Raw genomic sequence first — 69,116 nt, forward strand, 5'->3', positions numbered from 1 at the left:
CCAGAGCCAGTAGCATAGAAACCAGCCAGGTACCCCCACTACGTCACACCTTCCTCCTGCGCTGCTGCTGGCGCTGACTTTGCAGCTGGGTGTCCTGCCAGCATGGGCCACTCGCAGGCCACTCAGGGTGTGTCTAGACTAGAGGGTTTTGTCAACAAAAGTGGACTTTTGTCGACACAATTATACCTGCGTCTACACTGCTGCTTAGTTCTGTTGACTCCGCTGTTTTGTCGACAGCTGTAAACCTCATTCTACGAGGAATGACGCCTTTTGTCGAGAGAGTTCTGTCACCAGAAGGCGCTATTGCATCTCCACTGCCCTTTGCGTCTACACTGTCATGTTGACAAAGCGGCTTGCTCTGTCTACAGAACTGGACGTAGTCTAGATGCTCTTTGTTGACAGAAGCTTTGTCCACAGTATCTGTCGACAAAACTTCTGTGGACAAAAGCCTGTCGTCTAGACGTAGCGTCAGTGTGGCAGGCAGGGCTGCCCCCAGCAGTGGCACGGAAGGGAGGGTGGCTCTGCTGGGTCAGGCGGCCTTGTGCACATGGTGCCTGCGCTCTCTAGCTGCCCAGCTGAGAAGGGAGAGGCACGGCCAGCAGCGGCACAGCAGGGAGGGTGGCGATACCAGACCAGCTCCCCTCCCTCCTGCGTTGCTGCAGGCGGTGGGGTTGCCATCCAGGTTGGGCACCTGACCCCTTATAACTGCCCCCAGCCATCCTGTTAGTAGGCAGAGCCTCTGCCCGCAGCAGTGCAGAGGGAAGGGAGGCACCGCCACACCAGGCCGCCCTCCCTTCTGCGCTGCTGGTGGTGCTGGTGCTGCCTGCTCATGGGAAAAGGTGTGAAAAGGGGGTTCTCCAAAGGAGCAGCGCCGCATGGACCTCGGGGATGCCAGGGGTCTGAGTCCCCCGCTGACTCCAGGCTCCATGCAGGTGCTTCCACTCAGAAATGCACAAGAGCCTCCAGGATCCTGAGCCTTTCAAAGCAGAAGGACCCTCGTAAAGCCGAGTCAGTGGGACTTCCTGCTGGCCCCGGGCTGCACACGGAGTTCCCGTTTTGAAGTGCACAGGAGGCCCTGCTGGGGCCCTTGTCCAGTTCAAAGTGCAGAAAGTGCCCATCGACTAGTCGAGTAGCCACTGGAAATTCCATCGACTCCTCAACTTGTCCGTGAATCGTTATTTAACATCCTTACCCAGCAGCAGCAGCACGGAAGGCAGGGAGGCAAAGCTGCAGCAGCCCACCTGCCTTCTGCACTGTTACCGGAGACAGCACGGACTGTCCAGCTGCCCGGCGGGAGTGGCGGCGCTGTTGCCAGCGAAGGCAGAGAAGGACGAGGGGAGCACCGTCCAGGGCCCCCTCCCTGTTTGCTAGGGATGTCAGACAGGGAGTCACTGAACAATCATGTCACTGCATCAAACTGTAGCAATTCCATGATTATTTGATAGTCCCTGGTGCCTGAGTCAGCAATGAGGGGCTGCACCGGCATCCCACACAGCAGACGGAGGCTGCACCAGCATCCCACACAGCAGCCTCTGTGTGACGAGAGCTTGTGCCAGCCCCGGACAGAGGCTGCTCTGCAGCAGCCTCCTCTGGAATGAGAGAGGCAGGAGCAGGCAGCTCCGCAGAACTGGTGCTCACGGAGAACTAGATTTTAAGTCAGCTCCCCTCGAGCAACCCCCCATCCCCCTCTCCTCTATGTGAGACAGCGAGGGAGGAAAGGGGGCTCCATGGAGCTGGCCTGTTCCCCGAACATCTCATCTCATGCCTGCCCTGCCCCCACGCTGATAGGGAGGCAGCAGTGGAGGGGGATGGGTGAGACGTGGTTCCACAGGAGCTGATACACATGGGGAGCTGTCTTAAAAGCTGCTTCCCGTGTGCACCAGCTCCTGCCTGACTCCCTCACCCTCCGTGTTGCTGCATCTCTATGGGTATGTCTACACTACCCCGCTAGTTCGAACTAGCGGGGTAATGTATGCATACGGCACTTGCTAATGAAGCCCGGGATTTGAATTTCCCGGGCTTCATTAGCATAAGCGGGGAGCCGCCATTTTTAAATCCCCGCTGCTTCGAACCCCGTGTAGCGCGGCTACACGGGGCTCGAACTAGGTAGTTCGGACTAGGGTCCTAGTCCGAACTACCGTTACTCCTCGTGAAACGAGGTGTACCGGTAGTTCGGAATAGGCACCCTAGTCCGAACTACCTAGTTCGAGCCCCGTGTAGCCGCGCTACACGGGGTTCGAAGCAGCGGGGATTTAAAAATGGCGGCTCCCCGCTTATGCTAATGAAGCCCGGGAAATTCAAATCCCGGGCTTCATTAGCAAGTGCGGTATGCATACATTACCCTCCTAGTTCGAACTAGGAGGGTAGTGTAGACATACCCTACGAGAGGCAGCAGCCCATGGTGCGGGCCAGGCAGCTCCATGGGATCTGGTGCTCATGGGGAGGCAGCTTAATAGCTGGATCCCCGCAGACACCAGCTCCCACCTTCCCCCCCGCTTGCTGCTTCTATTCCTGAGGCAGCCGGGGGAGGGGTGTGTGGAGGCGACAGGATTAACCAATAAGCCCAGACGTATCGGTTAATCGTGTAGCCAGCTACACACGTTGACACCCCTAGTTTGTGCTGCTGCTGGTATCGGCGCTGCCCTCTGAGGTAGCCCCTGGCCAGTGGCACCCGCTCTCTGGTCACCCGGTTTGGGAGGCAGGGCTGACACCCGCCGCGGTGCTGAAGGAAGTGCTGCAATCCCGCCCCTCCTGCACTTCCTGCTGCACCGCTCTTGGGGCAGCACTGACGGCCGAGCGGGTGACCAGAGAGTCGTGGCTGCTCCTGGGGCGCCCAGCTCGGAGGACAGGGCCCCCGCCAGCAGTGGTGCAGAAGTAGGAGTGACACAACACGGAGCCACCCTGCTTCTGTGCTGCTGCTGGCAGGGACGCCGTCGTCTAAGCTGGGCCCCTGGCCAGCAGCCACTGCTCTCCAGCCACCCGGGTCAGAAGGCAGCCCCACACCCTGCAGCAGTGCAGAAGGGGAGGAGGCAAGACCTTATCATGCCCCCTTCCCTCTGCGCTGCAGCTGGTGCTGGCGCTGAATTCTGAGCTGGGTGACCTGCCAGGGGCCGCTGCTCTGCAGCCACCCAGATGGAAAGGCAGCCCCCCCGCCAGCAGCAGTGCAGAAGGAAGGGTGGCAACACCGGACCAGGCCTCCCTTCCTCCTGTGCTGCTGCTGTCAATGGGGCTGCCCCCAAACCGGATGGCCAGACAGTAGCCGCTGCTCTCCAGCCACTCAGCTGGGAAAGCCGGGAGAAATCCGACAGTTTTTAATATTTCCAAACATCTGCCCAGAGGAAGATTTGGGGCCTGAAGACGAGGTCATGGCTGGGAAAACCCAGGCGGCCAGTGACCCTGCTCGCGAGCCCCCTCCCCTGGCCCTGGGACCCCCTTTTGGGTGGGGAGCCCCAGCTGGAGAAAGGCTGCACTAGGGGATTCCCCAATGACCCTGGAGACCAACAGGGCCAGGAGTTTCTGGCAGACCCTTTCCCACAACGTCCAGGGAACACGCCGGAACTAGGGCCCCATCGCATCCCCCTGCAACCTCGCCCATTTCACAGCCAGACCGTGTCCACGCTGCTCCCTGGCACACTCCCGGGGGCTTCCCTGGGAAATTTCCCGGCTCTCCGACCGGCTGGGTCCTGACCCAAACTAGGATTGTGTGCAATGGGGGTGGGGGCGCCCCAAGAGTGCCAATTTCACTTCCCAGCAGCCTGTGGGGCAGAGCTTGAGCCGTTCCACCCTCACTTCTCCCTGCCCCTCAGGGTGGCTGTGATCTGCTCCCTCCGCGAGTGCCCGTATTGGGGCAGGACAACTCCTGTCCCATCCCAGCCAGGTCAGGGAGCAGCTGACGCTCCAGGCCCCTCGTCACATGGGGAGCTCAGACTCCCCTCGCCATTCCCCCATCCCCTCCTCTCCCCCCGTTGCACGTCTCCTGGCTGTGAAATGGGTGGGGCCCTAGTCAGGTTCCCAGGGACCTTTACCCCCCACAGAGCAGGGGTGGGGAACCTTTGCTGGGTCGGGGCTAATTACCCAAAGAGAAATCTATGGGGGGCTGCCCACAAGTGAGAAACAGCCCCCCTCCCCTCCCCAGCGTGGGCCCCCAGTGCAGGGGGGAGCCCCGAGCTTCAGGGGCCGGATCCCCGCCAGCCGGGGCTGCATCCGGCCCCCATGCCTGAGGCTCCCCACCCCCTCCATAGGGATCTGCACTGGATGGGAGTCTCCCTGGGAAAGGCCTGGCCAGACCACGAGCGCCCAGGGCAGGGCTGCGAGGTGCCGGGTTCGCGGTGGCTTCTCTGCCTGAGCTTGTCTTCCGGGGGGAAGCGGCACGACGGGGAGGCCCCTCCGTCTATTCCAGATTCAGCCGGTCCCCGAAGTGCAGCCTCCATCTGGCCTCTCTGCTCTGGCCAGCCGGTTTCCTCCTCCGCTGCCCTGGTCCTGGCCTCTGGGTGAGTTCTTCAGCTTTCAGTCTGTGCCACGACACGCCCCATCCGTGGGCTGGAATCGTCACCATCCGGCCCCTGGGTCCAACTCGCGCCTGGTGCCGAGGGGACGACAGCTTCTCTGGCCACAAAGCCTGCAGGCTCCCAGCTTCCCTCTGGCAGAGCCCGGCATAGGGCAGGGCAGCCTAGTGGGTGGAGTCCGTAACCGCAGTGTGGCCCGATGGCCAGTCAGTACCTGCCCCTTTTCTTAGGGCAGTGTGGCCCAATGGCCAGTCAGTACCTTGCCCCTTTTCTTAGGGCAGTGTGGCCCAATGGCCAGTGTCAGTACCTTGCCCCTTTTCTAAGGGCAGTGTGGCCCAATGGCCAGTGTCAGTACCTTGCCCCTTTTCTAAGGGCAGTGTGGCCCAATGGCCAGTGTCAGTACCTTGCCCCTTTTCTAAGGGCAGTGTGGCCCAATGGCCAGTGTCAGTACCTTGCGCCTTTTCTAAGGGCAGTGTGGCCCAATGGCCAGTGTCAGTACCTTGCCCCTTTTCTAAGGGCAGTGTGGCCCAATGGCCAGTGTCAGTACCTTGCCCCTTTTCTAAGGGCAGTGTGGCCCAATGGCCAGTCAGTACCTTGCCCCTTTCCTCTGGGCAGTGTGGCCCAATGGCCAGTCAGTACCTTGCCCCTTTTCTAAGGGCAGTGTGGCCCAATGGCCAGAGTCAGTACCTTGCCCCTTTTCTAAGGGCAGTGTGGCCCAATGGCCAGTGTCAGTACCTTGCCCCTTTTCTAAGGGCAGTGTGGCCCAATGGCCAGTGTCAGTACCTTGCCCCTTTTCTAAGGGCAGTGTGGCCCAATGGCCAGTCAGTACCTTGCCCCTTTTCTAAGGGCAGTGTGGCCCAATGGCCAGTGTCAGTACCTTGCCCCTTTTCTAAGGGCAGTGTGGCCCAATGGCCAGTGTTTTGCCCCTTTAGTCAGGCAGTTCAGCCTAACGGCTGTAGTCCGTAAGCTGGCCTTGACTCACGAGGCTGTGCTGGTCCCTGTCCAGAGACAGGAGATGGGTGGATGGTTCTATCCCCAGCGGTAGGCGGGGGGGAAGCCCCTCCCTCTCCCCGGTGCCCGGCCGCGGCTGCGGCTCCACTCCCAGCGTGAGCAGGGAAAGCGAGGTGCTGATATCGCAGGCGGCTCCCTCCCCAGCTGTCGTCACCTGCCCTGGGGCAGCCCCTGCCGAGCTGCAGGCACCTGGGGCCAGGGTCAGACCAGGGGAGCTGGCGTGTCCCCGTGGCCGGGCTCCTCCTGTCCCAAGAGAGCAAGGGCCTGTCAGACGCGGTGCCTGGGAACCAGGGGGTAGGGGGAGCTGGGCCCTGGGATGGGCGTAGCACCTCTCTAGTGCCCCCCAGGGCCAGACCCCTCCGGGGCTATCAGTGCAGGAGCTGGTGATGCCCCTCTCCCCCGAGCTGTTCCCCTGCAGCGTCCAGCTGCCCTAGGGCCCTGGCTGGGGCTGGGTTCCCAGCGGGCTGCATCCCTGGCCCCACAAAGAGCAGGTGCCTTGGGGCCTGGGGAGGGGCTGGTCCTACATGGAGTGTGGGGGAGGGGAGAGAGACAGACTCACCCTCCGTGGGGCTGGTCCCAGAGGGTCTGGTGTGTAGCAACCAGGCTCCCATTCCCGGGGGGGGGGCAGGATCAGGGGGCTACACTTCAGCAGGGCCCCCGGCCTGGCGTCTGTCGGTGTCAGTGCTTGGGGGCCCGTTGCCCAGCGGGGTCCCTCACCTCTGGTGCAGCAGCAGTGGGCACAGGTGTCAGGACCCTCCCTGGCCGGCCGGCCGGTGTCCTCGGCTGGGCCCCTGAGGGACAGTCCCAGCTGGGCCCCAAGCTCCCTAGTGGGGGCTGTGCTGAGCTGGGATGGAAGGGAGGAGACGGGGCCCATCAGTGTCCTGCTGCCAGCTAGGGATGGCAGGGTCCAGTTTTCTACTGGAGAGTCTGGTTTTTGACAGTCCTGCTGCCAGCTCCCAACCCCCCTGGGCCAGGCGCCTCCCTCCCCACATCCCTCTGCTGAAGCCACTGGGGAGAGGAGCTAACGAGACCCCCAGCTCCTGGGGCAAAGAGCGGTGGGCAAGGCCCTCCAGGGGGATTTGCACCCCCAGATGCTCCAGGGGGACAAGGAGGGACCCAGGTCGGGGCAGGAGTCTGGCTGGAACATGGGCCCCTAACATCCCAGGGTCTCCCCTGAACTGGGCCTAAGTCTGGCTCAGGCCTGGGGTTGCCAGATGGTCTCAACAAAACTACTGGACACACTTGACATGACATCACAATCGACATTCCGTCTCCCCAGGGAAATCCCGCCCATTCCCATTGTCTCATTTCTATTGTCTCCATTTCTTTCCCACACAGAAACCTCAGATTCTGGCCTGTCCGGTTCCAAACCGGACACTGGCCACCTTGCTCAGGCCCGGCTCGGATTTGGCCCTCCCCAGGGGTTGCTGCCAGCCCGCAGCCCTACCGCTGCCGGCCCTGCGGGAGCCTCCTGCCCACCCCAGGGTCCGGGGCCGGCTCAGAGGTCACTCGCCTCCCATGCAGAAATGCGGGGGGGGAGGTTACAACCGGCTCTGTTGTTCCCTGGGCCTTGGCTCTCCCCTAGGACACCGTGGGCGTGATGCAGGAGCTGACGTGCTGCGGGGGAGAGAGGTAGAGCCGGGTCAATAGACCAGTGCCCAGGCTGTGCCAACAAGCCCCCCCCCCCCTCCCCGCCAGGTGTATGGGATTTGAGGGTCCCTATCCCAAAGCCAGCCAGGCCCTGACTTCAACTTCCATCCCCTTCACCTGTCCCGGATGGAGAAAAGGCCCAACACAGCCCTGTCCTGCCGGCCCTGCCCCAGGGTCCCCATGCCCCCTTACCCCAGTGCTAAGGGAAGACTGCCCCCACACCCCTGCTCATGCTCACCTACCAGCTCTCCTGGCACCTGTGTGGGGCTGTGCCTGCCGGTCCCCCTGCAGGGCCAGCTGGAGGCCTGGACCCCGGCCGTGCAGAGCCTGCAAAGGAAGGGCAGGGGGGTCACACCCGGGAAACCTCCTCCCTGTCCGTGGCCCCCGGCTCAGCCAATCAGCAGCGAGATTGGGAGAGGGGGGCGGGCGAGAGGTCTCCGGGGACGTCCCAAGGGCTGGCCCAGGTCACCCCCAGCAGGGTCGGACTCAGAGCGATTCCAGCCCCGCCTCTTTGGGGGGCTCCCACACAGCCAGAAAGGGCTGGGGGGTGTCTCTGAGGCTGCCCTGCCTTGCAGCTGTCAGGGGATCTCCATGAGCTCAGCCCTTCCCTAGCCCCTCCCCTCCATAGGCCTTTGTGGTGTCATTGCCCTCCCAACCCCAGTCAGGCTGATGTCCTGCCCCCAAGCACCCCCTTAGGACACAGAGAGGCCTTCCAACCGGCCACAGCCCAGCCACCACTAATGGGCACCAGCCATCACGGATCATTGGGTCCAGCCCCCTACCCTTCCGGCAGGACCAAGCACCGTTAGAGCATCCCTGACAGGTGTCTGCTCTGAAATATCTCCCGAGTGTAACCCCCCTCACAGGAAGTTTTTCCTCATGTCCAGCCTAAACCTCCCTTGCTGCAGTTAAGCCCATTGCTTCTTGTCCTCTCCTCGGAGGCCAAGGAGAGCAATTTATCTCCTCCTCCCTATAACCCCATTTTAGGCACTTGAAAACTGCTCTCGTGTCCCCTCTCAGGCCTGGTATATACTGCTGTATCCCAGAAACACGCCCCCCCCACACACACACCTGCCCATCCCCGCCCCCGCTACATCCAGGGAACACGTTTGTCAGCTGGAAGTGGAAACCTACTCTTTTGGAAGCCCAGTCTTCCTCCTCCCATCAGGAAGAAGGGAGCTTCTGAAAGAGGGCTTTTTGTGACATTTGGCCCCAGAAATGCCTCTTCAAAAAACAAAACAAAAACAAAACCCCGCCCCGGAAGAAAGGTATTCAAATTACGGTTCACAGTTTCCTTTTTTTCCCCTGGAAGTAGAACACGCTCTCTTGAAATGCAGTGCCCAGAACTGCACACAAAACTCCAACAGAGGCCTAATCAGCAGCGAGACTCCAACTGAGGATTAATCAGTGCACAGTAGAGCAGAAGAATGACTTCTCCAATCTTGCTCACGACATGCCTGTTAACGCCTCCCAGAATCATGTTTGCTTTTCTTGCAACAGTGTCACACTGTTGACTCCTGTTTCGCTTGTGGTCCACTCTGACGCCCTAGATCCCTTCCTGCAGGACTCCTTCCTAGCCATTCAGCATGTGTGAAATGGGTGGTTCCTTTCTAAGTGGAGCGCTTTGCATTTCTCCTCATTAAACTTCATCCTGTTTACTTCAGCCCATGTCTCCAGTTTGTCCAAATCAGTTTGAAGTATGACCCTGTCCTCCAAAGCACTTGCCACCCTTCCCAGCTTGGGGTCATCTGCAAACTTAATAAGCAGACCCCTGTGGAACCCCAGGTGTTAGGCACTTCCCGCATGGCTGGGAACTGTTAATAATGACTCCCCGAAATCGGTTTGAAAGAGAACAAAAGGCTGCAAGTGTCCTCCGTCAGTAACCACCCGCTTGGCCATTCGGGAGCAAGACTCTGGGAGCTAGGAGGTGGGGGGTGGGTCTCAGCACACGTCCAAATGGAGGGCCAGGTCACCTGCTCCGAGAACTCTGCCAGTCTGAGTTCTGTGTGAGGCTTCCCACTGTCCCAACTCCCCAACACTTCCTCCTGCTTGGTGGGGCAGGGAAAGGGAAAAAGACGCAGGAGAAGGCGAGACAGAGAGAGGGAATGGAGCAAAGGGGAACCAGACTGAGCAGGCTCCAAACCTTTCCGAGGCTCCTACCTTGTCACCTGGGACGACAGGACCAGCTGCAGGGAAGGAGAAAATGTCGACGAGGCTCCTGCCCCCGCCCCTCGGTCCCACTTCTCCATCCGGCCCCTGCAGAGACCCTGAGAAGGGGCCATGCTGCTGCCAAGCCGCAGGAAACTCGGCGTTTGCCCCGGCCGTGCACCTCTGTCCTGAGTGCTTGTTGCCAGAGACTCTTTGTGAGGTCATCACTGTCCCCCAATAGGCTGTGGTCATACAATAGGCCCTTTGTGATGTCACTGCCACCTCCCACCCATCCTCTGCTAGGCTGGTGTCCTGGCCCTGGCACCCCAGAGGCTGCTCCCCATCCAGCTTTATTTCCCGAAAGATCCCGTCTAGACTGGCGCTTTTTTCTGGCAAAGCCCCGAGCAGGAAAAAAGCGGCAGCCATGTTCATGCAAATGCCAAGGGAAAATTTAAATCCCTGCAGCATTTGCAATTCGGAAGTGTCTCATTAGCATCCCTTTTCCAGAAAAGGGTGCCAATGTAGACACAGCCTATATGTGTCTGTAACCCCAAGGAGATGACCTAGATTCCTGGGGCTCTGTCTGCTGGCAGCTCAGGGACAGGCGCACGGAGTTTGCCTTGGCTCCCCCTCCCTACCAGGGACAGAGTCTGCCCGGCAACCCATAGGGAGTGAGCTGCCCCTCCCAGGGAGTTCAGGAGGGGAAGGAGGAGCCATTGGTGGGAGAGTCTGGAGCCAGCCTGGGAAGGGGAAGCTGGCTGTGTGGGAGCTAGTGAACCCCAGGCCTGCATGCAGGGTTCCCCCTGAGAACTAGCCTCTAGGGACCGGAAGGCAGGATCCCTCAGCTGGGTGTTATGTCTCCACTGTTGATTCCCAGTTTGTGGAGTTTGCTGGGAGGCTTCCCCAGCGAGGCAGAGCTGGCTCTCCCGCTCCCTGGGTGAGACCAGCCACCATGGTCAGCTCTTTCCCGTCTGCTGGTTCGGGGCTGCTGCCTGCTGTGTGTGTCTGAATGCTGGGCTAGGAGATTATAGTTTGAATTTTGGTGCAGTTGTGAGGCCTGCACCTTGAGCCTGGCACCCCTTTGTGGTGAGGGGAAATTCCGGGATTGAAGCAGCCTGATTCTTGCCTGAGGAGGATCCCTGCCAGAAGAGACCAGCCCCTCTGCAGTGACCGAGTCATCTCTGAACCTGAGCCTCATCCATGGAGTGTGTGAGTGCAGCATCTTTTAGTTAGTAAGGCAGGGTACGTCTACACTACAACGTTAGTTCGAACTAACTTAGTTCGAATTAGTTAATTTGAACTAAGCTAATTGGAACTAACGGATCCAGACTAAAAAACTAGTTCGAATTAGCGTTTTGCTAATTCGAACTAGCATGTCCACATTAAGTAGACCCTGAACCAGGCTTAAGGATGGCCGGAAGCAGTGCCAGCAGGGCATCAGAGGAGGACTTAGAGCGTGGAGATGCTGTCTCAGGCTAGCTGAGGGCTGTGCTTAAAGGGTCCCGACCCCACCATGGACAGACAGTTCTCAGGGGTGCCCTGCTAGCAAAGCAATCCTGGCTTGGAGTTCCCGGACTGCCCACACTGGGCACATCACACCACTCGGCCATCAGCCCGGCTGCACTTGCCGCAGGCTGCCATCTGCGGAGAGGGGGCAATTGGGGGGCTGCAGGAGAGCTTCCACCCCCAGAAGCCCGCAGAGCCAGCCCAGTCCTCCCCATCAGGGGCTCGTACCCCATTCCTCCCTCACCTCCTTCCACTTACCCTTCCCTAGCCCCCCTTCCTGATGTACAAAATAAAGGACAATTGTGTTCAAAAATAGAATCTGTCTTTATTGAACAAAATTGGGGGAGACTGGGAAAAGGAGGTGGGAGAGGGGAAGAGAGAGGCTGGGAGAGGGGAGGGCAACTACAGTGATCAGGGGTTGGGAACAGGTCCCATATGAAGAGAGGCTAAAGAGACTGGGACTTCTCAGCTTAGAAAAGAGGAGACGGAGGGGGTACAGGATAGAGGTCTCTAAAAGCAGGAGTTGGGTGGAGAGGGTGCATCTAGAAAAGTTCTTCATTAGTTCCCATAAAGAAGGACTAGAGGACACCAAAGGAAAGGAATGGGTAGCAGGCTTCAAACTAGTAACAGAAAGTTGTTCTTCACAAAGCAAAGAGTCAACCTGTGGAACTCCTTGCTGCAGGAGGCTGTGAAGGCTAGAACTAGAACAGAGTTTAAAGGGAAGTGAGATGAAGTCATGAAGGTTGGGTCCATGGAGTGGTATTAGCCAGGGGGTAGGAGTGGTGTCCCTGCCCAAGATTTGTGGAAGGCTGGAGAGGGATGGCACGAGACAAATGGCTTGGTCACTGTCTTCGGTCCATCCCCTCCAGGGTCCCTAGGGTTGGCCGCTGTCGGCAGTAAGCTCAGGGTCGGGGGTCTCACTGGTCTCCCTTGATTTTCATGCACACCTGCTCCTAGGTGGCCAGGCTGGCAGCTCTCCTGCCCTAGACGGCCACTTTCCTGTGCCTAGTGCGGAGGTCGTGGACAAGGTCCACGATGTCCGCACTAGCCCAGGAGGGTGCCCGCCTCTTGCAGTCCCGGGCAAGCTCCCAGGAGCCGCCAGCCTGGTCCCGGGAAGAGGGGGAGGGCTGGGGGGCATCGGGTGGGTGGCTCGATCCGTGCCAGGTGCAGGGTCTGCTGGCTGGGTGCTGGCAGGCTTGCACCTGGCACGGGCACCGTAGCCAGCCTGTGCCCCTTTAAGGAACCCGGGGCCGGGAGGGGGGCAGACGAGTTTCCCTGGTGTTGGCCAGAGTGGCCACCAGGGAAAGCTGGGGAGGGCTAGCCTCCCACTAGTTCGAATTAAGGATCTACACAGCCCTTAATTCGAACTAGTAAATTCGAACTAGGCTTAATCCTCATGGAATGAGGATTACCTAGTTCGAACTAAGTGCTCCGTTAGTTCGAATTAAATTCGAACTAACGGAGCGCTAGTGTAGCGCCTATGAAAGTTAGTTCGAACTAACGTCCGTTAGTTCGAACTAACTTTGTAGTGTAGACATACCCTTAGTTAGTAAGTCAGGGAATTTGCTTGGGGATTTTATTACCTGCTGCATATTAAACCTGTGCGGGATTTACCACCTTCTCCCGCTTATGAGTCCTTTGGGCTGTACTGGACCCAGTCAGCCCTACTGCTAAACCACTGCAGAGAAGAATTTTGTGGTCAAAAGTCATCAAGGGCCCCAACAAAGTGCACGTACCAATGGGACACTAACCTTACAGTTGTTGGGCACCGGTGAACTTAAAAATAGTGTTTTACCCTGTTCTGTTATATTTGTCTCCTGTTTAATATAACTGTGTTTATTATAGTGCATGGCTACGTCTACACTGGCATGATTTTCCGGAAATGCTTAAAACGGAACAGTTTTCCATTATAAGTATTTCCGGAAAAAGAGCATCTACATTGGCAAGATGCTTTTCCGGAAAAGCCCTTTTTCCGGAAAAGCGTCTGTGGCCAATGTAGACGCGCTTTTCCGGAAAAAAGCCCTGATCAACATTTTCCCGATCGGGGCTTTTTTGCAGAAAAGACTACTGTGCTCTCTACACTGGCCCTTTTCCAGAACAGTTTTCCGGAAAAAGGACTTTTGCCCGAGCGGGAGCAGCATAGTTTTTCCGGAAAAGCAGCTTATTTCTTACATTAGATCGTCACTGCTTTTCCGGAAATTCAAGGGGCCGGTGTAGGCAGCTCGCAGCTTATTCCAGAAAAGCAGCTGATTTTCCGGAATAAGTGGCCCAGTGTAGGCACAGCCTATGTGTTTCTGGGAGTCTCCAACTATCTGGCAAATACATGGGGATTACCCTGGGTTAGAATTTTTCTCCCAAGCTGCCCTGGTGACCCTGCCAGGAAGGAGTGAGGGGGGTGGAGGCACCGCCAAATAAATCCATTGGAAAAAATAAAGTTGAGTGGGTGGCGGAATCCAGAAGAACCCAGACCTCTCCATCAAAACCTGTAAGCAGATTGGCCTTAAAGAAAGTAACCAGGTGGAGAGGGGCGCTACATGTATATTTAGTACTAAGCAATTAAAACAACAATACAAGGCATCACAAGCATTAAAAGGCATTAAAAGCAATATTTGAACGGAATAACAATCTACATCTACTCCTTAACCCAATTTAGCAGCTTAATTCTTAATTCAGTTTAACACACTCACACACACTCACCCTCTGGGGCTGGCCAGACCCCAGGGAATGTTGGGTAATTTGGTTGAGGTGGAAGTCCAATGTGCACATCACCCCAATATGCCGAATCGATGGACTCCAACTCCTGGGGGGAAATGGTGTGGTACATATCCCCTCGGCAGGGGCCAGGCCGGTGGGATGCATCCACTGGCTGCTCACAGTCCAGGTGGGGTGATGTCCGTTAGTGACACCCCCTTCTTCTTACTGGTGTGTCCACGACCGATCCAGAAATATCCGGTTTTTGCACCACTTGCCTCACCACTAGTGAGAAACAATGGTCTGTCCTTGGTTAGACTCTTCTCTTGTTACTTTTCTTATCTGGCAATGCTGGAAACGCTGCCTCAGCCACATACACAGAGTTCTTTTATTTCCCACGGTCCTTCTTCTTAAAGTTGTAAACACGTCCATGATCCTCCAGGGGTTTTGTCCAGAACAAACAAGTCCATAATTCTCTGGGGCGCTTGCCTGGACCTCAGCATGGCCTCTCTTCAGCTCACTTACTGTTGATTCACTCATGCACTCGTGCTAACCATTCACACTACCCATGATTCATGACACAGGTGACAGAGGAAGGCTGGGTCAGTGGTTAGAGAACTGAGCTGGGTTCAGCTCCCTGCTCTGGCCTGGTTCCTGGGACACTCGGGGTAAGTCACTGGGCTGGGATTCCTAACCCAACTCCCCTTAAGGTCAGTCAGAGTCAGGCATCTACACAGCTCTGTGAATCCCATAGTCGTGTCGTGCTTCGGTTCCCCCCACCTGTAGCACGGGGCTAATAGCCCTGCCCTGCCTCACAGGCAGGTGAGAGGATCAGTACAGCGATGCCCAGGAAGTGATCACTATGGCAGTGGGGGCCAAGGCAGCACCCTGAGCCTGGTCCGCACCAGGAAGTGTTGCTGGGGAAGTGGAAACCCCCCAGTGTGGACACAGCTGTGTAAGTGATTCTCCTGTGTAAGTGATTCTCCCTGTGTAAGTGATTCTCCTCCCCTGGCACCACTGATGATGTCGAGTGAAATAATCCCATTGGCACTGGACAAAGCAGCCGCAGCATTTGCCTGGCACCCACCACCTGACACGGACAGAGATGAAAACTGGCTGAGGAGTTGGGGGGGACAGTAGATCACTGCTCCTGCACCTGAAGCATCACAGCCCGTTAAACAGCTTCTCAGCCACTAAAACCATCGCCCCAGTGTCTGAACTTGGCTTTCCTGGGGCAGGCAGGAGGAGACCCGGCTGGGAAAAAAACAGCCTTTCTTCAACATGAAATTCTTCCTGGAACAAGCTTTGAATTTCAGCTATTCTAGGTGTGTTTGGAATCACCTTCTGCCTCCAGAGCCCTGTGACTGGAACAGGAGCATTTACTTCTCGCATTGGCCTCCTGCACACTGTGTGACCATTTGTCGTCTTTTTCTCATGCATCCTGTGAACTTTGTCATTTGCTTTTCAGCCCCAGCTCCCAGAGTCAAGGGATTCAATGAGCCTCTCAGTTTCGTTATTAGTTCTCTCCAACCTTTTTACACCGAAGATCCCTTCTTCAATGTCAGGGCAAGCCAAGATCTACTCCAAGCACCCACCACCTTTCCCAAGTACCCATCCCTTCTCTGAGGCCCCATCCTCTCCGTTCCCCTCCTCTCCATCACTTGCTGTCCCCGGCCCTTACGCACTCTCCCTGGGTTGAGACAGGAGGTGCGGGCTCTGAGGTGGGAATGGGGGATTTGGGCGTGGGAAGGGATGAGAGATGTAAACTCTGGGAGGGAATTCAGGTGCAGCAGGAGCTTGAAAACGGATAGATGTCTCAGGAAGGGGGGGGGTGACATACTGGACCGGCCTGGGCACAGTTAAAGGTGTCCACTCAGGACAAATTGCCCTGCAGCGGTTCCTCCTGGCCGTCCCCCCCGCCTGCCTCGCCGCCCTCCAAAGGGGCGAGGACACCCTGGCGCCGCGCTGCTGCAAGGACACCATGATGGCCAGGATCGTGGTGAGCGAGTCGCGGCGGCCGGGAGGAGGGGAGGGGATACGTGGGGTGGACAGGGGTCTGCCTGGGCCATGGCGGCGGGTGGGGGTGCTGGAAATGGGATGGGTGGGGCCAGGAGTGCTGGAGGGGGAGGGAGAGGTGGACATGGGGAGGGTGGGTGGGGATGCTGGAGGAGGGAGGGACACAGAAATGGGGCAGGTCTGGGGTTCTGGACAGGGAGGGGGATTCGGAACAGGGAGGGGTCTCCCCGGGCCATGGGGGGGGAGCTGGAAGGTTAGCAGAGCGGGCTGCTGAGGATGCGCCTGGGGAGCAGGGATGAGGAGGTTCAGAGGCTGGTCACCAGGGCAGTGAGGGGCAGGAGACGGCCTGGGGACAAGGATTGAGCTGGTCCCGGTTTGGGAGGGGGGTGCTGGGAGGGGCCCTGTGCCGGGCAGGGGGGCTACAGGCCAGCGGGAGGCAGTGGGGTTGGATCCTGCTGGGTGGGGGCGCTGGCCGTGTGAGTGTCTCTTGGGGGCCCCAGCCTCACACGCCCCTTTGTCTCCTTGGGTCTCACAGGAGATCATGGAGGACTCCCCCCCCCCCCACTGGTCTTGGCCGACTGCCTCAACGCCTCCTGCAGCCTCAGGTACCGACCCCCCCCCCCCCGCCGACTCCCCCCCAGAGCAGATCCCCTGACCAGGGAGTGGGAAAGTCTCTGTCTCCTGGGCTATGTCTAGACTGCAAGCCTCTTTCGAAAGAGAGCACCCAGTGAGTCTGGATGCTCTCTTTCGAAGAAGCCCTAGTTCCATTCAAGAACGCCTTCGTTCGAAAGAAGCACTTTCCAAAGAAGGCGTTCTTCCTCGTGAAATGAGGTTTACCGCCGTGGAAAGAAAAGCCGCGTTCTTTCGATTTAATTTCGAAAGAACGCGACTGCAGTCTAGACGCAGGTGATGTTTTTTCGGAAAAAGGCTACTTTTCCCGAAAAAACCCCTGAGTCTGGACACAGCCCTGCTGCTGAATTAACAGTCTCTGCCCCTCTCTCCTGCCAGCACCTTGCAGCCTCCCCTCCAGGCCCAGCTCCTGAGCCCCCTGCTGAGGGCGGCCGTGGGACAGACTGTGTCTGGGGACTGGCAGCAGGAGCCCATCCACACACAGGTACGTCCCTCCGGGCCCTGCTCCCGGGCTGGGCTGGAGCTCCAGAGAGGAGTGGGGGTGGGGGCAGAGGGAGAGAAGAAGCTGCAGGTTTGGATCCTTCCCTCCAGGTTTCCCGTTGCTCTCCCTGGGGGCCCGTCCCTTCCATGCCCAGCCTGGGCTCCTCCCTGCTCTGCGAGGCGGCTCAGACCCTGCTCAAGGCTGCACCCCGGAGCCAGCGGGTGGCCTGGATTCCCCAACCCCCCTCTGACCCAGGGCTCCCCCTTGTCTTGCAGCAGTTCATCCGGGCCCTTCCCGTCGACCTCCAGGCCCTACTGGCAAGCCTCCTCGCCGAGTCCCCAGACACCGCCAGGCTGCAGCTGATCATGGAGGTGAGCCCCGTGGGGGGGACGGGGCCATTGTCCCTGCTTCCTCGGGGGGCCGAGAGAGGAGCTGTGTCAGTGGCTGGGGGTGGGGGGGGCACAGTCTGAGAGGAGCCCCAGGCTCTGCCCAGAACCGGCGCCTCCCTACGGGTCCTGACCTGCCTCTTTCCCCCCAGCACCTGAGCCCGTAGCTGGAGTCCCGCCTGCCCCAGGAGCGAGCCAGGGCCCTTGGCAGCACCACGGCCCTGCTGGGAGTCGCCACCACCCTCCCGGGGTTTGAGGTAAGTGACCTCGGAGCCGGGGGGTCTGGGGCTGCAGGGCGCGGGGCTGGGAGCGTCCCCGGGAGGCAGAGCTGGGAATGGGCCGGGAATGGGCCGCGTTCTCCTTTCCCCGGGGAGGGGCGACCCTGGGCCTTTCCGGGGGGCACCTGGGCCCCAGACTGGGGAGTGGCCGTCAGTGGATCCCCTTGTTCCACCCCCGGAGTGACCCTTCAGTCGGGGCCATTGCTCAGGGTTGTCGCCTCGCAAGGCCGGCCCCGCCCCGCCCCGCCCCGCCCCGCCCCGGGAGGTGTCTCTGTCCGTCCCCGAGCTCAGAACCGCCTCGGCGGCCGTTAGCATGGGACGTGCAGCCCCAGGATGCTGAGGGACCCCCTCTCTTCTCTCCCCTCAGAACTCCGCCGACTGGCCGAGGATGGGTCACCACGTGGCCCAGCTGGGCCTTTTTATTTCGGACCCATCTGAAGACGTCAGCCGGCTGGCCCGGAAGGGGGTGCACAGCCTGTACCGACTCCTCCTGCACCACAGGGGTAAGGAACCCAGCCGGGACCTGGGCCCCAGGGACACCCTGAGGGTGCCGGCGGCGGGGGGAGGGGACCCAGCCCTTTTCCCCCAGACTGGCCCAAGGGGGGATGCGTCCCTCTGTGTTCCCCTTCTGCCCCCTGTGCCCCTCCATTTGCCCAGGGATGCCTGCAGGGACCCGTGGGAGGGGAAGGGCTCAGACCTGCCAGCAGAATCACCCTGGTTTGTCTCTTGCAGGCCTCAACATCCACCAGGCAGAGGACCTGTGGTGCAGGCACTACTATAAGGAGAGATGGGTCCTGGCGCATAGCAACACCGTGCGGGTGGGAGAGGTAAGGACGCGCTGCCAGGGCAGGGCAGGGCTCGGGGGTGGGGCTGGCTGGGGCCCTCGTGCGGGTAGGACGCGGGGTGGGAGCGGGGAGTCGCTGATCGAATGGTCGATGCATTTTCCCTCGACTATTCGAGCCGTGGACAGGGCGGCGCTGCCCCTTTGTGACGCTGTCCCGGCGTTTCAAAGGGGCGGCGCTTCCTAGGGGCAGCGCCGCACCTTGCCCCGGATCTCCCGTAGGAGGGGAAGCAGGGCGGGGGGGGGGCAACACTTTTTGATGGAGGTCGCTCCAAGATGTTGGCCAGTGGCCTAGGGCTGCTCTGTTGTGCGGAGGGGGGTGAGGTCTGGGAGGGTCTTGGGGGCAGGAGGAAGGTGTGACCTGGGGCAGGGGTTAGGGTGCAGGGTGAGGAGAGCGTCTGGGTGCAGGGTCTGGAAGGGAGTTTGCAGAAGGAGGAAGCTGTTTTAGCCCCAGGAGTTGGGGCCGGGCTCTGGGCCGTCAGCTGAAACCTCCCGTGCTCTTGATTTCAGGTCTTTGGGCAGCTCTTCACGCCAGAGCAGGAGAACTGCTTTTTAGACAAGGCTCTGCTCGCTGCCCGCTCCCCCCTGAGGCGCCCCAGCCAGGCCGGGCTGGTCCTGGCCCACGCCCTGCATGGGCAGGCCCATCAGCTCCTGGGATACATGGTGAGCAGCCGGAGCAGATGCAGGAGAGCGGGGCAGGGCCAGGGTCTCCTTCCCATCCCCTCAGGGAGTCCCCCGCCCCTTTCCTCATGCTGCCCCCACCCCACGTCCCTGCTGGGTGGGTCAGAAGCTCACCCTGCGGGCCTGACGGGGGGTGACCAGAGAGCAGAACAAGTCTCAGCGCAGGGGGGAGGAGGGTGGAAATGCTGGGGGGGCCCAGTACCCCTGAGTCCCCAGGGATGAATGTGACGGATTCTGCTTCCCTTGCAGCAGGAAGACAGCCAGTGAGAGCACAAGGAGCTGAGGAGCCAGCAGCTGCGTCCCCCTCCCCCCAACCCTCCCAATTGTATAGAATGTATTTAAATTCGGATTAAATAACGTTTCAAAAAACATTTGGATCAGGCTTTGTCAATAATTTTTAATGGGGGGGGGCATTTTGGCAAGTGGTCAAGGGCCACATTTCTACCGAGGAGTTTGGGGTCTGGGACGGGGCGGTTGGGTGCAGAAGAGAGCTGAGGGGAGGAGCCTGGGTGCGCACCGTCCATTGCATCATCACGCGGCGCCATTGTGCTAGTGCTGGAGCTTGGGTGACTGGTTTAATTGGAATGTTTACACAGATTAGGTGTTTTAACTTTAGGAAACTTCATTTTAAATAAGGTCAAATGTTAATTTCTGTCTACCACAAAGGGTTTCAAAGTTTTCTTTCTTAAAGGCAGGGATGAGGAACCTTTTTTGTCTCCAGGGCCACTGACCCCCAGAAAAACCAGTTGGGGACCACACACGAGAAAAGCAAAATACAAAAACCCTTCTTCCAAAACCCACAAGCCTCACTGAGGTGAGGGGAAGGGACAGGGAGGACTGAGGTTCGGGGATCCCTCATTTTTGGCCCCCCCTCAGATTGAGAGGGACCCGCAAATGCCACTCTCCCTGGAACCCAGGAGAGTTAATCTGTGCTGGGGCTGGAGTGCCAGGGCAGTGAGATGTCTCAGTCGGGGCCACATTCGTGAGGCTTGGGGGGGTGGAGGCGCCAGGGACGCATTCAGATAGAGCAGGGGAGCCGGCAGGGACCCTGAGAGGAGAAGTGGGAGTGAGAGCCCAGCCGGGGAGACACAAGGAAACCAGAGTCAGTCTAGTATCTCTCAGGCAGCTGGGGTAGACACCCCCCACCCCAAACCCCAGCCTCCTGTTGGATCCTCCTCCCACAGTTAACTGCCTCTGAGTCTGCACCCAAACTCCCATCGCTGCCCTGAACCTGTCCCAGAGCCTGCAACCCGCAGCCTCTCCCGCGCCCCACTCCCCAGCCATCCTGCACCGTAACCCCAGCCTCAGGCCAGCGAACCTGAGTGAGGGTGGGGGAGCCCAAGCAGCAGAGGGAGGGGGGAGTGGAATGAGTGGGGGCGTGGCCTCAGAACAGGGGCAGGGGTAGGTGCGGGGAAGGGGGCGGGGCAATGGTAGTGGCCTCTAATGCCCACACCCCTCCCTTCGGCATCGCTTATGTCCCATGTCCGCCCCCTCCTGAGCCCACAGCCGGTGCCAAGGCCTCGTGCCCAGGGCGGGGTCGCCCCTGTGAGCTGCCAGCCATACTGGGGAGAGGCGAGAGGGTCTGGGCTGCTGTGTCCGTTGCTGGCTCCTGTCAGGCCTTTGCACCAAGTCCTGGTGCAGCCTGAGCAAACCTGGGTCCTTCCCTGCTCCTCCAACACCACCTGGGCAAAGGGAGGAGAGTCCCCAACAGCCTCTGTCACTTCGGCCTCCTGTCGGGGGAACATGCCCCCTGCAGCATGATCCCCTGTAGATCTAGCCCTCTGGGCACTCACACAAGGTCTCTACACGGCAGCTGCTCTGTGCCTAGTGCTGGCACTGCAGAGCCATTTGCCACTTTGCACCCGACTGTCACCAGGTCCTTTCCATTTGCAGGGCCGGCCACATCTCCTGCCCGCTAGGCCATTGGCTGCACCCTCGTCTCGCTCCTCCTGGTGTCTGTATCCGTCATCACCTTGGTGCTGGAGAGATGGGGCCTGCCCCAGCCTGCCGGGCTGCAAGGGACTCCTGTTGGGAGCAGCTGCATGGGAACCAGAGGCCCAAGAATGGGAGAACCCTATTGACCTGCTGTGAGCAGGAGACGGGGATGGGGAGAGGGCTGGGGAGGTACCTGTACTCAGCTCTGAATGGGGGCTGGGGAGACACAGACACTGCTGATGATTGCTGCACTGTGGGCCCCTGGGTTACAGTCTATGCCCAGGCAGCTCCTCCAGTCACTGCCTGTCACATTACTGGATCTTGAGGGGAGCAGCCAGATCACTGCTGCACCCATAGGTGGGGGTGTTGGCCCCAGAAAATGGTAGAAAAGGGGGCCATGTGGGGTGCTGAATAGAAGCTTATTATCTGATAGTCCTATGTAAGCTATTTATGTGGTTGTATAACGTCTGTGTGTGTAGTTAGGAATCTGTAGTCTGTGTGGATCCTGAATATTTCTCTGCATGTGGTTGAGCATTGGGCAGAGCCCGGCCTGTGGACATGCTAATTAGCGAGGCCCTGTGGGACAATGGCACTGAATGGGCCAAGGACACACCTAAAGCATGAGGGCGGACACCTAAGAGCGGCCAGCAGAGAGAGGCTGAGGACCAGGTGATCTCCTGCAGCCAAGAAGAGGCCAGGAAGGAGGGATAAATAGGCCATGTGGTCGATGCCATCTTGGTTCTCAGCTCAGCACTTCATCCCAGAGGCAGCATTGCAGGGATCGAAGAGCCTGGAAGACCTGTGAACCCATCCTGACCCTAGGATGTGCAACAAGAACTCTTAAACCAGCAGCTGTAACATCTCTGCTAGAGGCTGCATCGAGAACTGGGAGATTCGGTGCATGTAACATACTATTCCTTTAACAACCTTACTCTCATGCTTTTCTTTATTGTAATAATAAACCTTTAGGTGTTAGATGCTAAAGGATTGGCTCAGCATGATTTGTGGGTAAGATCCAGAGGGTAAATTGACCAAGGATCTGTGGCTGGTTTCTTGGGACCAGACAGAACTTGTTCGGGGTAGGTGGGATTGGGTGCTAGGACCCCCACCGGTGTATGAGGCCCGGGGCCATCGGGGGCATGGATATTGCTGGGGTGCCGGAGGGGTTTTGCTCGTGAGGCTTCAGGCAGGCAGCTGAAGCGCTCTGTGGGACTGGTTTGTGGCCTGTGTGGAGAGGTCACCAGTCTGGGGGCTGTAAGGAGCCCCGGATTTGAGCAATTCGCCCTGAGCAGACGCCCTCAGCTGTGCCCAGACACGGCCCGGTCCGTCACACTGCCTCTCAGCCTGCAGGCCTCTCCTCGCTCTCAGCCAGGCCAAGGGCTGAGCCCCGCTGTGGCCTGCCCCAGCCAGCCAGCCAGCCCAGCTCCTCCTCCTGCACAAACAGTCCCGCCTGCTCCTTTAGCAAAGCAGAGCGGGCTGGTTGTGGAACTTCTGGGAGACTGAGGTTCAAGTCCCAGGTCTGCTGCAGAGCCCTTGGCCCTGCCACTCCCCTGAGTGGGCCTCAGCTCCCATCTGTGAAACGGGGACACTGATTCTAACTTGTCTAAAGGGAGCATTTTCAAAGCCCTAAGGGAGTTGGGAGCACAAGTGTGTGACTGTGCTTTGTGCCCACTGCTTGGTGCTCCTAAATCCCCCAGGTGCTTAGCTTGGGAGCTTTTCCGGGCAGGGGCTGCGGCTAGGGTTGCCAGGTGTCCCGTTTGAACCGGACAGTCCAGTATTTGAGCTTTCTGTCCAGGAGATACATTGAGAAAATATCTCAATTTTCTAAATAAGATGTACTCTAGGTTGTGATGCAATGGCAAGTATGACTGGTATTTTTATTGACCATCTGGCAACCCTGGCTGCGGCTGCCTCTCACTACTCTGGTGTGGACAAAGCACTGCAGTCATCCCGGGACAACGCCCCCAGAGACGCTCTCCCTCTGGGGCAGGGTCCTTTAATGCTTTTCACACTGACATAGGCTACGGGACAGCCCCTTGGACACGGGCATGAGTGTCCCCGCGGGGCGGTATCCCCCGGACGCTGCGCAATGCAGAGAAGAGGGGTGAGTCCTGGGGGATTGGTGGGACAAGAGACGTTCCGTTATTTTAACCCCACCCGCTATAAAGCAGCAAAACCCTGGGTCCAGGTACTCAAAAGTGCAGGGCTCTGCTTCTGCGGGATTAGCCGCCCCTTCTCGGCTGGGAACACGCAGGCGAAGCATCAAAGGGCTCCCACCCCACTGAGATGGTGACTGCATGTCTCGGGAAGGGAAGAATCCAGCCATGGGGGGGGGAGGGATCCCCTCTGGCACTGACAGAGAGGCCCAGAGACATGCAGAAGGAAAGTTCGGGAGGGAGGGGGCAGAGATACCAGGTAGGGAGGAGGACGGAGGTGCAGCTAACTCTGATACTCGTGACACCCAGACCCCATCTCTCCCCACCTCCTTGGACCCAGGCAGCCCCTGCTCCTTTTTGTCTCCTCTCCCATTGACTGCCGCCCTCCTCACCACCAGGTCTCCCAAAGGTTCCTCTCCCCAAATGTTTCCCACTCCCTTCCCACTGTTCCTCACTCCCAAATCCCTGGGGTCCTGTCAAACAAATTTCTCTTCCTCCCTCCTGTGGCTGGCACCTCCATGTTCTGTAGCCTGGCCCCCCTCCCTTTACTCCATTCTTCACCAACCCTTCCAGCTCCTTGAGTTCCATTTCTTCCAGCCTCCACCCCAACTCCCTACATCTGCATCTCCACCCCAGCCCTGCCTCCCAGCCCCGCCTCTTAGCCCCCGGCCCCAAACCTTCCCTTCCCTGGTTCTTCCCTCCCCAAACTGCCTGTTCTGGTTATTTCTAGGCCAGGGGTGAAGCAGGAGCCATTCTGCTGGGCACTCTGCAAACACAGAACAAGGACAGTCCCGGCCCCACACATCTGGCCCTTGAAGAACAAACCCAGAGGCAGAGGGACCTGGACAGACGGGATGGTGGGGGGCAATTTCCCTCAGCAGCTTGGGCCGTCCTGGCAGAATGGTGTCTCAGTCTCCTAGGAGATCACAGTAGTGGGAACCAACTGTCCATGTTGTGCTAGACAAGGGCGATAGGAAGCCGCTCTGGGGTGCCCCACTAAGCCTGGCGGGCTGGGGGCGGGGCTTTGGGTGCTGTCAGCACGCTGGGCTGCACAGCCACAGTGTACTCCAGGGATCTGGTGGCCAAGTAGTGTAGTGGCTGCACTCCCAGTCCCCTGCCCTGAGCCTCCAAACACCCCCCACCACCTACCCCTGACTCCTGCACCACAATCCCTGCACTGCGCCCCCCCTCACTCCTGGACTCCCTGCCCTGAGCTCCCCACACCCATACACTCCCCAGCCCCCTGTCCTGAGCTCCACCATACCCCTGCCCTGAGCTCCCCATCCTCCCACACTCCCCACCCCTTGCCCTGAGCTCCCCCACATCCTCACACTCCTCATCCCCCGCCCTGAGCTCCCCATACTCCCACATTCCCCATCCCACTGCTCTGAGCTCCCCCACATCTACAGACTTCCCACCCCCCTGCCCTGAGCTCCCCCACATCCTCACACTCCATCCCCCTAACCTGAGCTCCCCACACCCACACACCCCAGCCCTGAGCTCCCTGGATTCCACACATTCACATTTCTCACAGGTAATTTCCTGTCATTCAGTTTGGACACAGACCGGCTAACCTTGTGAGGAGGGCTTTAAACTAGGTTCGACGGGGACAGGTGAGCAAAGCCCACAGGTAAGTGCTGAATGTGCGGGACTGAGAGATGGGTTGGAAATGGGGGGGATTACGGCCTATAATGGGAAGGAGCAAGGAGGGTCAGGGCACAACAGGGAGGCAAGATCAAATCAGTATCTTAGATGCCTATATACAAATCCAAGAAGTATCAGTAATAAGCAGGAAGAACTGGAATTGCTAACCAATAAATACAACTTTGATATCATTGGTATTACAGAAACCTGGTGGGATGGGACGCACGATTGGAATGTTGGTATGGAAGGGTACGGCTTGCTCAGGAAGGACAGACAGGGAAAAAAGGGAGGAGGGGTTGCCTTGTATATTAAAAATGTACACACTTGGACTGAAGTGGAGATGAACGTAGGAGATAGCTGTGTAGACAGTCTCTGGGTTAAGCTAAAAGGGGTAAAAAACGAGGGTGATATCATGCTAGGAGTCTACTACAGGCCACCTAGCCAGGTGGAAGAGGTGGATGAGGCCTTTTTTAAACAATTAACAAAACTAGCCAAAGCCCAAGATTTGGTGGTGATGGGGGACTTCAACTATCCAGACATATGTTGGGAAACTAACACAGCGGGGCGCAGGCTATCCAATAAGTTTCTGGACTGCATTGGAGACAACTTTCTGTTTCAGAAGGTTGAAAAAGCTACCAGAGGAGAAGCTGTTCTGGATTTGGTTTTAAGAAATAGGGAGGAACTAGTTGAGAACTTGAAAGTGGAAGACAGTATAGGGGACAGTGATCATGAAATAATAGAGTTCATGATCTTAAGGAAAGGTAGAAGGGAGACCAGCACAATTGAGCTAATGGATTTCAGGAAGGCAGATTTTGATAAGTTCAGAGAACTTGTAGGTAAGGTCCCATGGGAAGCAAGACTGAAGGGAAAAACAACTGAGGAGAGTTGGAAGTATTTCAAAGGGACGTTGTTAAGGGCCCAAAAGCAAACAATTCCGCTGTGTAGGAAAGATAGAAAATATGGCAAAAGACCAGCTTGGCTTAACAAGGAGATCTTGCATGATCTCAAAATAAAAAAGGAGTCGTATAAAAAATGGAAACTAGGACAACTAACAAAGGATGAATATAGGCAAGCAACACGGGAATGCAGGGGCAAGATTAGAAAGGCAAAGGCACAAAATGAGATCAAACTAGCTACAGGCATAAAGGGAAACAAGAAGACCTTTTATAAATACATTAAAAGCAAGAGGAAGACCAAGGACAGGGTAGGCCCACTGCTTAGTGAGGAGGGAGAAGCAGTAACAGGAAACTTGGAAATGGCAGAGATGCTCAATGACTTCTTTGTTTCGGTCTTCACCGAGAAGTCTGGAGGTGTGCCTAACGTAGTGAGTACAAGCAGAGAGAGGGTAAGTTTAGAAGATAGGATACACAAAGAACAAGTTAAAAATCACTTAGGAAAGTTAGATGTCAGCAAGTTACCAGCTCCTGATGAAATGCATCCCAGGATACTCAAGGAGCTGATAGAGGAGCTATCTGAGCCTTTAGCTATGATTTTTGAAAAATCATGGCAGACAGGGGAGATTCCAGAAGACTGGAAAAGGGCAAATATTGTGCCCATCTATAAAAAGGGGAATAAGAACAACCCAGGAAACTACAGACCGGTCAGTTTAACGTCTGTCCCAGGGAAGATAATGGAGCAGGTAATTAAGGAAATCATATGCAAACACTTGGAAGGTAATAAAGTGATAGGGAATAGCCAGCATGGGTTTGTGAAGAACAAGTCATGTCAAACTAATCTGATAGCTTTCTTTGATAGGATAACGAGCCTTGTGGATAAGGGAGAAGCGGTGGATGTCATATACCTAGACTTTAGTAAGGCATTTGATACGGTCTCGCATGATATTCTTATTGATAAACTAGGCAAATATAACTTAGATAGGGCCACGATAAGGTGGGTGCATAATTGGCTGGGTAACCGTAGTCAGAGAGTTGTTGTTAACGGTTCTAAATCCTGCTGGAAAGGGATAACAAGTGGAGTTCCTCAAGGGTCTGATTTGGGACCCGTACTGTTCAATATCTTCATCAATGATGTAGATATTGGGATAGAGAGTACGCTTATTAAGTTTGCAGATGATACCAAACTGGGTGGGGTTGCAACTTCTTTGGAGGAGAGGGACATAATTCAAAATGACCTTAGCAAGTTAGGGAAATGGTCAGAGGTAAACAGGATGAGGTTTAATAAAGAGAAATGCAAAGTGCTCCACTTAGGAAGGAACAATCAGTTCCATACATACAAGATGGGAAGCGACTGTCTAGGAAGGAGCATGGTGGAAAGAGATCTAGGGGTCATAGTGGACCACAAGTTGAATATGAGTCAACAGTGTGATGCTGTTGCAAAAAAAGCAAATATGATTCTAGGTTGTATCAACAGGTGTGTTGTAAGCAAAACTCGTCCCGCCCCAGGGTCAGGAGCATGTCAGGTCTCTTCAGACATGCATGTGCCTATTGGGCCACGGCCCCTGGGTGTCACGCAGCTGGAGCGTGGCATGGCATGTGCTTGCACGTGCACAGGTGTCTGTGTGATCCGTGGGAGGCATGGCCCACGTGCGCGGTCCCTGGTCTCCCTCCCGCCTCCTCCCCCGAACTACTTAATTGGAACTACTTCCCCGGTACGGTCTCCCTGGATGACCCTGCCGACTCCAGTGCTGGAACTCCTTGTGGTGGCCCCTCCGGTGTGCCCAGGTCAGGGCCCTCCAGTCCCGGCTCGCTGCCTCCCGGGCTGGCACGGACCGCCCCGCCCCCCAAGAGTCGGTCGAGGGCAGGGAAGTAGGGGCAGGTGGCAGCCCCTGCTGCGGCGCCGCCCCTGGTGGCCATGGCGTACGCCTGCCGCAGCTGTTTTACTTTCAGGTGCACCTGCTCCTGGGTGGCCTGTGTCCCTTTCGGGCCATGGCGGCCGCTATGCGCCCGTAGACGGCCACGTTCCTCCTCCTAGTACAGAGATCATGGACGCTGGGGGCCTGCCCCCAAACCTCAATGAGGTCCATGACCTCCACACTAGACCAGGAGGGTGCGCGCCATCTACGGCCCCTGGCTGGCCCCTGGGTGCTGGGGGACTGGGCGGGGGGACGGCTCGCTGGCACTGGCTGCCTGGCTCATCCTGCAGCCCCTGGTTCGGGGCAGAGACTGCTGGCAGGGCTGGCTCTGGCAAGTGCCGTCTGGCCAGAGTCTACCCCTTTAAGGGCCCCAGGGCTGGGGAGAGGAGAGGAGTTTTCCTGGTTTGGCCCAGAGCAGCCACCAGGGGAACCTGGGGAGGGCTGGCCTCCAGCTACTTCGAATTAACTGGCTACACAGCCCTTAATTCCAACTACTGAATTCGAATTTGGCGTTACTCCTGGTAGAATGAAGTTTACCTAGTTCGAATTAAGTCCAAACTAGCGGTTTGTATGTGTAGCACCTATGAAAGTTACTTCCAACTAACGGCTGTTAGTTCGAATTAACTTTGTAGTGTAGACATACCCATAGTTCCTATACAACTAACAGCTAATGGGTAGTCTCCAGTAGTTTAAATCTTGGGGCATTTGGAAAAGGAGGGGGAGCTACATGTGTGCGGGGTGTATTGTTGCCCTCTGCTGGATGGACTGTAAATGCTTTATGTATGTATCATATGCCCTATAGTGCTAACAGTTAATGGAGATTCTCCTCTAGCTCACACCTGGCATTTTCTAAAGTAATATATGTGTGTGTATGTGCGAGAAAGAGCAAGAGCCTGGGGGCTCCCTCATGTCTCCTCCCCATCCTGATCTGCTTGGCTTAAGTGCAGGAAAGAAGAAGTAGTGAGCTTTGTGTATTTGACATCAGGTGGAAGCAGGGGAATGGAGGAGTAGTGGGAACAAGAGCACTTGGCTTCTTTTCCTGCAGACCGAGAGGGGTGGGGACTGGGTTGAGCTATATAAATCAGATGCCGCTCCATGCCTCAGTTTCCTCCTTCATACAATGCCGATGACACAGAGAATGTTTGTAAAGTGCCTTGTTGTTAGCCCATGGGGCAGAGGGGGAAACTCGGTCTCAGAAGCAGACTGGGGGGAGGTAAAACCCTACCTAGGCAGCGCTGGTTCCACTACGTCACGCTGCCAGACCGGTCTGAGTGGGTCCCTCTCTTGGCTGCTCCTCCCCCCAGGGGGAGTGGGTTCCTCTCCATCGGCTGCAGGAACCAGCATTTCAAGGTCTTTGCCAATGGGCAGCCGTTCTGCAATTCAGCTCTGCCGCGGCTTCCAGCAGATCGATACACTGGAGATCGATGGTGCCCGTGAGAGGCAGCGGGGCAAGTGGGAGGCTCTAACTCTTGCTCCTGGCCAGGAAGTCCAGTGCTGGGTGACACCAAGGCCACGTCTGCACTGCAGGCATTTTGCTCAAGAACAACTGTTCTTGTGCAAAAACTTGTGGCGCGTCTACACTGCACGTGAATTCTTGTGCAAGTAAATTTGCAGTAAAGCATCAGAAAAGAGGGCTTCTTGCACAGGAGTTATTCCTCTCCCCACGAGGAATAAGCCCCTTTTGTGCAAGAGCTGTTGTGCAAGAAGGCAGCGTGGACGGGCACCAGGGGCTTCTTGAGCAAGACACTTTTATGGCTAAAATGGTCATCAGAGCTTTCTTGCACAAGAAAGCGTTCACAATGCCATGGACACTCTTGTGCAAAAGCACATGGCAGGGTGGAGGTGCTCTTGCACGAGACCATTTGCGCAAGAACTCCGGTGTGAAACAGTTCTTGTGCAAGAAGCCTGCAGTGTAGGGCAGGGAGCAGCCTATGGGGCTACTGGAGCTGCTGGCTGCAGGATGCCCAGTCAGGGAGTGGGGGGGACCCCTAGGAATGGCTCCAACTTCCCAGAGGGGTGGCCAGAGGCAGGACATTTGCCTGGCAGGGTGAGATGGGGGGGGCAGAGACCACACAGGGGCTTTGGGCAGCCCTCAGCAGATCAGGCAAAGGGCAGGTGGGGAGGTGGTGACCTCACAGAGGAACCCACATCTCAGGCTGAGAAAAGGGGGGAGCGGGCCCAGGGGACTTTGGAGACCCCCGGTTGCTTTAGCTCTGGTGCGTCTCCTGCTCACAGTTGCTTTGTCCTCTGTGAGTTCCACATCCGGACAGCGTTTTGCAGAAGGTAAGAGCCCCCAGGGGTTTGGATCCCGCCCGGGGCCGGCTGGGTTCCAGGCAGGCCCAGCCCTCGGTCAAGGGCCAGAAGTGCCTGTGCAAGACCGAGCCGATAAGCAAGGGGCCATTTGGGGGCTGGGGGCAGTCGCTCTGGGGAGCTGGAACCCCTGGATTTCGCTCTGCAGGCTGCGCCCCAAGCTCCCCTTTGCTCCCCTCATTTGCAGAATGGCCAAACACATCAGGCTGTGGTTCCGGAAAGCCCTGAAGATGGCCCCAGGGCCGGTGGGAAGCAGCTCCTCCGTCCCCGCGGGCGGGGAAGCTGAATCCCACCAGCGCGGGGCGACTCGCCCACCGGCCAGGCCCCTCCGGACCTGGCTCCAGAGGCGGCTGGGAAGGCGGGACCCAGCCCAGCGGGGCAGCCGGGTAGGGTGGCTCTGGGGCCTCCTCTGTGGAGAGAAACACCTGCCCCAGGAGCCCAGCCCCCATTACCACCAGGGGGCATCGCCCTGCCCAGCCTCCGGGGACCTGCCAGTCTCCGGGAGCCCCCAGCCTCTCCGCACCAGCCCCTGCAGCTGTGGGTCCAGTTCAGTGAGCAGCAGCGCCTGGGCCTCCAGCTGCAGCCGGGCCACCTCCTGCAGCCGCTCAGACCCAGGTGAGGGGCCGTGAACATGCTGGGCCCAGGGGCTCACCCAGTACATGGGGGGGCAGCCCCAGTGTCTGCCCCGCAGCCAGGGCAATGGATGGGGGTGGGAGCTGCTGCTTGGCTCTCTTGTTCCTGGTGGGGGCTCTGCTGAGGGCGTTGGCAGATGTGAGGGTGGAAGGGGGATGGGTCCCTGCGAGGGGCGTGTGGGGCCCAACCTGCCCTGGGTCCCTGACATGGGGGCGCGTGACCCCTGCTGGCCGCTGGAGTCACCCTGGTCCCTTCCCTCCCGCACAGAGCCCCCCTGCGCCTCGGCGGAGCTCTGCCAGGAGCGGATGGACTCCCGGGTGGAGGAAGGGGCCATCTATGATATTGAAGAGCAGCTCCACACCCGGGACACGGTAGGAACCTTCTCCACACGGGGGGGACCCGAGATTGTCCGGCCCCTTCCCAGCACGTCCCCCCCTCCGGGAGGGGCTTGTCCCTGGGGATCCCCCTGGGGCCCCTTCTCCTGCATGACCTGGGCCCCCCAAGCTGAGGTCTCTTGTCATGCACCAGCTGGGCCCCCACAAGCCTGAGGAAGCAGTTGGGGGGGGAGTGTGGGTGCTTGGACAACCGGCAGCTCCCACCTCCACTCCTGGGAGGCCTGAGCCCTGCAGCTGTCCGTGGGGGGCAGGCAGGCCCCATGCTCACAGACTCTCTCTGGGGTGCAGAGCCCAGCCGCCCTGCAGCGGTTCCTCCTGGCCGTCCCCCCCGCCTGCCTCGCCGCCCTCCAAAGGGGCGAGGACACCCTGGCGCCGCGTTGCTGCAAGGACACCATGATGGCCAGGATCGTGGTGAGCGAGTCGCGGCGGCCGGGAGGAGGGGAGGGGATACGTGGGGTGGACAGGGGTCTGCCTGGGCCATGGCGGCGGGTGGGGGTGCTGGAAATGGGATGGGTGGGGCCAGGAGTGCTGGAGGGGGAGGGAGAGGTGGACATGGGGAGGGTGGGTGGGGATGCTGGAGGAGGGAGGGACACAGAAATGGGGCAGGTCTGGGGTGCTGGACAGGGAGGGGGATTCGGAACAGGGAGGGGTCTCCCCGGGCCATGGGGGGGGGAGCTGGAAGGTTAGCAGAGCGGGCTGCTGAGGATGCGCCTGGGGAGCAGGGATGAGGAGGTTCAGAGGCTGGTCACCAGGGCAGTGAGGGGCAGGAGACGGCCTGGGGACAAGGATTGAGCTGGTCCCGGTTTGGGAGGGGGGTACTGAGAGGGGCCCTGTGCCGGGCAGGGGGGCTACAGGCCAGCGGGAGGCAGTGGGGTTGGATCCTGCTGGGTGGGGGCGCTGGCCGTGTGAGCGTCTCTTGGGGGCCCCAGCCTCACACGCCCCTTTGTCTCCTTGGGTCTCACAGGAGATCATGGAGGACTCCCCCACCCCACTGGTCTTGGCCGACTGCCTCAACGCCGCCTGCAGCCTCAGGTACCGACCCCCCCCCGCCGACTCCCCCCCAGAGCAGATCCCTGACCAGGGAGTGGGAAAGTCTCTGTCTCCTGGGCTATGTCTAGACTGCAAGCCTCTTTCGAAAGAGAGCACCCAGTGAGTCTGGATGCTCTCTTTCGAAGAAGCCCTAGTTCCATTCAAGAACGCCTTCGTTCGAAAGAAGCACTTTCCAAAGAAGGCGTTCTTCCTCGTGAAATGAGGTTTACCGCCGTGGAAAGAAAAGCCGCGTTCTTTCGATTTAATTTCGAAAGAACGCGACTGCAGTCTAGACGCAGGTGATGTTTTTTCGGAAAAAGGCTACTTTTCCCGAAAAAACCCCTGAGTCTGGACACAGCCCTGCTGCTGAATTAACAGTCTCTGCCCCTCTCTCCTGCCAGCACCTTGCAGCCTCCCCTACAGGCCCAGCTCCTGAGCCCCCTGCTGAGGGCGGCCGTGGGACAGACTGTATCTGGGGACTGGCAGCAGGAGCCCATCCACACACAGGTATGTCCCTCCGGGCCCTGCTCCCGGGCTGGGCTGGAGCTCCAGAGAGGAGTGGGGGAGGGAGAGAAGAAGCTGCAGGTTTGGATCCTTCCCTCCAGGTTTCCCGTTGCTCTCCCTGGGGGCCCGTCCCTTCCATGTCCAGCCTGGGCTCCTCCCTGCTCTGCGAGGCGGCTCAGACCCTGCTCAAGGCTGCACCCCGAAGCCAGCGGGTGGCCTGGATTCCCCAACCCCCCTCTGACCCAGGGCTCCCCCTTGTCTTGCAGCAGTTCATCCGGGCCCTTCCCGTCGACCTCCAGGCCCTACTGGCAAGCCTCCTCGCCGAGTCCCCAGACACCGCCAGGCTGCAGCTGATCATGGAGGTGAGCCCCGTGGGGGGGACGGGGCCATTGTCCCTGCTTCCTCGGGGGGCCGAGAGAGGAGCTGTGTCAATGGCTGGGGGTGGGGGCACAGTCTGAGAGGAGCCCCAGGCTCTGCCCAGAACCGGCGCCTCCCTACGGGTCCTGACCTGCCTCTTTCCCCCCCTGGACTCCTTTCCCCTTCATGTTAACATCCCAGGGGATTCTGCCCATCAGGTCTCTGAGGGAGTCAAAATCTGCTTTTTTGAAGTCCAAGGTGTGTATTTTACTACTCTCTTTCCTTCCTTTGGTTAGGATCCTGAACTCTACTATCTCATGATCACTGCTTCCCAGGTTGTCACCCACCTCTACGTCCCGTATTAGTTCCTCCCTGTTTGTGAGGAGAAGGCCAAGCTGTGCACAGCCCCTGGTTGGATCCTTCAGCACTTGTACCAAGAAGTTATCCCCAACATTCTCCAAAAACTTCCTGGATTGCCTGTGTACTGCCGTATTGGTTTCCCAACAGATGTCAGGGTGATTAAAGTCCCCCACAAGAACCAGGGCCTGCGATCTGGAAGCTTCGCTCAGTTGTCCGAAGAAAGCCTCATCTACCACATCCACCTGGTTCGGTGGCCTGTAGCAGACACCAACCACAACATCACTGCTGTTTGCTCCTTTAAACCTGACCCATAGACTTTCAACAAGTTTTTCTCCCTCTTTATACTGGAGTTCAGAGCAATCATAGTGCTCTCTTACATATAGTGCAACTCCTCCTCCTTTTCTCCCCTGCCTGTTCTTCCTGAACAATCTATACCCTTCCATGACAGCGCTCCAGTCATGCGAGTCATCCCACCAAGTCTCTGTTATCCCAATTAAATCATATTTCTTGGTCTGGGCCAGGGCCTCCAGTTCTTCCTGTTTGTTGCCCAGGCTTCTTGCATTAGTGTACAAACACTTCAGGTAACCAGTTGATTGCACTATCTTCTCCATTCGAAACTGGGGTCCTCCTTTCTCGCTCCTTGCTCTATGCATTTCTTCCCGGTATCCGACTTTCCCACTCCCCTCAGGGTTTTGGTCACCGTCCCCCGACAAACCTAGTTTAAAGCCCTCCTCACTAGGTTTGCAAGCCTGCCCGCAAAGATGCTCCTTCCTCTCTTCGTTAGGTGGATCCCATCTCTTCGTAACAATCCTTGCACCCGGAACAGAGTCCCATGGTCGAAGAAACCAAAGCCCTCTCTGCGACACCACCTGCGCAACCACGCATTGACTTCCTCAATTCGACGATCCCTGCCCAGTCCTTTCCCTTCAACAGGGAGGATGGACGAGAACACCACTTGCACTCCGAATTCTTAGATCCTTCTTCCCAGCGCTACATAATCCGCAGCATCCTGATCAAGGTCATTCTTGGCCGTATCATTAGTTCCTACATGGAGAAGCAGGAAGGGGTAGCGATCTGAAGGTTTAATCAGCTTGCTAAGCCTCTTAGTGACATCCCGAATGCGAGCTCCCGGTAAGCAGCACACCTCTCGAGATTCCGGGTCCAGACGGCAGAGGGATGGCTCAGTCCCTCTTAGGAGGGAGTCCCCGACCACCACCACACGTCGTTTCCTTTTGGGGGTGGTGGCCGTGGAACCCCCATCCCTAGGACTATGCATCCCATGCCTTTCAGTAGATGGTGTTCCCTTCTGGTTTCTACCTTGTGAGGTCCCTTCCAGAGCTTTCAGCACTGCAGAGCCTGTGGAGAGAGCTTGAAAGCAATTGCTTACCTCTATAGCATCGGGGGAATCCCGTGCTGGTCTTTTTCCCCTTCTAGAAGTTACATGCTGCCAGTTCTCTTCTTGCTCACGTACTGCCATCTCTGGCTCCTCTGCCTGCCGTGCTTGAAGGATTAATTGCTGCCTTCTATCGAGGAAGTCTTCATCCTCTCTGATCAAGCATAAGGTCGACACTTGGGCTCTAATTTTTTCAGTCCTCTAATTTTTTCTTCCAAAATCTCGACCAGCTTGCACTTCGTGCAGATGAAATCCGTTCTTTCTTCCGGGAGGAAGACAAACATGGCATAGGCCGTGCAGGTAACAACAGCAGACCCATCATCAACCATCGCTGCTGTCCTGGAGAAGGGATTTAAAAAGAAAGACAAGAGAACCTCCCGCCCTTCCCACTCCCCTTCAGAACTCCCTCTCAAAATTCCCTGTTAGCAATCACCTGTTCGCAAGCTCCTTGGTCGCTTGCCCACTGCCTTATAAACCCCCTCCCCCTACCAAGGCTCAGCCAATCAGCAGAGGCTTCTAGAATTCAAACTTTAATTAGAAGCCAACAGTTTCCACCTGCCAATCACAGCCCCTACCAATCACAGCACAAACTCTATCAAGGGGAGGGGGGGGCGGGGAAAAAAAAAAGCCTCACTCTCAAACACAGGGGAAAATAGAGAAAGAAAGAAAAAACAAAAAAGCACACACACCAACCCTCACTCACAAACACAAGCTCAGCACACAGCAAGAAAGCCCCAAACACAACACACACTTCCCTCAAGACTCCTGTATCTGCTTCTCCTCTACCTGGAGAACTCCCTCTCTAAAGCCTCACTCAAAGGGGGGGGGGGAACTCACTCTCAAACACAAGGGAAAATAAATAAATAAATCAACAACAAAAAGACTCACACCACCACACACCAAACAAACACAAGCTCAGCACACAGTAAGAAAGCCCCAATAAAAAAACACACTTCCCTCAAGACTCCTGTATCTGCTTCTCCTTCACCTGGAGAACTCCCTCTCAAAAGTCCCTGTAGGGTAAACTGAGGCAGCCCTAAATGTGCTAGTAGGCCTCTAAACAGAATAACTCCATTCTAGGATTAAGGCCTAGGAACACCACAGTCAGGATAAGAACTGCAGACAGTAAAAGACCCTGGGCACCATAGCAACCACGTTCTAAAACACTCGAAAAGGGTCTCAGTTGGTAATGTAACACATTTTGCTTAAGATAACATTCATAAAATTTGCTTAAACTGTCTTGCTTCACTCCTAGATAATAAGCCTGAGAACCAAGTGCTGCACCAACTCAAGGCCATACCCGCCTGCTATAGCAACATCATCATCTATGCAGACTAAAATGTTATTACTGTTTTGCTGACATGTTTTGGCATTTGAACAATAACCACCTGTATATTAATTAACGAGCTGTTACTTTGCAATGGGCGGAGATATTATGTAATCTTTAGTAGTTCTATTGGCTTATGTGCTCATTTCGTCTTGCTGCTAGACCTATCAAATCATTTTTCCTCCGTCCACCTGCTGACTATATAATCTATTGTATTGTGTTAATTAACCAGTGTTCACCAGGGTAACCCCTGCGTGTCACTCCATCAGCTGATGTATAATAAATCCTCCGCTTGTTTTCACCTGCATCCAGAGTGTCCTGGCTTATTTCCAACAGTTTGGGGGCTCGTCCGGGATTCAGGCTTGTGAGCTGATCGGGAGCTGGAGACTGAAACCCAAGAGAGGTGAGTATATTTAATTTACCACCTCATTAGGTCTAGGGGTTGACGTCTCTGGTTTCCTTCAGACACATCCTGGTTCCGTTCCCATTTGAGGCATGAGATACCTGGATGAGGGTGAACCAAGTATATGAGGCAGGCCTGAAAGAGGGAGGGAGGAACATCTAACCCCCCCACTGGGGACGAGCACAAGAGGGTTGTGTACTGTTAGAACTAAGGGCTCGTTACGGAGAGACTGGATAAATCACCAGGGAGTGATTGAGCCGTACGTTAAGCTCGGGATTGGCCGAGTACGCAAGGCGGCAGGCAGCACGAACTGGTGACCCACTCTCTCATTGCACGTAACATTGTAAGACCTGGCGGACGCCCCCCAACAGGCACTTAACGTACACACTCTCGCATAGTGCAAATCCCCGCCAGTAATTGTGAAAGTACCAAGAGACACTACAAGAAGAAAAGACCGTACGGCATAAGCCCACACACGGAAGTTCGGGGAAAAAGGCTGATCCCTAAGAGTACGTCTGAAAGACGAAGCTAAAGAGGGACAGTTAAGTCGTGTGTGGACTCCCCGAGGAGGTACCAAAAAGCAGAAGCAGGGAGGAAAGCCGCGTGCAGCCTCCGTAAGTCAGCCGGGTTGAGAGCAAAGTGCCCGAGCCCGAGCTGGAAGTAAGTTAGCCGGGTCGAGAGCAAGGTGCCCGAGCCCGAGCTAGAAGTAAGTTAGCCGGGTCGAGAGCAAAGTGCCCGAGCCTGAGCTGGAAGTAAGTTAGCCGGGTCGAGAGCAAGGTGCCCGAGCCCGAGCTAGAAGTAAGTTAGCCGGGTCGAGAGCAAAGTGCCCGAGCCCGAGCTGGAAGTAAGTCAGCCGGGTCGAGAGCAAAGTGCCCGAGCCCGAGCTAGAAGTTAAGCCCAGCTGGATTGGGAGCCAAAGCACCCAAGTCTAGGACTGGAAGAGAAAGAACCCAGCGCCTGTCCGGAGGGACTGGGAAGGTCGGACGGTGAGCTGTAGCAGTTACAGCTGGAAAGTGTGATCCGCTAAACCTCTGCGTTTTCTGGACCACGTGTTGTGTGTTTGTATGTCATACCCTGTCATTATTTGTTCAATCCCAAGGAGTGCTCCTTTTCCTGCTAGAGATAATCCTATTTCTCCTACTGATAGTATGTTAAAAACCACATTTATAATCACTCATCTGAATGAATGCAAATTGATGTATGAGGAGTGAATGCCGCTGACAAGGTCTTAAATGCAAGGGGAGGTCAGCCGAACCTTGAGGCCGAGCGGATATGTGAGGGAGTGACGACTCCCCTTATTTCATAAGCTGCTAATAAAGTCTGACACTCTAGACGCAGCAGACCCCTTCTTTGGAGTGTGTAGATTTAGTTTCTTATAAGCCACTGAACAAACAAGGAGTGGACAAAATACTCCCCTGAATAACTAAAATGAATGGGGATTAATCTAAGCATACCCCCACTGCAGAAAAGCACCCACTATCTGTATGTGCATCATGGTCCAAGGACCTGTAAGCATTTAACAGATTAACAGAAAAGAAATTAAAGCCCTGAAGGATAAAATTGAAGCTCAGAAAAGCAAAAAGAAATCCTCCCTATGGTAAGAAATGTAACTTACAAGCAGCAGTGCCTCTGTGCCAAAAGAATGCACGAGGAGTGAGAGGAAAGGATTTCTCAGCTGGCGCACCCATATCAACTGTGCTGCCTCTCCCAAGCTTAGAGGGGGAATTTGACACATTACCCCTTTACTCCTCTCTATGCCCAGACCCATATGAGCTATACATCGTTATAGCTAGAGAGCAGTCATGAAAGATAACTAAAAAGGATCAGCTCTTCCCAATAAAAAAAACGGGCTCTAGTAACAACTTTGCCCGATCCAAAGCAAATAAACTTAACAGCTGATGGGAAGTATTCCTCCAAATTCTCAAGGAAAGAATGCCTGCCGACCATCAAGCCATATTAACCCTAGGCATTTTAGTTCGAAACATTTACACAGAACACAATACAAGAGTAGGAAAGTCTGCCAACCAACTTCAGGAGATTCTCAAGGCCTTGTTAGCAAATAGATAACTACAGCCTCTCCGGCTGGAATCGCAGACAATTCAAGGATGTTTCACAACGCACGAGCAGAGGCCGTCCAGAGGAAAAAAAAAAAAAAAAAAAAAAAAACAGTTAAAACCCTTCCCTCACACGCTGTTATAATTAGCTTGAGGGCGTGGGAGGAAGTAACCTAAAAGCCACCTTAAAGGCAACTGGTAGAAATTAAATTTAAAGATGTAATCACCAGAAGCTAAATCTGCCCTAACAAGGGGACACATTCTGCAACATAAATCTCCTTACAGAGCATGAGCAAGTGATCCACCCCAGAATCAGCAGCATAGATCAACTGCTGCAGCATGGATATTATAAAAACCCTATACTAAGAAGTTTAAAATTAATAATAGCTAACTGCAATAATACACAATTAGATTTACATATTGAAAAGAATAAGGAGGTGTGGGGCTAATTGGAAAGCCCGCTCTCCTTACCAAATTAATATTGGATAAACTTGTGTCATTAGGAAAGGTCATTTAGCAGGAATCAAAGAGTTTAGAGTCCTATGGGCATAGTAGAAAGTAAATAAGAAATTTGATTGATACTTAACTGGTTAACTGTATAGAAGAATGAAATCTATACATTCAATCCTTAAGGTTAAATTTACTCTTTAAGAAAACAAACCATTGTTTTAAGAATCCAAGCCCTGAAACTTCACTGTCTCTGTTCAAGGCTGAGTTGATAGCACTTTTAGCTTGCTTTCAAATCCAAAGTTGTGTCTGCAAATTGCCTGTCTGTTCTAGAAAGGGGGGAGCACTGTCCCTCATAAGTAAGCCTGTAACATTGTATATGATTCTTTTCAGGAAAAGAAAACCTTTTGCTTGCTAAAATAGTAACTAGCAAGTGCCTTGTTCTAAGAAAAAGTTTCTGTGGCAGCAAATTATTTGAAGCTTCACACATTAAAGGAAAAAAGAGCCTGAACTGCAGTACAAGAGGGAAACTGAAGCATGTCATCTTCAACTTAATAATTGAACAATGAAGTAATTTACTCAAACCCTCTGAAGCTGGTGTGCAAAACAAAGCATACCATTAGGTAACAACAGGATAATAAAAATTAGGAAAGAACATCTGTAAAGAAAAAGTATTCTAAATATAATGCACTACCCCAATGTGGGTAGAAATGTTTTCTTGTCTTTCAGATCATCAGAAAGCGCTGGTGCCAGCTGAAGAAAAACAAACAACAAAAAACCATGGTTCTGTGTCATGACATAATAAGTTTGTGTTCTGTCCAAGTTTGTCTTATGTGTCTTAATTGTAATACATATTGCAAATGTTGTTGTGTATAGGAAATTGTTTTAATGAAAGGATAATTTAATGAAAGGATAATTTAAGTAGAAGCATGGATTTAAACCAACAAAATTAATAATTGGGCCCAATCAATTGGCAACTCTAAACTTAATCAATTGTCAACTTTAAAATTCAGTAAAAGGATAATAGTTTAGTAATTATTTAGGCTAGAAGAATGTTAACAATGTCTCCACAGGTGAACAAAAAAAGAACTGGAAGGAAGCAAGGAGCGCATCACGTGAACAGGAGGATGGGAGACGGGTACCAGCCCTCTCCCCCACCAGACTGGTTTTGCTTTAATGGCTACATAAATAAAATATTTAGCTTCTGCAAATTTGCACACCAACCATAAAAGTGGTTTAGCCAGAGATAATAAGAAATCTATAAGTAACAACACAGGCAAGTGAGACATCAGCATATTTAAGTAAAGATGCCCACAACAATGAGGAAACTAGTAACCTCACCATTGCAATAACAGCTACTTGCCCTGCTACTCACGGCTGCCTGGTGCCTTAAAAGGCCTCAAGAATTATGGAATTGCATGAGTTCCTATTAACAATTAAACATCTGTGAACCATGCTTAGTCCTATAAGAGAAACAGTGACTCTAGTCAATGTAACGTCCTTCAAGTCACATACATAGAACAAATACACACTAATAGCAATGGGGAATACACGACCTTAGGCCTCCCCTCATTCACACATAATTATTTGTTTATTGTAACAACATGAACACTACGAGGACAAAGAATACACAGTCCTCTGAGTTAAAGTTTGTATGGAATATTGTGGGAAAGAAACTAAACACTAACATCAGGCCACTGAAGTTAAACCTACTAACTCCCACTGGGGCTTACCACTTAAAGCCCAAACAAAGGTAACCCCTAAGGCATGGCTGTCACTTGTTAAACAAAGGCCATTGCTAAATTGCCCTCATTTAAGTTTTATTAACCAAGTCCTTGAGGACAAAATAGAGCCTCCCAATTGTGCATCATTCCCTGAACAGACCCGGCCCAGAACTAAGACAACTGTCACTGGTCTTTACCTTGGTGATGTTCCACACTGGTATAGACCAGCTGTGTGCTAGACTGGCTAATGGAATTGGCAAGTGCCTAATTAGGCAACGACGGGGCTTAGCAGATACCATCGCAGATTGGTTTGGGCCTGGAAACTCTGTCAGTAGCACTTATGTCCAGGCTAGTAGATGCAGTAATATCCAGTGCTTGTAAAGGCCTAAACACCAGCCAAGCTAATCAAGTGAACCTAAATAGTTTGAAGGATCTGTCCAGCTCTGTGCCCACTTCACTAAACCTAATCAGATATTTAGACCAGAGACTAATTTGATTGTTAATTAATCGAACTAAATTAAAGAAATTAAAAGGCCAGTATTGAAGAACAGAGAAAGCTTTAGCCACTACCACCCAGCCCTTATAGAAGTGGTGAGTCCCCATCTTCCCTGTGCCTATCCATGAGAGTAAAAAGTAAAAAATTCTTGAGGACCCAAAGGCCCACCTAGACAGGCCATAGTATAACTGTTTGTTTTAGCCTCCTCACTCACAATGCTCAGAATGGTAACCTCCCTGCCTGTACCAAAGCAAGAGCATATAAATAGAGTAGAGAGCATTGCTTATTGTGAAGGTGTAGAAACCTCCCTGTATCCAGGGATTATTGCACCCACTTTGATAAAAATTTTATGTACCTGCCCATTTAACATCATGACGAATCTGCCTAGGTTTAATGTGATTCTCACAGAAAAACAAACATCGAGCTGGTCCAAATAAACGGTACCTACTGGTGTTTGACTACCCAGACAGATCACTCCATCTTGCCCCTCTACATATCTGTCTGTGTGCATAACAGTCCCCCACCGGGCGATCCTGACCGTTGATGAAATGCGGCTCTATCGCACTTCAGGAGTGATGGGTAACTTAACATGAGATCTTGAGTGGCACAGCGGAAGTAAGTACCAAGAGGAGGGTTTACTGGCCCTGCAGGCAAAGATCAAGGAGTTGGTGGCCAATGCTCAAAGATATATCGAGGCCGGCCGTCTGAGGTACACACAGATAGGGAAACACCGTGGACCATGCCAAACACCTACCTCTGAGGCACTCAACCAGGCAGTAGAGGTCAAACCTAAATCATGGGCAGCGCCTTCACCGGTGAAGAAATACCCTGGGGGTGGATTTAGGTAGTGTTTTGCCAAATTATGTGGGGAGTTTCAATCATAACATTCATACTGGTACTGATATTGTGCCGTCGCTTCCAGCGTAAAATAAACACCCTGAAATTACTGTATTTGACCTGGCGGGTCAGGGAACCCTAAGGTCAAAAGGAGGGAACTGTAGGGTAAACTGAGGCAGCCCTAAATGTGCTAGTAGGCCTCTAAACAGAATAACTCCATTCTAGGATTAAGGCCTAGGAACACCACAGTCAGGATAAGAACTGCAGACAGTAAAAGACCCTGGGCACCATAGCAACCACGTTCTAAAACACTCGAAAAGGGTCTCAGTTGGTAATGTAACACATTTTGCTTAAGATAACATTCATAAAATTTGCTTAAACTGTCTTGCTTCACTCCTAGATAATAAGCCTGAGAACCAAGTGCTGCACCAACTCAAGGCCATACCCGCCTGCTATAGCAACATCATCATCTATGCAGACTAAAATGTTATTACTGTTTTGCTGACATGTTTTGGCATTTGAACAATAACCACCTGTATATTAATTAACGAGCTGTTACTTTGCAATGGGCGGAGATATTATGTAATCTTTAGTAGTTCTATTGGCTTATGTGCTCATTTCGTCTTGCTGCTAGACCTATCAAATCATTTTTCCTCCGTCCACCTGCTGACTATATAATCTATTGTATTGTGTTAATTAACCAGTGTTCACCAGGGTAACCCCTGCGTGTCACTCCATCAGCTGATGTATAATAAATCCTCCGCTTGTTTTCACCTGCATCCAGAGTGTCCTGGCTTATTTCCAACAGTCCCTGTTAGCAGTCACCTGTTCGCAAGCTCCTTGGTCGCTTGCCCACTGCCTTATAAAGCCCCTCCCCCTACCAAGGCTCAGCCAATCAGCAGAGGCTTCTAGAATTCAAACTTTAATTAGAAGCCAACAGTTTCCACCTGCCAATCACAGACTTCTTCGGGCTCCAGACATGGATTTTGGCCTCCGTAGTCCGGGTCACCGTTTTCGGCTTCAAAAGTCGATTTCGGCCATCGCGGCCCGAGCGGGCCGTTTTTGAGCTACGGACGTGGATTAATGGCTCCACAGCCGGGTCACCGTTTTAGGCTTCAAAAGTCGATTTCGGACATCCCGGCCCAGGGGAGAGTTTTTGGGCTCCAGATGTGGATTTCTGGCTCCACAGCCTGGGTCGCTGTTTTCAGCTTCAATAGTCGATTTCGGCCATCGCGGCCCGAGCGGGGCATTTTCTAGCTCAGGACGTGGATTTCTGGCTCCGCAGCCGGGTCGCCGTTCTCGGCTTCAAAAGTCGATTTCGACCACTGTGGCCCCATTGGGAGTTTTCAGGCTCCTGACAAGGATTTTCGCCTCCGCAGCCCGGGTCGCCATTTTAGGCTTCAAATGTCAATTTCATCCATCACGGCCCGGGGGGAGTTTTCCTGCTCCAGATGTAGATATTGGCCGCCGCAGGGGCGGATTTTTCGGGCTGCAGATGTGGATTTTGGCCTCTGTAGCCCGAGTCAACGTTTTCGGCATCAAAAGTCGATTTCGGCCATCGCGGCCCGAGGAGGGCGTTTTCGGGCTCCGGAGGTGGATTTCTGGCTCCGCAGCCAGGGTCTCCGTTTTTAGATTCAAAAGTCGATTTCTAGCACCGCTGCCCGGGGGAGAGTTTTCGAGCTCCGGATGTGGATTTTTGGCTCTGCAGCCCGGGTTGCTGTTTAAAGCTTCAAAAGCAGATTTCGGCCATCGCAGCCGCGGGAGGGGAGGAGTTTTTGGGCTCAGGACGTGGATTTTGGCCTCTGCAGCCCGGGTCGCCGTTTTCGGCTTCAAAAGTCGATTTCGGCCATGGGGGCCCTGAGAGGAGTTTTCGGGCTCCGGACCTGGATTTTGGCCTCTGCAGCCAGGGTCGCCGTTTTCGGCTTCAAAAAATGATTTCGGCCATCGCGGTCCAAGGGGGCCATTTTTTGGCTCAAGACGTGGATTTCTGGCTCCACAGCCCAGGTCGCCGTTTTCGGCTTCAAAAGTCGATTTCGTCCATCGCAGCCCGAGGGGGACTTTTTCGGGCTCCAGACGTGAATTTTGGCCTCCGCAACCTGGGTCGCCGTTTTCGGATTCAAATGACGATTTCGGCCATCGCGGCCCGGGGGGGGGGGGAGTTTTCAGGCTCCAGACGTGGATTTCTGGCTCCAAAGCCCAGGTCGCCGTATTCGGCTTCAAAAGTCAATTTCGGCCATTGCAGCCCAAGCGGGGCTTTTTCGGGGTCCAGATGTGGATTTCTGCCTTTGCAGCCCGGGTCACCGTTTTCGGGTTTAAAAGTCGATTTTGGCCATCGCAGCCCGAGGGGGGCTTCTTCGGGCTCCAGACGTGGATTTTGGCCTTCGCAGCCCGGGTCACCATTTTGAGCTTCAAAAGTCGATTTCGGCCATCGTGGCCCGGGAGGGCGTTTTCGGTGTCCGGATGTGGATTTTGGCCTCCGCATCCCGGCTCGCCCTTTTCGGCTTCAGAAGTCGATTTCGGCCACGGGGGGCATTTTTGGTCTCTGGAAGTGTCTTTTTACCTTTGCAGCACAGGTCGCAGTTTTCTGCTTCAAAATTCGTTTTTGGCCACCCCTGCCCAGGGGGGGAGTTTTCGGGCTCCAGATGTTTATTTTGGCCTTCCCAGTTTGGGTCGCCGTTTTCGGCTTCAAAATTCGATTTCGGCCATCACAGCCCGGGGGGGGGGGGCGCGTTTTCGGGCTCTGGATATGGATTTCTGCCTCCACAGCCCTGGTCGCCGTTTTCGGCTTCAAAATTCAATTTCGGCCATCACAGCCCGGGGGAGGGGGGCATTTTCAGTCTCCGGACGTGGATTTTGGCCTCCGCAGCCCGGGTCGCCGTTTCCGGCTTCAAAAGTCGATATCGGCCATCGCAGCCCGGGGGGGAGTTTTCGGGGTCCGGCGATGGATTTTGGCCTTCGCATCCTGGGTTGCCGTTTTTGGCTTTAAACGTCAATTTTGGCCATTACGACCCGGGGTGGTGTTTTCAGGCTCCGGACATGGATTTTGGCTTCCGAAGCCCGGGTCGCCGTTTTCAGCTTCAAAAGTGGATTTCGGCCATCGTGGCCCGGGGGGGCATTTTCAGGCTCCGAACGTAGATTTCCACTCCGGAGCCCGGGTCGCCGTTTTTGGCTTCAAAATTCGATTTCGGCCATCACAGCCCAGGGGGGGCATTTTCGGGCTCTGGACGTGGATGCTGACCCATCCTGAAATAGGCTGTACACCAGAGACTTTTAAGCTAGCAGCTTATAACATCTATGCTGAAAGCCTGCGTCAAGAACTGGGTGACTGGTACAAGTAATGTATTTTCTTTAACACCCTCGCTCTCCACCTTTTCCTTCTTTTATTAATAACCCTTTAGATTGTAAGTATCAGAAGAGTAGCCGTCTTATTCTGGAGTTGCAAAAGCAACAGGGAGTCCTGTGGCACCTTCTAGACTTTCATCTTGCATGCGAATGACGAAGTGGGTCTTTGCCCATGAAAGCTTATGCTTCAATCAAACTGTTAGTCTAGAAGGTGCCACAGGACTCTTTTTCACTTTCGATTTTAGATTCTAAAGGACTGGCCCAGCGTGATCTTGTGGGTAAGATCCATAGGAGAAACTGACCAAGAATCTGTGGCTGGTTCTTTGGGACTGGAAAGACCCGTTCAGAGTAGCTGAGATTGGGTTCCATAACCCCTCACCTGTGTGCAGGCCCAGGGCTAATTGTGGCACAGGGAAAGCTGGGGTGTCTGAGGGGTTTTGTTCGTGAGGCTTCCTGCTGGCTGGATTGGCAGCCGAAGTGCTCGGTGTGACCGGATTGTGGCCTGTTTGGGAAAGGTCTCCAGTCTGGGGCTGTAAGGAGCCCTAGTTTTGAGCAATTTGCCCTGAGCGGACGCCCTCAGCTGTGCCCAGTCCGTCACAGAGGCCAAGGGGGTAACTGTTACCCAGAGTGCGAGCCCCCTGTCCGGGGCATCTCCTGAATCTGAGGAGCCCAACAAGCTGACCCGGGATGGATCTTAATGGACTGGTCTGTCCGTGAATGGGATGTGACCGAACGGCATGTTTGGAATCTGAGGAGCCCAATAGGCTGAGCCGGGTGGATCTTAACAGATGCTCTTTCCACGAATGGGCTGTGACTGAAGGGTGTGTCCTGATTCTTCAGAGCTCAATAGGCTTACCCAGATGTGGGGATAGATTGCACCCTCAGCAAGTTTGCAGATGACACTAAGCTGGGGGGAGAGGTAGATACGCTTAAGGGCAGAGATAGGATCCAGAATGACTTAGACAAATTGGAGGATTGGGCCACTAGAAATCTCATGAGATTCAACAAAGACAAATGTAGAGTCCTGCACTTGGAACGGAAGAATCCCAAGCATAGTTACAGGCTGGGGACCAACCAGTTAAGTAGTAGTTCTGCAGAAAAGGACCTGGGGGTTACAGTGGATGAGAAGCTGGATATGAGTCAACAGTGTGCCCTTGTAGCCAAGAAGGCTAATGGCATATTAGGATGCATTAAGAGGAGCATTGCCAGCAGATCCAGAGATGTCATTATTCCCCTTTATTCGGCTTTGGTGAGGCCACATCTGGAGTATTGTGTCCAGTTCTGGGGCCCCCACTACAAAAAGGATGCGGAAGCATTGGAGAGGGTCCAGCGGAGGGCAACCAAAATGATTAGGGGGCTGGAGCATATGACCTACGAGGAGAGGCTGAGGGACTTGGGTCTGTTTAGTCTGCAGAAGCGAAGAGTGAGGGGGGATTTGAGAGCAGCCTTCAACTTCCTGAAGGGAGGTTCCAAAGAGGATGGAGAGAGGCTGTTCTCAGTAGTGACAGATGGCAGAACAAGGAGCAATGGTCTCAAGTTGTGGTGGGAGAGGTCCAGATTGGATATTAGGAAAAACTATTTTACTAGAAGGGTAGTGAAGCATTGGAATGGGTTACCTAGGGAAGTAGTGGAGTCTCCATCCCTAGAGGTATTTAAGTCTTGGCTTGACAAAGCCCTGGCCGGGTTGATTTAGATGGGATTGGTCCTGCCTAGAGCGGGGGGCTGGACTTGACGACCTTCTGGGGTCTCTTCCAGTTCTATGATTCTATGATAAGGGGATGGTTGGATGAAATAACATGATCTTGGTAACTAATTGACCATTCATTATCAGTTGGAAATAGGTGAATGGAGGGATGATAGGAGTTGCTATAGGGAACTTTCTGGGTGTCTGGCTGGTGAGTCTTGCCCACATGCTCAGGGTTTAGCTGATCGCCATATTTGGGGTCGGGAAGGAATTTTCCTCCAGGGTAGATTGGCAGAGGCCCTGGAGGTTTTTCGCCTTCCTCTGTAGCATTGGGCACAGATCACAGCTGAAGGACTCTCTGCATGTTGGGGCCTTCAAAGTATCTGAATGCTTCAATATGTTTGATATAGGTGAGAGGATTATTCTAAGAGGGGTGGTTGAGATTCTGTGGCCTGCACTGTGCAGGGGGTCAGACTAGATGATCATAATGGTCCCTTCTGACCTTAAAGTCTATGAATCTATGAAAATGTGTTTTAATGGATTGGTCTCTCGGCGAATGGGATGTGACTGAGGGCCTGTCCTTTATCTGAGGTGACCAATAAGCTGACCGGGGAATGATCTTAACGGACTGCTCTGTCCGCGAATGGGGTGTGACTAAGGGGCGCGTCCTGACACTACTGTCGGCCAAAGGCTGTCCTTGGTGGATCTTAACGGACTGCTCTGTCCGCCAATGGAGCGTGACTCAAGGGCGTGTCCTAAAGCTAAGGGTGGCCAATAGGCTGTCCCGGACTGATCATAATAGACTGTTCTGTCCGCGAATGGGCTGTGAGTAAAGGGCATGTTCTGAATCGGAGGCGCCCAATAGGCTGACCCGGCTGCATCTTAATGGACAGCTCTGTCTGCGAATGGGGTGTAACTAGGGGGCACGACCTGCCACTGCTCTCAACCAATAGGCTGTGTCGAAGGAAAAGCCTCACTCAGTTTACGCAGCTAAACAGACAGTTTTATTGGCCAATAAAAGCAAAGTGAACCAAACGTGGTCTCAGCAAAGCCGGGCCCAGTAAGGCTGGCTAATACAATCAATCCTAGTATCTTTATACCCTTAGCCAAATAGTCTGATGTCAGGGCATCCAATTACAGAAATCCTCAATTAAACTTGGAAAAACAAAGCCTTATCAACAAGATGACGGACAGGTACGAGGGAGTGCATCTCCTGTCCCAGCCAGCTCAATTAACACGTACCAATAGCTCATCCTGTAGGCCTCTTCTCACGGGGTGATAGAAAGTTCACTCTGGTCTACATGCTTGAGAGAAAAGCTGAAATGGTTTCTGTTATACAAGATGGCTTCTAGCTAAATATGAAAATGGTTTCTACAGCTTCTACAACTCCCCCTTTTAGCCTTTTAAAGGCTAACCTTGAAGCCATTTCATGCCTCTATTTTCATCAAAGTCTTTATGTACATTTCTTGTTCTTTTCTTGCTCATCATATTTTAACATCATGAGTTCTACATTCCCTTTGGTAGGGGGTCTGTCTTGTGTTTTCCAGAATACAAGAAATACAGCAATTGATTAACAAGAAACAGCAATAAGCACAAAAGTATATAGCCAATACTAAAACTACTCCTTGCAAAATCCAAGTTCTCACATATTCAAACCAGCCTCCCAACCAAAACCAGAGGGTCCAGTTTTCCTCCTGTCTTAGGCTCTCCACAGCTAAGGTGCGGAATGGATCTTAATGGACTGCTCTGTCCTCAAATTGTCTGTGACTTAGGGGCATTTCCTGGCTGTGTGCCAGCCAATGGGCTTTCGGAAGACAGAGTTGGCGGAGGATTGTGTCGTCCAATGGGCTGTCAGCAAAGGGTATCCTGCCTCTGGTTCGGCCAATGGTCTCTCCCCAGGCGCCAGTAACGCACGGCCCTAATAGCCAATGGGCTGTCGCCGGGGAGCATTGGCTGACTGGGCGGCCGGCACCACCATGACAGGAAGGTCCGAGGAGCGCGCGGGGGCGCGAGCAAATCCTGGGTCCGAGCGCGAAGCTGCCCCGTGCCCCGCCCGCCCCTTGTTGGTGTCTGGCCTGGGGGAAGAGGTGGCGCTAGGGAAGATGGGGAGCTGGCTGGGGGTGGGGTGTCTGGCCTGGGAAAGGAGGGGACATGTGGGAAGGAGAAGGAGCAGGCTGGGGGTGGGGTGTCTGGCCTGGGGGAGGAGGAGGGCGAGGGAGGGTGCAGGAGAGGGCTGGGGGTGGGGTGTCTGGCCTGGGGAAGGAGGGGGGGTGAGGGAAGGTGCGGGAGCAAGCTGGGGGTGGGGTGTCTGGCCTGGGGGAGGAGGAGGGCGAGGGAGGGTGCAGGAGAGGGCTGGGGGTGGGGTGTCTGGCCTGGGGAAGGAGGGGGGTGAGGGAAGGTGCGGGAGCAAGCTGGGGGTGGGGTGTCTGGCCTGGGGGAGGAGGGGGTGAAGGAATATGGGTTAGCAGGCTGGGGGTGGGGTGTCTGATCTGGGGGAGGAGGGTACACGAGGGAAGGTGAAGGAGAGGGCTGGGGGTGGGGTGTCTGGCCTGGGGGAGGAAGGGGCGTGAGGGAAGGTGCAGGAGAGGGCTGGGCGTGGGGTGTCTGGCCTTGGGAAGGAGGGGGCGTGAGGGAAGATGGGGGAGCAGGTTGGGGGTGGAGTGTCTGGCCAGGGGGAGGAGGGGGGCGAAGGAAGATGGGGGAGCAGGCTGGGGGTGGGGTGTCTGGCCTGGGGGAGGGGGAGGGCGAGGGAAGATGGGGGAGCAGGCTGGGGGTGGGGTGTCTGGCCTGGGGAAGGAGGAGGGCGAAGGAAGATGTGGGAGCAGGCTGGGGGTGGGGTGTCTGCCTGGGGGAGGAGGGCGGCAAAGGAAGATGGGGGAGCAGGCTGGGGGTGGGGTGTCTGGCTTGGGGGAGGAGGGGACATGAGGGAAGATGGGGGAGCAGGCTGGGGGTGGGGTGTCTGGCCTGGGGGAAGAGGGGGGCGAAGGAAGATGGGGGAGCAGGCTGGGGGTGGGGTGTCTGGCCTGGGGGAGGAGGGGACACGAGGGAAGGTGAAGGAGCGGGCTGGGGGTGGGGTGTCTGGCCTGGGGGAGGAAGGGGTGTGAGGGAAGGTGCTGGAGAGGGCTGGGGGTGGGGTGTCTGGCCTTGGGAAGGAGGGGACGTGAGGGAAGGTGGGGGAGCAGGCTGGGGGTGGGGTGTCTGGCCTGGGGGAGGAAGGGGCAAGAGGGAAGGTGCAGGAGAGGGCTGGGCGTGGGGTGTCTGGCCTTGGGAAGGAGGGGGCGTGAGGGAAGATGGGGGAGCAGGTTGGGGGTGGAGTGTCTGGCCAGGGGAAGGAGGGGGGCGAAGGAAGATGGGGGAGCAGGCTGGGGGTGGGGTGTCTGGCCTGGGGGAGGAGGAGGGCGAAGGAAGATGTGGGAGCAGGCTGGGGGTGGGGTGTCTGCCTGGGGGAGGAGGGGGGCGAAGGAAGATGGGGGAGCAGGCTGGGGGTGGGGTGCCTGGCCTGGGGGAGGGGGAGGGCGAGGGAAGATGGGGGAGCAGGCTGGGGGTGGGGTGTCTGGCCTGGGGAAGGAGGAGGGCGAAGGAAGATGTGGGAGCAGGCTGGGGGTGGGGTGTCTGCCTGGGGGAGGAGGGGGGCAAAGGAAGATGGGGGAGCAGGCTGGGGGTGGGGTGTCTGGCTTGGGGGAGGAGGGGACATGAGGGAAGATGGGGGAGCAGGCTGGGGGTGGGGTGTCTGGCCTGGGGGAAGAGGGGGGCGAAGGAAGATGGGGGAGCAGGCTGGGGGTGGGGTGTCTGGCCTGGGGGAGGAGGGGACACGAGGGAAGGTGAAGGAGAGGGCTGGGGGTGGGGTGTCTGGCCTGGGGGAGGAAGGGGCATGAGGGAAGGTGCTGGAGAGGGCTGGGGGTGGGGTGTCTGGCCTTGGGAAGGAGGGGACGTGAGGGAAGGTGGGGGAGCAGGCTGGGGGTGGGGTGTCTGGCCTGGGGGAGGAAGGGGCATGAGGGAAGGTGCAGGAGAGGGCTGGGCGTGGGGTGTCTGGCCTTGGGAAGGAGGGGGCATGAGGGAAGATGGGGGAGCAGGTTGGGGGTGGAGTGTCTGGCCAGGGGAAGGAGGGGGGCGAAGGAAGATGGGGGAGCAGGCTGGGGGTGGGGTGTCTGGCCTGGGGGAGGAGGAGGGCGAAGGAAGATGTGGGAGCAGGCTGGGGGTGGGGTGTCTGCCTGGGGGAGGAGGGGGGCAAAGGAAGATGGGGGAGCAGGCTGGGGGTGGGGTGTCTGGCCTGGGGGAGGGGGAGGGCGAGGGAAGATGGGGGAGCAGGCTGGGGGTGGGGTGTCTGGCCTGGGGAAGGAGGAGGGCGAAGGAAGATGTGGGAGCAGGCTGGGGGTGGGGTGTCTGCCTGGGGGAGGAGGGGGGCAAAGGAAGATGGGGGAGCAGGCTGGGGGTGGGGTGTCTGGCTTGGGGGAGGAGGGGACATGAGGGAAGATGGGGGAGCAGGCTGGGGGTGGGGTGTCTGGCCTGGGGGAAGAGGGGGGCGAAGGAAGATGGGGGAGCAGGCTGGGGGTGGGGTGTCTGGCCTGGGGGAGGAGGGGACACGAGGGAAGGTGAAGGAGAGGGCTGGGGGTGGGGTGTCTGGCCTGGGGGAGGAAGGGGCGTGAGGGAAGGTGCTGGAGAGGGCTGGGGGTGGGGTGTCTGGCCTTGGGAAGGAGGGGACGTGAGGGAAGGTGGGGGAGCAGGCTGGGGGTGGGGTGCCTGGCCTGGGGGAGGAAGGGGCATGAGGGAAGGTGCAGGAGAGGGCTGGGCGTGGGGTGTCTGGCCTTGGGAAGGAGGGGGCGTGAGGGAAGATGGGGGAGCAGGTTGGGGGTGGAGTGTCTGGCCAGGGGGAGGAGGGGGGCGAAGGAAGATGGGGGAGCAGGCTGGGGGTGGGGTGTCTGGCCTGGGGGAGGGGGAGGGCGAGGGAAGATGGGGGAGCAGGCTGGGGGTGGGGTGTCTGGCCTGGGGGAGGAGGAGGGCGAAGGAAGATGTGGGAGCAGGCTGGGGGTGGGGTGTCTGCCTGGGGGAGGAGGGGGGCGAAGGAAGATGGGGGAGCAGGCTAGGGGTGGGGTGTCTGGCCTGGGGGAAGAGGGGGGGCAAAGGAAGATGGGGGAGCAGGCTGGGGGTGGGGTGTCTGGCCTGGGGGAGGAGGGGACACGAGGGAAGGTGAAGGAGAGGGCTGGGGGTGGGGTGTCTGGCCTGGGGGAGGAAGGGGCGTGAGGGAAGGTGCTGGAGAGGGCTGGGGGTGGGGTGTCTGGCCTTGGGAAGGAGGGGACGTGAGGGAAGGTGGGGGAGCAGGCTGGGGGTGGGGTGTCTGCCCTGGGGGAGGAGGGGACGTGAGGGAAGATGGGGGAGCAGGCTGGGGGTGGGGTGTATGGCTTTGGGGAGGAGGAGGCGCAAGGGAAGATGGGGGAGCAGGCTGGGGGTGGGGTGTCTGGCCTGGGGCAGGAGGGGGGGCGAGGGAAGATGGGGGAGTAGGCTGGGGGTGGGGTGTCTGGCTTGGGGGAGGAGGGGCTGCGAGGAAGGTGCAGGAGCAGGCTGGAGGTGGGGTGTCTGGCCTGGGGGAGGAGGAGGCACGAGGGAAGGTGAAGGAGCGGGCTGGGGGTGGGGTGTCTGGCTTGGGGGAGGAGGGGACATGAGGGAAGATGGGGGAGCAGGCTGGGGGTGGGGTGTCTGGCCTGGGGGAAGAGGGGGGCGAAGGAAGATGGGGGAGCAGGCTGGGGGTGGGGTGTCTGGCCTGGGGGAGGAGGGGACACGAGGGAAGGTGAAGGAGAGGGCTGGGGTTGGGGTGTCTGGCCTGGGGGAGGAAGGGGCGTGAGGGAAGGTGCTGGAGAGGGCTGGGGGTGGGGTGTCTGGCCTTGGGAAGGAGGGGACGTGAGGGAAGGTGGGGGAGCAGGCTGGGGGTGGGGTGTCTGGCCTGGGGGAGGAAGGGGCATGAGGGAAGGTGCAGGAGAGGGCTGGGCATGGGGTGTCTGGCCTTGGGAAGGAGGGGGCGTGAGGGAAGATGGGGGAGCAGGTTGGGGGTGGAGTGTCTGGCCAGGGGGAGGAGGGGGGCGAAGGAAGATGGGGGAGCAGGCTGGGGGTGGGGTGTCTGGCCTGGGGGAGGGGGAGGGCGAGGGAAGATGGGGGAGCAGGCTGGGGGTGGGGTGTCTGGCCTGGGGGAGGAGGAGGGCGAAGGAAGATGTGGGAGCAGGCTGGGGGTGGGGTGTCTGCCTGGGGGAGGAGGGGGGCGAAGGAAGATGGGGGAGCAGGCTGGGGGTGGGGTGTCTGGCCTGGGGGAAGAGGGGGGGCAAAGGAAGATGGGGGAGCAGGCTGGGGGTGGGGTGTCTGGCCTGGGGGAGGAGGGGACACGAGGGAAGGTGAAGGAGAGGGCTGGGGGTGGGGTGTCTGGCCTGGGGGAGGAAGGGGCGTGAGGGAAGGTGCTGGAGAGGGCTGGGGGTGGGGTGTCTGGCCTTGGGAAGGAGGGGACGTGAGGGAAGGTGGGGGAGCAGGCTGGGGGTGGGGTGTCTGGCCTGGGGGAGGAGGGGACGTGAGGGAAGATGGGGGAGCAGGCTGGGGGTGGGGTGTATGGCTTTGGGGAGGAGGAGGCGCAAGGGAAGATGGGGGAGCAGGCTGGGGGTGGGGTGTCTGGCCTGGGGCAGGAGGGGGGGCGAGGGAAGATGGGGGAGCAGGCTGGGGGTGGGGTGTCTGGCTTGGGGGAGGAGGGGATGCGAGGAAGGTGCAGGAGCAGGCTGGAGGTGGGGTGTCTGGCCTGGGGGAGGAGGAGGCACGAGGGAAGGTGAAGGAGCGGGCTGGGGGTGGGGTGTCTGGCCTGGGGGAGGAGGGGGCGCGAGGAAGGTGCAGGAGCGGGCTGGGGGTGGGGTGTCTGGCCTGGGGAAGGAGGGGGGTGAGGGAAGGTGCGGGAGCAAGCTGGGGGTGGGGTGTCTGGCCTGGGGGAGGAGGAGGGCGAGGGAGGGTGCAGGAGAGGGCTGGGGGTGGGGTGTCTGGCCTGGGGAAGGAGGGGGGTGAGGGAAGGTGCGGGAGCAAGCTGGGGGTGGGGTGTCTGGCCTGGGGGAGGAGGAGGGCGAGGGAGGGTGCAGGAGAGGGCTGGGGGTGGGGTGTCTGGCCTGGGGAAGGAGGGGGGTGAGGGAAGGTGCGGGAGCAAGCTGGGGGTGGGGTGTCTGGCCTGGGGGAGGAGGGGGTGAAGGAATATGGGTTAGCAGGCTGGGGGTGGGGTGTCTGATCTGGGGGAGGAGGGTACACGAGGGAAGGTGAAGGAGAGGGCTGGGGGTGGGGTGTCTGGCCTGGGGGAGGAAGGGGCATGAGGGAAGGTGCAGGAGAGGGCTGGGCGTGGGGTGTCTGGCCTTGGGAAGGAGGGGGCGTGAGGGAAGATGGGGGAGCAGGTTGGGGGTGGAGTGTCTGGCCAGGGGGAGGAGGGGGGCGAAGGAAGATGGGGGAGCAGGCTGGGGGTGGGGTGTCTGGCCTGGGGGAGGGGGAGGGCGAGGGAAGATGGGGGAGCAGGCTGGGGGTGGGGTGTCTGGCCTGGGGAAGGAGAAGGGCGAAGGAAGATGTGGGAGCAGGCTGGGGGTGGGGTGTCTGCCTGGGGGAGGAGGGGGGCGAAGGAAGATGGGGGAGCAGGCTGGGGGTGGGGTGCCTGGCCTGGGGGAGGGGGAGGGCGAGGGAAGATGGGGGAGCAGGCTGGGGGTGGGGTGTCTGGCCTGGGGAAGGAGGAGGGCGAAGGAAGATGTGGGAGCAGGCTGGGGGTGGGGTGTCTGCCTGGGGGAGGAGGGGGGCAAAGGAAGATGGGGGAGCAGGCTGGGGGTGGGGTGTCTGGCTTGGGGGAGGAGGGGACATGAGGGAAGATGGGGGAGCAGGCTGGGGGTGGGGTGTCTGGCCTGGGGGAAGAGGGGGGCGAAGGAAGATGGGGGAGCAGGCTGGGGGTGGGGTGTCTGGCCTGGGGGAGGAGGGGACACGAGGGAAGGTGAAGGAGAGGGCTGGGGGTGGGGTGTCTGGCCTGGGGGAGGAAGGGGCGTGAGGGAAGGTGCTGGAGAGGGCTGGGGGTGGGGTGTCTGGCCTTGGGAAGGAGGGGACGTGAGGGAAGGTGGGGGAGCAGGCTGGGGGTGGGGTGTCTGGCCTGGGGGAGGAAGGGGCATGAGGGAAGGTGCAGGAGAGGGCTGGGCGTGGGGTGTCTGGCCTTGGGAAGGAGGGGGCGTGAGGGAAGATGGGGGAGCAGGTTGGGGGTGGAGTGTCTGGCCAGGGGAAGGAGGGGGGCGAAGGAAGATGGGGGAGCAGGCTGGGGGTGGGGTGTCTGGCCTGGGGGAGGGGGAGGGCGAGGGAAGATGGGGGAGCAGGCTGGGGGTGGGGTGTCTGCCTGGGGGAGGAGGGGGGCGAAGGAAGATGTGGGAGCAGGCTGGGGGTGGGGTGTCTGGCCTGGGGGAGGGGGAGGGCGAGGGAAGATGGGGGAGCAGGCTGGGGGTGGGGTGTCTGGCCTGGGGGAGGAGGAGGGCGAGGGAGGGTGCAGGAGAGGGCTGGGGGTGGGGTGTCTGGCCTGGGGAAGGAGGGGGGTGAGGGAAGGTGCGGGAGCAAGCTGGGGGTGGGGTGTCTGGCCTGGGGGAGGAGGAGGGCGAGGGAGGGTGCAGGAGAGGGCTGGGGGTGGGGTGTCTGGCCTGGGGAAGGAGGGGGGTGAGGGAAGGTGCGGGAGCAAGCTGGGGGTGGGGTGTCTGGCCTGGGGGAGGAGGGGGTGAAGGAATATGGGTTAGCAGGCTGGGGGTGGGGTGTCTGATCTGGGGGAGGAGGGTACACGAGGGAAGGTGAAGGAGAGGGCTGGGGGTGGGGTGTCTGGCCTGGGGGAGGAAGGGGCATGAGGGAAGGTGCAGGAGAGGGCTGGGCGTGGGGTGTCTGGCCTTGGGAAGGAGGGGGCGTGAGGGAAGATGGGGGAGCAGGTTGGGGGTGGAGTGTCTGGCCAGGGGGAGGAGGGGGGCGAAGGAAGATGGGGGAGCAGGCTGGGGGTGGGGTGTCTGGCCTGGGGGAGGGGGAGGGCGAGGGAAGATGGGGGAGCAGGCTGGGGGTGGGGTGTCTGACCTGGGGAAGGAGGAGGGCGAAGGAAGATGTGGGAGCAGGCTGGGGGTGGGGTGTCTGCCTGGGGGAGGAGGGGGGCGAAGGAAGATGGGGGAGCAGGCTGGGGGTGGGGTGCCTGGCCTGGGGGAGGGGGAGGGCGAGGGAAGATGGGGGAGCAGGCTGGGGGTGGGGTGTCTGGCCTGGGGAAGGAGGAGGGCGAAGGAAGATGTGGGAGCAGGCTGGGGGTGGGGTGTCTGCCTGGGGGAGGAGGGGGGCAAAGGAAGATGGGGGAGCAGGCTGGGGGTGGGGTGTCTGGCTTGGGGGAGGAGGGGACATGAGGGAAGATGGGGGAGCAGGCTGGGGGTGGGGTGTCTGGCCTGGGGGAAGAGGGGGGCGAAGGAAGATGGGGGAGCAGGCTGGGGGTGGGGTGTCTGGCCTGGGGGAGGAGGGGACACGAGGGAAGGTGAAGGAGAGGGCTGGGAGTGGGGTGTCTGGCCTGGGGGAGGAAGGGGCGTGAGGGAAGGTGCTGGAGAGGGCTGGGGGTGGGGTGTCTGGCCTTGGGAAGGAGGGGACGTGAGGGAAGGTGGGGGAGCAGGCTGGGGGTGGGGTGTCTGGCCTGGGGGAGGAAGGGGCATGAGGGAAGGTGCAGGAGAGGGCTGGGCGTGGGGTGTCTGGCCTTGGGAAGGAGGGGGCGTGAGGGAAGATGGGGGAGCAGGTTGGGGGTGGAGTGTCTGGCCAGGGGAAGGAGGGGGGCGAAGGAAGATGGGGGAGCAGGCTGGGGGTGGGGTGTCTGGCCTGGGGGAGGGGGAGGGCGAGGGAAGATGGGGGAGCAGGCTGGGGGTGGGGTTTCTGCCTGGGGGAGGAGGGGGGCGAAGGAAGATGGGGGAGCAGGCTGGGGGTGGGGTGTCTGGCCTGGGGGAGGGGGAGGGCGAGGGAAGATGGGGGAGCAGGCTGGGGGTGGGGTGTCTGGCCTGGGGAAGGAGGAGGGCGAAGGAAGATGTGGGAGCAGGCTGGGGGTGGGGTGTCTGCCTGGGGGAGGAGGGGGGCAAAGGAAGATGTGGGAGCAGGCTGGGGGTGGGGTGTCTGGCTTGGGGGAGGAGGGGACATGAGGGAAGATGGGGGAGCAGGCTGGGGGTGGGGTGTCTGGCCTGGGGGAAGAGGGGGGCGAAGGAAGATGGGGGAGCAGGCTGGGGGTGGGGTGTCTGGCCTGGGGGAGGAGGGGACACGAGGGAAGGTGAAGGAGAGGGCTGGGGGTGGGGTGTCTGGCCTGGGGGAGGAAGGGGCGTGAGGGAAGGTGCTGGAGAGGGCTGGGGGTGGGGTGTCTGGCCTTGGGAAGGAGGGGACGTGAGGGAAGGTGGGGGAGCAGGCTGGGGGTGGGGTGTCTGGCCTGGGGGAGGAAGGGGCATGAAGGAAGGTGCAGGAGAGGGCTGGGCGTGGGGTGTCTGGCCTTGGGAAGGAGGGGGCGTGAGGGAAGATGGGGGAGCAGGTTGGGGGTGGAGTGTCTGGCCAGGGGGAGGAGCGGGCGAAGGAAGATGGGGGAGCAGGCTGGGGGTGGGGTGTCTGGCCTGGGGGAGGGGGAGGGCGAGGGAAGATGGGGGAGCAGGCTGGGGGTGGGGTGTCTGGCCTGGGGGAGGAGGAGGGCGAAGGAAGATGTGGGAGCAGGCTGGGGGTGGGGTGTCTGCCTGGGGGAGGAGGGGGGCGAAGGAAGATGGGGGAGCAGGCTGGGGGTGGGGTGTCTGGCCTGGGGGAAGAGGGGGGGCGAAGGAAGATGGGGGAGCAGGCTGGGGGTGGGGTGTCTGGCCTGGGGGAGGAGGGGACACGAGGGAAGGTGAAGGAGAGGGCTGGGGGTGGGGTGTCTGGCCTGGGGGAGGAAGGGGCGTGAGGGAAGGTGCTGGAGAGGGCTGGGGGTGGGGTGTCTGGCCTTGGGAAGGAGGGGACGTGAGGGAAGGTGGGGGAGCAGGCTGGGGGTGGGGTGTCTGGCCTGGGGGAGGAGGGGACGTGAGGGAAGATGGGGGAGCAGGCTGGGGGTGGGGTGTCTGGCTTGGGGGAGGAGGGGATGCGAGGAAGGTGCAGGAGCAGGCTGGAGGTGGGGTGTCTGGCCTGGGGGAGGAGGAGGCACGAGGGAAGGTGAAGGAGCGGGCTGGGGGTGGGGTGTCTGGCCTGGGGGAGGAGGAGGCACGAGGGAAGGTGAAGGAGCGGGCTGGAGGTGGGGTGTCTGGCCTGGGGGAGGAGGGGGCACGAGGAAGGTGCAGGAGCGGGCTGGAGGTGGGGTGTCTGGCCTGGGGGAGGAGGAGGCACGAGGGAAGGTGAAGGAGCGGGCTGGGGGTGGGGTGTCTGGCCTGGGGGAGGAGGGGGCACGAGGAAGGTGCAGGAGCGGGCTGGAGGTGGGGTGTCTGGCCTGGGGGAGGACGGGGCGAAGGAAGTTGGGGGAGCAGGCTGGGGGTGGGGTGTCTGGCCTGGGGGAGGAGGGGGGCGAGGGAAGGTGCGGGAGCAGGCTGGGGGTGGGGTGTCTGGCCTGGGGGAGGCGGGGGGCGAGGGAAGGTGCAGGAGCGGGCTGGGGGTGGGGCGTCTGCCCAGGGGTGAGGTTTAGGAGCAGGCTGGGCGTGAGGGGGTCTCAGTGGAGGGTGTGTGTGAACAGGCTGGGGGTGTGGGGGGTCTCATACTGGGAGAGTGAGGGGGCCACTAACTTCTTTCACAGTGCTGCCAGCACCATAGCCCAGGATTGGCCTCCCGCTGCTGCCATTGGCAGGATATTTGAAAATGGGACTAGCAGGGAAATCCTCCAGGAAGCGGGTCCATGCCCTGCTGTGGGAGCGGGGTAGGGAAGCAGCAGTGTGCGGAGCTGATTCTAGCTCCGCTTCTTCCTTGTAAGCTGGATCCGGCAGGGAGTCTTGGGGCTTCTCTCCCCCCCCCCCCCCCCGCCCTTTCACCTCCCCTCTCCTGTGGCGTGTGAGAATGGAAGAGCGTCATATAGAGAGTTAACTTTCTTTTAGGAGCAAACAAGGAATTTTTCCTTTTTTGGAGGGAGACTTAGGACAGGTTATTTAGAGCTTGTCAGAAAACTGCAGATGATTTCCACTAGCAGACATCAAGAAATGAAGAACCCGTCACTTGCTTTGGTAGTTTGTGCCAGTGATGAATCATCCTCCCAGTGAAGTATTGGTGCCTTATGTCCAAGAGGAACGTGTCTGCTTTCACCTTCCAGCCACTGGCTCTTGTCCTGCCTTTCTCTGCACCATAAACCGGCCCTTTGGTACCAGACACGTTCTCTCTAGAAAGGCCCGTAGATGCCCAAGCAACGTCACCTCTCAGCTTTCCTTGTATAAGCGAAACATACAGAGCTCAAGAGCAGAGGAGAGGGACTTTCTCTGCAGCCCTCCAGACTTTTGGCTCTTTGCTGCCCCATCTCTAAGTTTCCAACAGCTTTTCAAAATGTGGCCCCTGAAGCAGGCTGATATTAGAGGCGATAATTGGGGAAGCTATCTTTGTAATGGGTAAGATAACTAGAGTCTTTGTTGAGACCCCCGCGCAAAGTGTCAAATTTTAGCATGAATAACAGTTCAGAGGATTCCCTTTCAAGTGCAGATTTCAAAGGCTTTTGAAGCAGGATGCAGGTAATCAAGTCGCTGAGACAATGTCCTTTCTGGTTGAAATGGCAAGAAACTGTTTTTTCTTTGTGATCCTGTCTAATATCTGTTTTGTGGGCATTGATCCTTTGGCAAAGTGTCTGAGACATTTGTCCAATGGTTTCTCCTCCAGAGGCCGTGGTGCCTCAGGCTTTAGCTGAATGAGTTACAGCAGGATGGTTTTGCTCAGGAAGGCCAGGCAGGAATAGCTAGTGGGCGGGAGGGGTGCAGCCAGCCAGGCCTGCGGCATGGACAGTGGAGTATCGGCGGGTGACGCTAGGGATGTTCAGTGGAGCTGAATCAACTACCGTAATTTAGTGAATATATCCCGCACCCAAATATACCATGCAGTTTTTTCTATTTGAGTAAAAAAACCTCTTTTATACCCCGCGCACGAATATAACCCGCGGGGCATACAAGACTTTCCTGTGCCGGGGGTATATTTGCTGGGGGTATGTTTACGGTGTGGGGGGGGGAAGCCACTCACCGCCCCAGGTTCCAGCACAGCCGCTAGCCTCCGGGCGGGGGAGCGCTCACCGCCCGGTTCCTGCCTAGCCTCAGGAAGGGGCAGGGGCGTGAGCGCTCCCCCGCCCAGAGGCTGGCGGCCAGGAGCCGGGGGACGAGCACTCCCCCACCCCTTCCTGCGGCTGTGCAGGAACCGGGGAGTGAGTGCTCCTCTGTCCAGAGTCTGGAGGCTGCGCAGTCACAGGAAGAGGCAACGGAGAGCTCATAACGTGGTGAGTAAACAAAATTCTGTATACCCCGCACCCGAGTATACTTCGCAGAGGGGAGGGGTGCGGGCTTTGTAAAAACCAACATAACTCATGGGTTATATTCGCTAAATTACGGTAATCGAATTGTCAATGGAATTTGCCGCGACTGTTCAGTGGGTCGATGGGGGCGCCTGCGCCTCTGAAATGCAGCATGCACCCCGCTGGCTCTGCAAAGGCGAACGCGCCGTAGGGAGCGCGGGGCCGGCAGGGAACTCAAGCAGCCCCCCGCTGGCCCCGTGCTCCCCATGTGTGAAATGGACCAGGGTTCCAGGGGCCCTTCTCCATTTCAGACCAAAGTGCATGGGGAGCATGGGGCCAGCGGGGGACTTGAGGCCCCAGAGCATCCTGAGAAGTGCAGCGCCTGCTGGCTTGGGCGTTCCCGTGCACAGGGCGAGGGTCTTGCGAGGCTGGAAGGGGAAGTTGCCCTGACGCTGTGCTGGTATCAGGAGGCCACCGCTGCCCTCGCTGTGAAGGAGCCCCTCCCTCGGAGAGACATCGCCTTGCCCACCGGCACAAAGCTTGCTGGCGCCTAGACATCTCCAGCAGAACTCGCCAGTCCTGCCAGGGGCGCATTGTGGGGAGGGGTTTGCGAGCTACCAGAGTATATGCAAAACCTGTGACTGACATTTCTCATTCCCAAATGGAGTGCTTTGTATTGCTTCCAGTTCCACGCACAGGGCCAGGTTGGCAGGCAGAGCTTCAGAGTCTCAATGCGTGGATGAGACGATGGTGTACGGAAGAGGGGTTTTTTAGATTTATTAGGAACTGGGGACACTTTTGGGAGAGGGGGAGCCTATACAGGAAGGATGGGCTCCACCTAAACCAGGGTGGAACCAGACTACTGGCATTAAAGATTAAAAAGGCCGTAGAGCAGTTTTTAAACTAAGAGATGGGGGAAAGCCGATTGGTGCGGAGATGCACGTAAATCGGAGGGAGACTTCTCTTAGAGGAGAATCCATTGATAGTGATTCTCTAAGCTGTAGTCAGAAAGAGAGGAGGGGAGAGGGCAAACCATGGGCCAGAGCAGACAAGCAACCGCATACAAAGGAATCCAATGCATCAGGGAAGGGCAGACAAATAAGCAGTGGCAAATTTTTAAAGTGCTTGTACACAAATGCTAGGAGTCTGACTAAGATGGGTGAACTAGAGTACCTCGTATTAAAGGAGGAGATTGGCATAATAGGCATCACTGAAACCTGGTGGAATGAGGAAAATCTGTGGGGCACAATCATACCGGGATATAAAATATATCGAAAGGATAGAGCAGGCCGGGTGGGTGGCGGAGTGGCACTGTATGTGAAAGATAATGTAGAATCAAACGAAATAAAAATATTAAATGAATCAACATGTTTAATAGAATCGCTCTGGATAGTAATTCCATGCTCCAATAATAAGAAATTAGCAGTAGGGATATATTACCGACCACCAGGACAGAGATACTGACATTGAAATGCTAAGGGAGATTAGATAGGCTACCAAAATAAAGAACTCTATAATAATGGGGGATTTTAATTACCCCCATATTGACTGGATACATGTCACCTCAGGAAGCGAAGCGGAGATAAAATTTCTCAATGGCTTAAATGACTGCTTCTTGGAGCAGCTGGTGCAGGAACCCACAAGGGGAAATGCAATTCTCGATTTAGTCCTGAGTGGAGTGCAGGATCACGTCCAGGATATAACCGTTACAGGACCGCTTGGGAATAGTGACCATAATATAATAACATTCAACATTCCTGTGGTGGGAAGAATACCTCAGCAGTCCAGCACCCTGGCATTTAATTTCAAAAAGGGGAATTACTCAAAAATGAGGAGGTTAATTAAACAGAAATTAAAAGGCACAGTGACTAGAGCCAAATCCCTGAAAGCTGCATGGAAACGTTTTAAAGACACAATAATAGAGGCCCAACTTAAATGTATACCCCAAATTAAAAAAACATAGCAAGAGCCCTAAAAAAGAGTCACCGTGGCTTAACCACCATGTAAAAGAAGCAGTGAGGGACAAAAAGGTATCTTTTAAGAAGTGGAAATCCAATCCTAGTGAGATAAATAGAAACGAACATAAACACTGTCAAATCAAGTGTAAAAATGTAATAAAAAAAGCAAAAAAAGATTTTGAGGACCAGCCAAAAACTCAAAAAGAAATAACAAAATGTTTTTTAAGTACATTAGAAGCAGGAAGCCTGCTACAAAACCTGTGGGTCCCCTAGATGATCGAGCTATAAAAGGAGCAATCAAGGACGATAAAGCCATTGCGGAGAAACTAAATGATTTCTTTGCTTCAGTCTTCACGGCTGAGGACGTTGGGGAGATTCCTGAATCTGCACCGTCCTTTGTGGGTGATAAATCTGAGGAACTGTCCCGGACTGAAGTGTCATTAGAGGAGGTTTTGGAACAAATAGAAAAACTGAATGTTAACAAATCTACGGGACCAGATGGCATTCATCCAAGGGTTCTAAAAGAACTCAAATGGGAAATTGCTGGGCTATTATCTGTGGTTTGTAACCTATCCTTTAAATCGGCTTCCGTACCTAATGACTGGAAGGTAGCCAACGTGACACCAATATTTAAAAAGGGCTCTCAAGGCGATCCTGGCAATTACAGAGCGGTAAATCTAACTTCAGTACCGGGCAAATTAGTTGAAACAATAGTAAAGAATAAAATTGTGAGGCATGTAGAAGAACATAATTTGTTGGACAAAAGTCAACATGGTTTCTGTAAAGGGAAATCATGTCTTAATCTATTAGAGTTCTCTGAAGCGGTTAACAAACATGCAGACAAGGGGAAATCTAGTAGATATAGTACACTTTGGTTTTCAGAAAGCCTTTGACAAGGTCCCTCACCAAAGGATCTTGTGTAAATTCCATGGCCATGGGATAAGAGGGAAGGTCCTTTCTTGGATCGAGAACTGGTTAAAAGACAGGAAATAAATGGTACATTTTCAGATTGGAGGGTGGTAACTAGTGGTGTCCCCCAAGGGTCAGTCCTGGGACCAATCCTTTTCAACTTATTCATAAATGATCTGGAGAAAGGGGTAAGCAGTGAGGTGGTAAAGTTTGCGGATGATACCAAACTGTTTAGGATAGTCAAGACAGAAGCAGACTGTGAGGGACTCCAAGAAGATCTCACCAAACGGAGTGATTGGGCAACAAAATGGCAAATGAAATTTAATGTGGATAAGTGTAAAGTAATGCACATAGGGAAAAATAACCCCAACTATAGGTACAGTATGATGGGTGCTTATTTGGCTATGACAAATCAGGAAAGAGATCTTGGAGTTATCGTGGACAGTTCTCTGAAAACTTTCACACAGTGTGCAGCGGCGGTCAAAAACGCAAATAGGATACTAGGAATTATTAGGAAAGGGATAGAAAATAAGACCCAGAATATCTTAGGGTATGTCTACACTACCCCGCTAGTTCGAACTAGCGGGGTAATGTATGCATACCGCACTTGCTAATGAAGCCCGGGATTTGAATTTCCCGGGCTTCATTAGCATAAGCGGGGAGCCGCCATTTTTAAATCCCCGCTGCTTCGAACCCCGTGTAGCGCGGCTACACGGGGCTCGAACTAGGTAGTTCGGACTAGGGTCTTAGTCCGAACTACCGTTACTCCTCGTGAAACGAGGTGTACCGGTAGTTCGGAATAGGCACCCTAGTCCGAACTACCTAGTTCGAGCCCCGTGTAGCCGCGCTACACGGGGTTCGAAGCAGCGGGGATTTAAAAATGGCGGCTCCCCGCTTATGCTAATGAAGCCCGGGAAATTCAAATCCCGGGCTTCATTAGCAAGTGAGGTATGCATACATTACCCTCCTAGTTCGAACTAGGAGGGTAGTGTAGACATACCCTATGAGTTTTCAAAAATAATGGCCAGTTCTGCAATGACATTTGCCAACTCCCTCAGAATCCTCGGATGTGTTAAATCCAGATCCATAGATTTGTGTATTTTTAGCTTTTCTAAATATTTCTTAACCTGTTCATTTTCCACGGAGGGCTGCCCATCTCCTTCCCATACTGTCTTGCCTAGTGCAATAATCTATGAGCTGACTTTCTTTGCGAAGACAGAGGCAAAGAAAGCATTGAGTACTTCAGCTTTTCCCACATCACCTGTCATTAGGTTACCTCCCTCATGCAGTAAGTGCCCCACGCCATCTCTGAGCACCTTCTAATTGCTAACATGCTGTGACGGACTGGGCCATGTCTGGGCACAGCTGAAGGCATCTGCTCAGGGTGAATTGCTCAAATTCGGTGCTCCTTACAGCCCCCAGACTGGAGACCTTCCCAAACAGTCCACAAACCAGTCCCACAGAGCGCTTCAGCAGCCTGCCTGAAGCCTCACGAGCAATCCACGTCTGCAGTCCGAAAACTCCCCCCGGGCCGCGACGGCTAAAATCGACATTTCAATCCAAAAATCGACGTATGAAGCTCAAAACGGCGATCCGGGCTGTGGAGGCGAAAATCCACGTCCGGACACCGAAAAAGCCCAGCTCGGACAGCGATAGCCAAAATCGACTTTTAAAGCTGAAAATGGAGAATTGGGCTGCGGAGGCCAAAATCCTTGTCTACAGCATGAAAACTACTCCCGGTTCCGCGGTGATGGAAATCGACTTTTGAAACCGAAAACGGTGTCCTCAGCCCGAATACTTTCCCCTGGGCCGCGATAGCCTAAATTGACTTTTGAAGCCAAAAAGGGCAATCCGGAGTGCGGAGGCGTATATCCAGGTCCGGAGCCCGAAAACGGCCCCCCCCCCCCCCCCCCCCCGGGCCACGACGGCCAAAATCGACATTTCAATCCGAAAATGGCGACCCAGATTGCGCAGGCCAAAATCCACGTCTGGAACCCGATAACTTGCCTCTGGGCCGCGATAGCCTAAATCGACTTTTGAAGCCAAAAAGCGCAACCCGGTCTGCGGAGTCGGATATTTAGGTTCGGAGCCCGAAAACGGCCCCCTGGGCCAAGATGGCAGAACTAGACATTTGATGCCGAAAACGGTGACCCGGGCCGTGGAGGTCAAAATCCACGACTGTAGCCCCAACATTTCCCACCTTGGCCGCGATGGCCACAATTGACTTTTGAAGCTGAAAACGTTGACCCGGGTTGCAGAGGCCAATTTGTGAGCAAGTTGAAGACAATGTGTGGAAAAGTGTCTCGCAAGGAAAACTGATACGGGGACTGTTATACGCAGCTAGTAAGTTTTATGAATACATCAGTGATAAACACGCCAGGTCTTGCTGAAAACGCTTTTCCAAAGAGGGATCATGCAGCAAAATGGAGCACGAGCTTGTGAAAGTCATCTTGTCTGTGGGAATGAACGCCTGCCTGTTCCTCTGTGCAAGCAAGTTCCGCACATACGTCGTAGCTGAGATGCGTTGTTGTGTTCTCCATAACCTGGGGAAGGCTTTTCCAATATTTCTGAGGCACTTCAAGTGATTGGGGGAGGAAAGACGAAATCGTAAACAAATGTTTAAGTAAATGTATGCAGCCAGATACAGTGTTCTAATGCACATTCGACAGAATACCATTCCATTCGTTGAAAAAAGGCTCCGAATGAAGACTCATGTCGTTCCTGTGACAACTTTATTGTCAGCGAGCATGAAATCTTTCCTTTTTTTTCTCTACATGAAGGTGCCATATAAATCATGGGCTTGACCCGAGTTGTTGCAGTTTCTCTAGCGTCTGGCAAGCTTTTCACACCTTTCCGAAGCAATAGAAGTGGCTTGACAAATCCTCTCATAATCAGAAGTGTAGGGGAAAGCTCAATGAAGTATTTCTAGCAACCCACAGTTTGTTAAGTCGCATATGGGCAAACTCCGTAGAGTTTAGTGAACTTGTCTCCAGATAAGGGCTCATGCAGCGCTTTTGAAAGCTTTCTGTTGCGGGAAAATAACAGCTTTCATTTTTCCCCATATATGACAGTCCCACCCGAAAGATGTAGTTGAACAGAGCTGTTGCTTTCTCTAGACCGTGTGGATGGCTTTTCACACATTTCTCAGGCAACACCGCAAACCTTGAGAGAAAGCGTCTCGTACGCAGAACTGATAGGGCGTAATAATGTATACAGCTCGTCACAGTGCTCGAACAGCCCAGGGTGCAAACATGTCAGCTACAGCTAAAAATCAATTCAAACCAACTTCTTCTATGAGGGACATTGCCTACAGGGCTAGTTCTTCAGAAAATCGTCTCCTGAAAGATACTGCGCATTGTGGCTCCTGTACCAGTGTCTAGCGGTAAACTGAGTTGCTGCCGTCTGTAGCATGGCAGGACTTTCACGCATTTCTGAGCAAGTTGAAGACACCGTGTGGAAAAGTGTCTCGCAATCAAAACTGATCTGGGGAATGTCATACGCAGCTATTCCGTTTTCTAAAGACCTCAGTGGGAAATACGACTGGTCTTGATGAAAACGCTTTTCAAAAGAGGGATCGTGCAGCAAAATGGAGCACGAGCTTGTGAAAGTCATCCTGTCAGTGGGAATGAACGCCTGCATATTGCTCTGTGCATGTTCCGCACATACCTTGTAGCTGAGATGCGTTGTTGTGTACTCCAGAATCTGGGGAAGGCTTTTCAAACATTTCTGAGGTACTTCAAGTGATGTGGGGGGAGGAAAAACGGAATCGTAATTAAAACAGACATAGGGGAATGTTGACCTAAATGCATGCAGCCAGATACAGTGTTCTAATGCACATTCGAGCGAATACCATACCTTTCGCTGGAAAAAGGCTCCGAATCAAGACTCATGTCGTTCCTGTGACAACGTTCCTCTCAGCGAGCATGAAATCGTTCCTTTTTTTCTCTACATGAAGGTGCCATATAAATCATGGGCTTGACCCGAGTTGTTGCAGTTTCTCTAGCGTCTGGCAAGCTTTTCACACCTTTCCGAAGCAATAGAAGTGGCTTGACAAAGCCTCTCATAATCAGAAGTGTAGGGGAACGCTGAATGAAGTGTTTCTAGCAACCCACAGTTTGTTAAGTCGCATATGGCAAACTCCGTAGCGTTTAGTGAACTTGTCTCCAGATAAGGGCTCATGCAGCGCTTTTGAAAGCTTTCTGTTGCGGGAAAATAACAGCTTTCATTTTTCCCCATATATGACAGTCCCACCCGAAAGATGTAGTTGAACAGAGCTGTTGCTTTCTCTAGACCGTGTGGATGGCTTTTCACACATTTCTCAGGCAACACCGCAAACCTTGAGAGAAAGCGTCTCGTACGCAGAACTGATAGGGCGTAATATTGTATACAGCTCGTCACAGTGCTCGAACAGCCCAGGGTGCAAACATGTCAGCTACAGCTAAAAATCAATTCAAACCAACTTCTTCTATGAGGGACATTGCCTACAGGGCTAGTTCTTCAGAAAATCGTCTCCTGAAAGATACTGCGCATTGTGGCTCCTGTACCAGTGTCTAGCGGTAAACTGAGTTGCTGCCGTCTGTAGAACGGACGGCAGGACTTTCACGCATTTCTGAGCAAGTTTAAGACACTGTGTACTCCAGAATCTGGGGAAGGCTTTTCAAACATTTCTGAGGTAATTCAAGAGATGGGGGGGAGGAAAAACGGAATCTTAACTAAAACTGACATAGGGGAAATGTTTCCCTAAATGCATGCAGCCAGCTACAGTGTTCTAATGCACATTCGAGCGAATACCATACCTTTCGCTGGAAAAAGGCTCCGAATCAAGACTCATGTCGTTCCTGTGACAACGTTCCTCTCAGCGAGCATGAAATCGTTCCTTTTTTTCTCTACATGAAGGTGCCATATAAATCATGGGCTTGACCCGAGTTGTTGCAGTTTTCTAGCGTTTGGCAGGTTTTTCACACCTTTCAGAGGCAATACAAGAAATGGCTTGAAAAATCCTATCGTAATTAGAAGTGTTGCAGGGGAATGTTGAATGAAGTGTTTCTAGCTAGCCACAGATTGTTAAGTCGCATATGGGCAAACTCAATAGAGTTTGGTGAATCTTGTCTCCAGATGAGGGCTCATGCAGCGCTTTTCAAAACTTTCTGTTGCGGAAAAATGACAGCTTTCATTTTTCCCCATATATGACAGTCCCACCCAAAAGATGTAGTTGAACAGAGCTGTTGCTTTCTCTAGACCGTGTGGATGGCTTTTCACACATTTCTCAGGCAACCTCGCAAACCTTGAGAGAAAGCGTCTCGTACGCAGAACTGATAGGGCGTAAATTGTATACAGCTCGTCACAGTGCTCGAACAGCCCGGGGTGCAAACATGTCAGCTACAGCTAAAAAATCAATTCAAACCAACTTCTTCTATGAGGGACATTGCCTACAGGGCTAGTTCTTCAGAAAATCGTCTCCTGAAACATAATGCGCATTGTGTCTCCTGTACCAGTGTCTCGACCTAATCTGTAGGTAAACTGAGTTGCTGCCGTCTGTAGAACGGACGGCAGGACTTTCACGAATTTCTGAGCAAGTTGAAGACACCGTGTGGAAAAGTGTCTCGCAATCAAAACTGATCTGGGGAATGTCATACGCAGCTATTCCGTTTTCTAAAGACCTCAGTGGTAAATACGACTGGTCTTGATGAAAACGCTTTTCAAAAGCGGGATCGTGCAGCAAAATGGAGCACGAGCTTGTGAAAGTCATCCTGTCAGTGGGAATGAACGCCTGCATATTGCTCCGTGCATGTTCCTTGTAGCTGAGATGCGTTGTTGTGTACTCCAGAATCTGGGGAAGGCTTTTCAAACATTTCTGAGGTAATTCAAGAGATGGGGGGGGAGGAAAAACGGAATCTTAACTAAAACTGACATAGGGGAAATGTTTCCCTAAATGCATGCAGCCAGCTACAGTGTTCTAATGCACATTCGAGCGAATACCATACCTTTCGCTGGAAAAAGGCTCCGAATCAAGACTCATGTCGTTCCTGTGACAACGTTCCTCTCAGCGAGCATGAAATCGTTCCTTTTTTTCTCTACATGAAGGTGCCATATAAATCATGGGCTTGACCCGAGTTGTTGCAGTTTCTCTAGCGTCTGGCAAGCTTTT

General features: G+C 55.9%; 1 protein-coding gene and 2 long non-coding RNA genes across 3 annotated transcripts; all 3 read left to right on the plus strand.

The window, feature by feature from the left end:
• The first annotated feature begins 15,396 nt into the window (after nucleotides 1–15,396).
• On the plus strand, nucleotides 15,397–18,111 carry LOC142826427 (uncharacterized). Its single transcript, XR_012900557.1, has 7 exons — nucleotides 15,397–15,510; nucleotides 16,063–16,132; nucleotides 16,536–16,641; nucleotides 16,914–17,009; nucleotides 17,177–17,281; nucleotides 17,670–17,805; nucleotides 18,035–18,111. It is a non-coding gene; the product is annotated as an uncharacterized LOC142826427 (long non-coding RNA).
• An 11,743-nt stretch (nucleotides 18,112–29,854) lies between these two features.
• On the plus strand, nucleotides 29,855–32,920 carry LOC142826422 (uncharacterized). Its single transcript, XM_075918674.1, has 7 exons — nucleotides 29,855–30,296; nucleotides 30,582–30,685; nucleotides 30,998–31,120; nucleotides 31,674–31,741; nucleotides 32,140–32,245; nucleotides 32,509–32,633; nucleotides 32,896–32,920. Exons 1-7 carry the CDS (start codon nucleotides 29,870–29,872, stop codon nucleotides 32,918–32,920), a joined length of 978 nt encoding a protein of 325 aa, XP_075774789.1. The 5' UTR covers nucleotides 29,855–29,869.
• A 2,451-nt stretch (nucleotides 32,921–35,371) lies between these two features.
• LOC142826423 (uncharacterized) lies at nucleotides 35,372–39,672 on the plus strand. The gene is made up of 2 exons (XR_012900555.1): nucleotides 35,372–36,082; nucleotides 38,977–39,672. It is a non-coding gene; the product is annotated as an uncharacterized LOC142826423 (long non-coding RNA).
• Nucleotides 39,673–69,116: the final 29,444 nt, after the last annotated feature.

The sequence above is a fragment of the Pelodiscus sinensis genome, unplaced genomic scaffold, assembly GCF_049634645.1.
Source record: "Pelodiscus sinensis isolate JC-2024 unplaced genomic scaffold, ASM4963464v1 ctg39, whole genome shotgun sequence".
Taxonomy (NCBI): domain Eukaryota; kingdom Metazoa; phylum Chordata; order Testudines; family Trionychidae; genus Pelodiscus; species Pelodiscus sinensis.

What these genes read in the sequence shown, in the direction of transcription:
- LOC142826422 (XM_075918674.1), top strand. Translation starts at nt 29,870, where the DNA reads ATGGCCAAACACATCAGGCTGTGGTTCCGGAAAGCCCTGAAGATGGCC. An exon ending in CCATGATGGCCAGGATCGTG is followed by an intron (nt 31,121 to 31,673) that starts GTGAGCGAGTCG and finishes TGGGTCTCACAG; the next exon opens with GAGATCATGGAGGACTCCCC. An exon ending in GTGGGGGGGACGGGGCCATT is followed by an intron (nt 32,634 to 32,895) that starts GTCCCTGCTTCC and finishes TCCTTTGGTTAG; the next exon opens with GATCCTGAACTCTACTATCT.